The 72,089-nt window shown below is 34.7% G+C and overlaps 3 protein-coding genes across 3 annotated transcripts; all 3 read right to left on the bottom strand.

The window, feature by feature from the left end:
- Positions 1 to 12,428: 12,428 nt before the first annotated feature.
- Positions 12,429 to 20,602, bottom strand: LOC120330397 (transient receptor potential cation channel subfamily A member 1 homolog). The gene is made up of 12 exons (XM_078118868.1): positions 19,459 to 20,602; positions 18,841 to 18,873; positions 18,318 to 18,368; positions 17,993 to 18,185; positions 17,184 to 17,317; positions 16,513 to 16,647; positions 14,801 to 15,007; positions 14,230 to 14,346; positions 13,749 to 13,826; positions 13,242 to 13,310; positions 12,923 to 13,036; positions 12,429 to 12,613 (listed from the first exon to the last, which is right to left on the bottom strand). The coding sequence occupies exons 4-12, from the start codon at positions 18,174 to 18,176 to the stop codon at positions 12,446 to 12,448; spliced, it is 1,206 nt and encodes a 401-aa protein (XP_077974994.1). The 5' UTR covers positions 18,177 to 18,185; positions 18,318 to 18,368; positions 18,841 to 18,873; positions 19,459 to 20,602; the 3' UTR covers positions 12,429 to 12,445.
- Positions 20,603 to 39,708: 19,106 nt separating this feature from the next.
- On the bottom strand, positions 39,709 to 68,601 carry LOC120329624 (transient receptor potential cation channel subfamily A member 1 homolog). The gene is made up of 9 exons (XM_078118871.1): positions 68,395 to 68,601; positions 68,091 to 68,239; positions 43,480 to 43,614; positions 43,050 to 43,256; positions 42,461 to 42,577; positions 42,214 to 42,291; positions 41,808 to 41,876; positions 41,395 to 41,562; positions 39,709 to 40,879 (listed from the first exon to the last, which is right to left on the bottom strand). Exons 1-9 carry the CDS (start codon positions 68,567 to 68,569, stop codon positions 40,712 to 40,714), a joined length of 1,266 nt encoding a protein of 421 aa, XP_077974997.1. The 5' UTR covers positions 68,570 to 68,601; the 3' UTR covers positions 39,709 to 40,711.
- Positions 43,961 to 53,985, bottom strand: LOC120330395 (uncharacterized). Its single transcript, XM_078118326.1, has 15 exons — positions 53,912 to 53,985; positions 53,225 to 53,348; positions 51,338 to 51,499; positions 50,961 to 51,108; positions 50,567 to 50,696; positions 48,993 to 49,179; positions 48,797 to 48,913; positions 47,351 to 47,589; positions 46,955 to 47,155; positions 46,633 to 46,772; positions 46,018 to 46,122; positions 45,613 to 45,650; positions 44,667 to 44,735; positions 44,342 to 44,552; positions 43,961 to 44,142 (listed from the first exon to the last, which is right to left on the bottom strand). The coding sequence occupies exons 1-15, from the start codon at positions 53,983 to 53,985 to the stop codon at positions 43,961 to 43,963; spliced, it is 2,127 nt and encodes a 708-aa protein (XP_077974452.1).
- Positions 68,602 to 72,089: the final 3,488 nt, after the last annotated feature.

Genomic DNA, 72,089 nt, shown 5'->3' with positions numbered 1-72,089 from the left:
TGTTCAACTTCAGTTAGTCGTAACAAAATTTTCCTAGTGATAGCAAAATTTAATGCACCTATGGCTGCGGGATGCAAACACTGGCTTTCTGCGAATCTCATTCTGGGCCACAATGAATCGACACTGAATAAGATCTATAATCTCCGTTACCTTAACAAAAAACTTCCGACTTTCGCGAAGCACGAGAATGATATCAAAAAATAATCATATTCACATACCAACATATTCATCACGATGATGCTCATAATTATCAAGAATGCAACAAATACGATGTAAGATACTACTTCGTAGTATACCTGGTAACGTAAAACAATAATAATAGAATAAACCAACCTACTTGATCTAAGGTAGTACAGTATACGCCAAGCAAATAATCCATGTCGAACTCGAACGGTGCTGACATTATCAATGCTCAGTTGTATGGAGTATTAGATGCTAATTTTGAAGAAGTGACCCTTTTTCCCCGATGATTCTGAGCGAATTTCCATACCCCTTTCATGATATGACATAACTAGTTAATCAAACGTGCGAGAAACTTCCCCGGAGTCCCGTTGGAAAACTTAATTTCATCGTTTTCCTCTAACTCTCTAACGTAAATTCTCTCTACCTTATGCCGGTAATAAGAAAGAAATTTCAAAATTTTCCGAGAGTATTGCCACTATTAGCGCTGTGGTGAACAAGTGCTAGATAAAAGAGATAAATTGTACTTTCTTGAAAGAACGTCACCTTTCAAACAAGACCAGACTGAGCTTCTGAAGTGGAACGAAATGCGAGCTATCGAAGAGAATTTGATCTCTTGTTTTCGCGAGTTGTCTGTTGTCTATGGTGGCCCATCGTTGTCACGCGTAAAATTTAAAACAAAAATGAAAAAATAAAATGAAAAGGCGAAAATAAAAAAATAGTTGTGAAAAAACATAAAAATAATTGAAAAAAAAAAAATTTAAAAAAAAAAATTAAAAATAAAAACGAAAAAAAAAAAAAAAAAAAAAAAAAAAAAATTAAAAAAAAAAAAAATTTTTTATAAAAAGAAAATAAAAAGGTTGACAACGATGGTCCGCCTCGTGGCCCATCGTTGTCATGCGTTTTTATTTTTAGAAAATTTGATGCTGCTTGGGACCAACCTTGTCAGGCTTAATCCTACACGCACAAATGTGTTTCCTGGGTTTCTAACTCCCTACTGATTTTCATGAGCAATATCCAATGAATTCAAAACGAAAATGTTCTATAAATTCTCCATGCTACAAGTTCAACCACAAGCAATATATTTATAATAATGATAAGAGAATATAGAATTGAAGACGAAAATTTGTTTTTACGTGTAGAAGGTAATTGAATTGGAAAATGCTGCTTAACTGCTCAGTTGTCTGGACACTCGTGCGATGCCGGTACGGCACTGTCTGACCGTACCGGTACCCATGCAATCACTCATGAAAGAATGGGAGATACGAATAGTCTCGTAGAATAAAGACTACTGAAACACTCTTTGTGCCTGCCCCATACCGTACAGCCGTAACGTACCGATCCAAACAAATGATGAATCGCCCGTGCTCGACTTCGACATTCGACGCACAGCGTTCAAAATGAACTGGCGTTTTTAGTAGTGTCTCCTATTATTAGGTTTACCATACGTCCCGCTTTGTAGCGTCTTGTCCCGCCGTCCCGACAAGTCAGCTGAATGTCCCGCTTTTGCGTCCAGCCAACCAGCATAATAAATGAACATGTTCTCGTTACTGTTGTTGCTGTGTAGCGCAACGCTAGCCTACTTACTGAAGGTTATTTTGTTCGTTTCGTTGTTTTCCGCTAACATTGTTAGCGAGCGTATCACATGTAAAATCAATTCTCGTTCATGTGAATGTAACATTGAGCAACGTCTTTTTGAAAGTGTCATCTACAGAAAAGCATGCTTGGGCGAACAGGGAAATTCTCAATGCTTGAAAACGGCAGACTATTTCATTATTGGACACGAAGTGGACATAACGATCGTTTCAATATTATGTTGTTCTTGTTCTTTGACACGTTTTTAAAAAGTCGCTTTTCTCTTCGAATACTGGACCAATTGCTTTGAAATTTTCAGTGGTTAAAGATTAATTTTTTCGCTAGAAGGCTATTACTTTTACTTATTTCAAAATTTTGCGTGAATTCTATGAAATTTGATATTTCGTCTAAAATTTTGCTGTATTATTTTTTCTCCATGGGAACACGGATTTTAGTCAGTGTCATGACTGGCTGTACGTTTTAATTCTGCAAAATTCTTGCTACTGGAAATTCAGAACTTTTTTGAGGGTACCGGTAGCGTCAAAGGTAAGGAATGATTCGCTCTGGTCTAACGTGTCCATATATTGTCTAGCTCTCTTGTTCCTTTTGCTGCACAAAAAAAAATCTAAAATGGGATCGTTAGCGTCTATTTCTTTCTATTTTTCGAACTGAACCCGATATTTCGACAGAGAATATGCGCATGAACACTCAATGACAATATGGTCAATGAAGACAGTTGGGATGACTTTAAATGTAGGCCTATGTAGTAAAATCGGAAACTGTAAAGTTACAGGATCCCAGCTAAGGGGTCGTGTCTTTGGAGGTGTCCCGCTTTGAAGTCGAAAAAATATGGTAACCCTACCTATTATCCGTTAGTAAACTGAAATGATGCGGGCCTCAAGCAATGGCGGAGATCCAACTGGGCGCCTACCGGCTTGTCTGTGTATCTGTCTGTCTGTCTGTTTAGATGTAGCGTCTTAACGACTGGACCAATCTGGATGAAATTTTTCACGTGGGCTATCCAGCCACCTTATTATTGTGCATTTCATGGAAAGTCCGGATGGACTTTTCGTTTCCATGGAAACAACGAAAAACGCGCCGATCGTTATGAAATTCCATTTTTTTTCACAATTTCTCGCCAACCAAGTCGAAAATTAAAATTCCAAAAAAGCTACCTTACGCATAGCAAAATACTCTTTCCAATAAGTTATTTTTGGTCTCGATACTCCATAAACTGGAGGAGCCTTAGGGAACTCAGCGGAACGCACAGCGTTCAAAATGACTGGCGTTTTTAGTAGTGTCTCCTATTATCCGTTAGTAAACTGAATTGATGCGGGCCTCAAGCAATGGCGGAGATCCAACTGGGCGCCTACCGGCTTGTATTATTATTATCGGACACTAAGTGGCTCTATGGATCGATTTGTAATTATTTTGTTGTTGATAATCATGTTGTTAGTTTTTCTTTCCTTCTTTTTATTGTGACAAAATCGTTTTTTCATTAACCACGGGATTAATTGCATTTTCAGTGATTTAAAATTGTATTTTTCATTAGAAGGCTTTCATTATTAATATTTTTCAAAACTTCCCGTGGGCTCTGTGGAATTTGTTTTTCCGTCTGAAGTATCGTGTGGTGATGTCAACAAATTTAAAAACAATTAAAAACTATTTCAAGGTGTTGCGCAATGGCATATTAGCGTAGTTCGTGCTCAGCTAAGGCCGGCAGAACTCGTGACTGGCGAAAGTGGAAAGTTTTTTGGGATAATGGTAAGCTGCAGTACTGGATCTGATAATACAGAAGTGACTCGGATTAGTTGGTATTTCAATTCACGTTGAATCTGAATCATGAGATTATCGTCACAGGACCTGGAAAACCTAGAACAGCCCAGGTACCGTTACCGGTACCCTGATGCAGATACTGTTAGGCTTCGTTCAGAACACCATGTGATTTAGGGGACTTGATGGTGAAACATACCGTTTTAGACTAGAAGAAAAGATCAACAACAACATAATAACAAAATGGTCCATATGTACATTCCGTATCCAATAAATGATAAAAAATTACTCTAGAATTACTTTTAACGCCTAGTGCAAGACTGACAGTACCAGTACGTTTATGAAGTCCTAAAACGTCATCTCTGTATTGTCCGACCGTCTAAGCTTGCTATGCCTATGCGTTTAGATTTCGACATTGCTTCAAATCGTTATTCAACTACTCGATGTGGAACTATAATTTAATACAGAAAACATATGTTAAACACCAGTGGCGGCGCGTCAATAGGGCCAACCGGGGCAATGCCCCGGTTGTTTTTTCGGTATAATAAAAAATATTCGAAAAATACCTCAATATCGGTTGCACAGACTGTCTACACTAGCCATATTCTCCCGACATGGTTCATTTTTCGCTCGCAAAGCCTTCGCCGAACTTCGACGGGGCGACGCCGATTTTGCCCCGGTTGCTCATTGTATATCGTATTCTCTCTTTTATCTTCCACTAGCCGCGTTTGTTTTCTGTTTCTTTTACTAAATCATGGGGCTAGCCCCGAAATTATGACGACACAATGCCGACGTTTCTTACAACAACGTGTTGATATATATTCACGCATTCCTTCTTGTTCGTTGGTTGCTTGCAGAGTTGATAGTTTCCTCGCCTTCGTTTTTGTCGCTTGTTTCGCTATTTGAATCAGTTAGAGACCTTTAGTCCATTTGCTTTCGATTTTCCACATTCCTTTTGAGCTCCTCACTTCTTTCCGACTTCGCATTTCTTAGCCTTAGACCTCAAAATGAATAAGGTTGATGCACTACTTCGCACTCCGTTTTCGCAGCTGCCGCTGGAACAAAAATTAGAGGTACAACGTCTTGGGCCTTATCAACCAAAAATTGTTCACTGGAACAATCCCATGACGGAGGAAAGCGTCGGCGTACATTCTGCGCAGAAACCTGGTATAAAAAAACACGAATGGTTGTGTTACAGCGAAGACAAAAATGCACTTTTTTGTTTTTATTGCCTACTTTTTGCTACCGCCCGTGACTCACGTTGGTGTAAATTTGGTTTTAGAGATCTTAAAAATCTTTCCGAGCGTGCCAGGGATCATCAATCTTCTATGGAGCATCTGGACAATGCAGTAAAATACCGAACATTCGGAAATGTTAATATTGCAGAACAGTTGGATGAAGGACGCGCGGTTTCTATTCGTCGGCACAACCAAAACGTCGAGAAAAACCGCCATGTTCTCAGTCGATTGATAGATGTTTTGAAGTTCATTGGTTGTCACGAGCTGTCCCTCCGTGGGCACGATGAACGGGCTGGCTCTTCTAATAGAGGGGTATTTTTGGATATGGTGGAATACACCGCATCCCTAGATACAGTATTGAGAGATCATCTTGATGCCGCAACTGTTTCGAAAGAGACATCTAAGGATATCCAAAATGATTTGCTCGACTCAATGTATAAAATTTATTTACAACATTTGGCTCTGGAAATTGAGAATTGCCAGTTCCTTTCGAATCAGTCTGACGAGACAACTGACATCACGTGCGTTTCCCAACTGGCTGTGATTTTTCGGTTGGTGAAAGATGGTAAACCTACCGAGAGATTTCACAGCTTTGTACCAATCGTTGATCGCACGGCTTGCGGGATATAGGCTGTACTGAAAGAAGTGTTACAGCCTTACAACGCGAAGTCAAAATTGATAGCTCAAACTTATGACGGCGCGGCAGTCATGAGTGGATCGAAACATGGTGTTCAAGTTTATATAAAAGAAGATTTTCCTCATGCGCATTTTTTACATTGTTATGCACACCAATTCAACCTCGTTATTAAAAATATGTGTCTTGATACCCCTCTCGTCCGTATATTTTTTGCAAATGTTTCGGGGTTTTCTTCATTTTTTTCCGTTTCGCCGAAGCGCTCTGACCTCCTTCGCCAGATATGTAGCCGCCGTCTCCCAGCTTGTGCACCAACACGTTGGAACTTCCAATCACGCGTGGTGCAGGGCGTGTTCGAAATTAGGTCTGAGCTCATTGAGTGTTTCAATGGCATTCAGAGCTCTCCGGTTTGGGACGAACGCTCTGTGAGGAAGGCGGCAGGTCTACAACGTCTGCTAGAAGATGGTGAGTTTTCATTTTTTTCTCGCTTTTTTCTCCACAATATTCTATCACGTGGATATATTAGTATTATGCAGTCAAGGCTAATGGGTGGAGCGTCTGTGCAGTCGTGTATTTCAGACTTCTGCGATGCTGTATCTCGTATCCGGGAAACAATAAAATACGACGACACATGGAGTGCTTCTTTACGGCGCGGGCAAACAACGCAGCGTTCGATTTTGTTTGCAAAGGAATGCTGTGACATTCTGGTGAATCAAACAGGCGATCGTCTACGCACTGAACACCTTGCCGCGTTCTCTTTGATGAACCCCGAAAATTTTTCAAAATTTGCACGTCAATTTCCCATCCATTTGTTGGCTACTGTCTCCAAATTTTACCCCATGATGAACGTGGGTAAATTGGAAAATGAATTGCGATGTATATACACCAATCAAACTTTTTTGAACATCACATCAACTTGCGCGCTCTATGGGTTCCTCATAGATAACACTCTAGTAACTACCTTTGCGGCGTCTGCAAAATTTCTGGACATCATTTTGACGACGCCTATTTCTTCCGCCGACGCAGAGCGAACATTCAGCACGCTGAAGCGTATTAAAACGTATTTCAGAAACACAATGAAGCAAGATAGATTAAATTCCTTGGCTGTTTTATCCATTCACAGAGACGTTATTTCTGGGATGCATGACTTTAATCAGCGCGTTATTGAGCATTTTGCTTCCAAGAAACCGCGGCGTGTTACATATATGTTTAAGCAGTAGAAGTCTAGCAGCATATATATCTATGAGTGAGCGACGCATGTCCTTATCTTTGCATTAGCTTTCCTTTCTTCATAGTAAGGTTTTAAACCTTATTTTAGGTTTTGTCTGCTTTCCCGAAGTTTCTGTTAATATGTCATTGTATTTATCTGGGTAAATATTGTCTTTCCTTTTGAAAGAGGTTTCAAAATAAACTATGTCTATATTTATTAATCCCTTGACTTGGACCGGTTTTAAAGACACTTTCTTATCGTCAAAAATTGTCGCTTTTGCCGATTGGTTGTTACCGATGGAATGGTTTTTATATTCATAAAATGATGGGAGAACTTACAGCGCTCATCCTGTCCCCGTAGATGGGGGTGACTTGGTCCCGCAGTAGCTTGCCCCGGTTGTCAAAATGACCACGCGCCGCCACTGTTAAACACTATAGTTGAAAATATCGCATTCTGATACAAGTTTTGGATGAAGATCACAAGACTACGACATCAAGCGCCATTTCCGAACTACGTCGATTTTTATTGAATCTATTTTTTTTTAAATTCATCAGTATAAAACTAAGTCGACTATTACTAAGAATTACAATTTTCATATGCGATTTAGTATTATTGTCTACGAAATTGGCCTATAGATTGTCACAATATTATACAGTTGTTAGAATTTTTTGTCAGGTTCGCGTACACTCTTGTTCATATTTTTGTTGTTATGAAAAAATCCTTCTAACTACCGTACTGATTGTTTTGAAAATTTCTGTGATTAAAAATTGTTGTCGCTAGAAGGCTATTACTTTCATGTGCTCCTTATTCTAAATGTTTTATGAATCCTATGAGATCTGATATTTTATCCAAAATGTTGCTGTAATATATTTTTATTAACGGAAACACGCTTTTCACTCCGCCAGGCATGACGGCTGTCTCGCGTTTTCATTTTACCAAATCTCGCGACGTGAAAGACGGATGTTTTCGATATCAGTGACACACTGTAGGTAAGTACAGTACGAAAAGTTACTGTAAAAGGTGAGGTACTGTTAAAGATTTAATACTACAGTTGTGAGTCGAATTATTTAGCATTTTAATTCACGTTGGCAGAAGACGCATGAATCAATATTGTCATAGAACCTGATGAAGCTAGGGCAGTCCGGGTACCGGTACTGATAGTCACGGTGGTCCACAGTTTCAGCTCCGTCTAGACTCTAGACCAGTGTTTCCCAACCGTTTGAACGAGTCCGCAACGAGCCGGAAATTCACAGCTGGCCGCAAACGTTTTTGCAAAACTTAACCATCAGTCAAATTACTATTTACGTTAGAATTTACATAAAACATAGAAAACAAGTTTATTCATATAACATTAATCGAGTCAATAATTACTGGATACTGAGTAGGGCTGGGCATATTCGAATATTCAACTAAATAGCACTTTACTATTCGAAAATTTGGTAACAGGTGACGCGACAGGTCACTTGCGCGTCGCTTAATCAAACGATTGGATTTCACAATTCAATTGCGGATTTCCGACAAAAACCCGAGTAGGCACGCGCGTGAATAGATAAATACCTAAGTGGTGCTTCTCGCAAGCTCGAACAACGGGGGATAATTTTTGTTCTGGTGGGTGTTAATGGTGACAACCTAAATTTTCTCAATTGAAAAGCGACAATACAAAATACTAGAAATAAAACGGAGAACACCATAACTTCCATTTCAAATTAAAAACGCTCTTTTAGACATTGCAAATCGCAAAATTTCGGGTGTTACTGTATTATACGTGTATCACGGCATTTTCCCTTAGGATTCTTTGCTTTACTGCCTCCACATTGGTAGGTACAGTACTGGAGCGCCGTAAATGTTTCACGGACAGCTCAGATTTGTCGAATTCACAAAACTACGAATCAAAACAAAATATAATCGGGCACCACGCTTTTTTGTGTCCACTGATTGTCATGATATTTTCTGAGTAGTATTGCTTTTATTTCGTCAACACAGACGCAGATTAAAATGATCACAATAAAATTTATATTATAGCAAGGCGATGATATATTTTTTTGATTTACTTATATACTTTAATTATATTTTTAATAAGTACTGAATCAAGTTGTAATTTCTGGAAATTTACAACAGATAGTAGGATTTTTCTAAAGGCGATAACAAATTCGGAAGATCGCAAAAAATATGTATATATATATCAAAACTGAATATAATGGGGCAATATATTCTCACATTATTATGTTTGCAGATGGCCGTGGAATTTTAAAGAAGTAATGCTTTCATCTTGTTATAAATCGACGCAACCGCGAGTGACCACGAACACAATTAAATTAAAATAGAACAGGTTTATGACAACAACAGCATTTAACGTTCTATTTGAGAATATACAGCAAATATTTGTTATCGGGATTTCATTCCCGGAGTTTGGAACTGTAGTTTCAAGACCCAGGGGTGTAGGAACGTGTCTAACTTTCTGCTGCCTGGGACAAAATTCTAATAATGAATGATGTCCCCCATTCCTCCCATCTTAACCAATAGTTTGGGGGATAAACAAATTATAGAAGTTGTTATACATGAGGGGGGGGGGGGGGGTGCCACATGTGATGCATGTTATAGTTTCGTTGCTCAGATGACTTAATTGAATAATAATGATACAAACATTTCACTTGTATTTGGCCTTCATTCTCATGTATAACAACTCCATAATAATTTATCTCTCAAATTATATTTGGAAGTTAGGTATAAGGAAAAACTCGTCGTCATGGATTGAATGTTGTGCGAACTGAAAAGGCCATTTATACACTAAAACAGTCGGCTCTTTAATCGCGTAATTGCGGCGAATTTCCGATTTTATAATTCTGTTGTGTCACACAGACTACCGTTGCGATAAACGCACGTTGAGTCTGCAAAGGTTTTCGCCGGTGAAAAATTAGTCCGCGACCAAAAAAGGTTAGGAAACGCTGCTCTAGACTCTAGTATATGGTTTATGAGTAAATTGGGTGAAAATATTTCGATTTTTGCTTCGTGTCCAAATATTTGAGCTTTGCTCTCTCGTTGAAAATTACGTGATGCATTTGTTAAATGTGAATCTCTACATTGACTGAGATATTGAATAACCCTCCCTCCATATACTTCATGCCAGTCATCTTAGAGGAAAAAATTTATTTGGATCATCCTTCTTCGTAAAAAATTGGCAACTCAATTTTCTTCAAAGTAGAACTATTAACGATTGTAGCCGATATGCTTGCGCCAGCATAAACCATGACACATAAAAAAGATGAGCAATTTTGAGACTGAGAGTTGAGTTAAATAATTGATATTCAATTCTTTATAACTGCGAAAGAATCATCAAATAGAACTGAAGAACAGTCAGTTTTCCAAAATTTTTTATAAATAATTAATCATTCTAACTGATTGACTTCACATTTTTTTCAGTATGTGTCCTTTTAGTCTACTTATTATCTTGCTATTGGTTGTCCTAGGAATATTGAATCTTGCATTTTTACCATAAAAAAATCAATCAATGTAATTACTTTATTAACTTTTTTTCAACATTTTCACCATTCTTCCTGACTAATTTCGTAGCTGAAAACAAGTATAAAAGTTTTATAAAAAAACTGAATAATCGAAGTAATGAATTTAACTTTTCTATGTGTGCTAAAATAGTACCTAAGCCTTATAGCTAACTCAAGAGTACGAAACTCTTTTTTCATCCATAAAAAAATGAATCATTGCCCCCCTACAGTAGTTTATACAACTTCATCGCCCCCCGACACTGCAAAGAAAATTTGAAAGTCTGAAACGATTGTATTACAGACCAAATAATGAGACAAATCATAGTTTATAGTGTTTTTTAATGAGATGGATGAGCTTGGTGTTCTTCGGCGAGTTTTTATTATATCTGAAATTACCCCGTTTACTGATGGAAAGACGATTTAGTTGTTTTGATAGCAATAGCAGAACGGCTGAAAACCTCTCTTTCACCATATCAGAGGTCGGAAATGAAAGAATCCAGGGTTCTACCTTCTCAAAGACCGCCGTGTACTCTTGCCTTAAAGCATTTATCTCCCCAAATTCACCCCATCTCACATTTAAATAATGAAAACAAAATTAATTTTCCAAAACTTATAATAATGTTCAAAATGAAGGCCTACATCAAAATTTAGTCAAATATGGTCATTTGATTTTCGTATACATCTATTTGAGCAAGGCCCTGTTTTTAGCTACTTTTAATTTCTGTGCTTGCTATAAAAATTGACGGTAATATGGATTGAGCGCCATAGCATGCGCAGGCGTCGTTGCCTTTTCTCGATCCTCTATTCAAGTTTCATAATATGCTTTGTATTTCAATTGGTTGGTGTGCAACCTACAACAATAGGTTATGAATTTTGCAAACACCTTTGATGATAATCACTTTAATGCTAAGAAATGATACTGAAATGTTGCAATACCATGGTGAATATAGGTTGTTCAAACTTCCCTAATCTCGAATTAGGCTAGAGTAAAAACTTGTGCAATCAATGTCAATGAGGCAGTCAATAAAGCAAGTCAAGTTTAACTTATATGATAAGATATTTCGACAAACAAAACGCAAATTCGCCATTGGTGATCTGCTTCCTCAACATGATTTTACCTAGCACAATCAAAGACAAGACAAAGACATTTAAAAGATAGACAGACAATTCCCTTTAAGCTTGACCCAATATTTATACCATGATATATTTACAAATGATTATACACGACAAAAAAAAGAGTTCAATTCATCAAATTTTAAAATACAAGAAGGCGCTCGCTTGATGAAAACAAAACATGACTATAATTCAGAAACAAGTGTAAATTATTCAATTCTACTTTGTGACAAAGTATTGTTCTATTACATTACAATTTGGCAAAACATTGCCAAATTCCACTGTTGCTGCTACTATTTCAGTGTATGTATCGGTTAATTGGACAATTTTATTCAATTGCTTTTTCTTTTCTGTCTTCATGTACATAGGATAATACCATCTTTACAAATTTCATACCCGTTACACTCTATCAGACATTGAAACAATTTATTGAAACTGAAAACGTTATCTGGCATAGTATGGTAGGCCTATAGTCTATTTCAATTATATTTCGCGAGTCGGCAGTAATAACCATTCTTGCGAAAACGTTGGATTGTTTTATACGTTTCAACATACTACATCAATTGTTTGTCAGTCTTAAGACTACATGCAGCCTGCAGAATAGCCAAGGATACAACACTAATCCTGCGTTGAAACTAATCAAGATATTTTTCATAATACATCATACGACTAAAGCGATAACGCACAAAAGTCAAATTTCCTATAGAATCTAATTCTATTTTAACAAAGTTACCACACCAAACCACCTGTACAATGATTATTAATAAGCAAGCATCATCTATATATCAAATCAATTTATTATTCTCTGTTGTACGTGCAATAGCGGTGCCAAGGTGTTATCTACGTAAAAATAAGAAAACATACAAAAATAAAATTATACTGTTTATGTGATGTATAAAATTATGAAACAAAAATTCTCCATCATACGTCATGCAAAAGAGAGATTAGGTAAACGCATAAAAGTCAACTATACTATAGAATCTAATATACCAAAGTAAATTTACAGCAGCACAACACTTGCAATTAATTACAACAAACATATAAACTTTGATAAAACAAATTTTCAAGTTAGCTTTGTTTCTATGTTTTCTACAAAAATACCATTTTATATATTCATTCAGGGAAATGTGTTCACAAAACGAGTAATTCACTCAATTAAGGTATAATCCTGCAACTCATTTCTCATCTTTATAGAGCAATGTGCGGCCTAGAATAAGACTTTTTATAGATCAAGATCGTCATTGTCATCATCTGACTCATAAGTATTGTTTCCAATATTTAGTTTCATCATGGATTCTATGCTTTGAGCACGCTTGTTGACATCATATATTCGCAAGCGCAAATTGTGCATCTGACTTTTGACAGCATCATTGCTTGTTTTTTCTACAATCTGTAGAAAGACATTTTAATTACCCAGGTTATTTAAACGCTCATTGAAACAAATGCAAAATTAGATTGACACTGTTAGAAGATGATTAATATCTGACTTGTAACATGTGTAAATTTGAGCATGTCAAATGCGCAATCTTTGTAAAATGGTTGTAAACGCTATAACTGGGCCGTAAATTTTGTTGTTAGTATTCTTTCTAGTATTTTCCTCCTAATAATGCTATTTATTACTTTTTTTTTTCATTTCAAAAACTGAAAAAATAGTTTGCTTCTGATAATATAAAATGGCAAAATGCTATAGGCTTTCTACCTGAGTCAGCTCTTTTTGTTCGTTGTGCTTCACTTCGATTTTGCCTTCTTTTGGAATGAATCTTTTTCTCCATTGCTTTGGAAGCTTAGATTGTGTTTCTAGCACAAGTTTCGTCTAAAAACATAGCACAAATGTAATAAGTCACATTTGCAAACAACATTGCTAAATTAATATAATCGTAAATCATATCAATGATCATAGCACAAAGATATTTTTTTTCAATAAACTAAGCTGTTCAAACTGACAACTCGCAGCTTTTTAATATGTGAATTTATTATTATCCCATTTTACTTACTCCATCAAAAATTATCAAACTCACGTGACGTGCCCTCGATTCCAATTCAGCCTTTTTCTGAACTTCTTTAATGTCATCCACTGCTAAGCCGACCTAAAATTATTACAAATTTCATTTGCAATTAAATAAATTTGGCCTAATAAAACTCGATATACTTAGAATCGTTTTCGCGTGCTATCGATTGGTTAAACTGAGATAAAATATCTAGAATGAGCATAGACTTCCTTGAGTAGATGCACTATGAAATCAACACTTACGATAAAGAGTATGTACGGTGCTAGATACTATAGGAAAATAAAATGATTGCTATTACAGCGATAGGTCTGTCAAGCTCTACGTGTGATAAACTTCAAGCTTGTATTAGAACGTGAGGTCTTACTTCGCATCTTTTCATCCCTAATGAATATTTCTGTATACGTTTAATATAGAGATGCACACCTAATTTGTGCACATCCAACTTCACCAGAGTAGACGCCATATGACGGTGTACCCCACGCTATAGTTGCACCTAATACGGCTCAGAATACTTACCAACATATTCATCACAATGATACTCATAATGATCAGGGATGCTACAAAAACAATGTAAGACACCACTTCGTAGTAGACCTAAAACAGAAAGATGTTTTTCGTTTTTGAAAACATGTCCCAGTTATGCAATCATTATATAGATAAAATGTTCGAAAGTACATATTTCGACCTATTCTATTCACGAATATTGAGCATGTATAATTTTTATTCAAAATGACCTAATATCAGAACAAACTGGATGCCTATTCCAATTTCTTCGCGTTTTTTTCGTTTTATAATTCACGTCTATTGCTTCAAATTCTTGATTCTTCAAACTGATTACATGTATTTGCATAAACCGTTGAACCCGGCAATTCAAAGACATATTTGGTCCAATGCAGTCACTGTGGCCAGATTCATCCTAATATCAAGATACAGCAAGTTCTCAACTATTTTGCTACATTTATGATAGATTTTATAAGTTGAAATACAAGATACTCACCTGATCTGAATATGCTGGACTAGTTTGCTCCGCATTAAACATTGAATCAAAATCAATTTCACCAATCATAATAACTAATGTTTTGACGATCGATTTCCATAGATTAGTAAACGCAATCTATACGTACAGTAAAAATCTAGATCAATGTAAAATTTCTATACCATAGTATTTAGTTATCACGAAAACTTTACTTTTTATCATACCTCATAACAAGGTTATTTAATTCAAACAATAGCGTTGAACACGCTCAATTTAACTAATTGACCAAGTGCGGGACTAGAATATGAATCTGAATCTGGAGTAGATTTATCTAATCACCCAACTTTGCGAGCAGCAATTTTTTGTTTCTAGGAAAGGGCCACTGGAATCGATATCGCTCGAAATCGAAATGTTAATTCTGTCTTCGAATTAGACACAAAGCAAATATTTACGTTTTCCGATGGTATGGTTTTGGTCAATATTACATAGATACCAAGATATGTAATTGTCGTGAAACATGCAACCGGATCGGAAAACGTTTAAAACTTATATAAAATACGAAATTGTGCACAATTGAATAAATGCTGACTACCTGATTCTGGAAAAGAACATGGAAACTGAAACCAAACGCACACACGAAGACGAATAGAACAATCGAAAACTTAAGAAATGTTTTCAAAATATTTGTAAACATTATGACATAAATTCCAAGTTTGAATTTCGGGATGTTTTCCACAAACAGCAACAGTTCCATCCAAGAGAGGAAAATGGTGATTGACCCGAGTTGCCATTGCCATCCCTAAAAAGATGGTTTGAAAAGTAAATACAAGAGATCGATGCTCAAATATATGGACACGAAGTAATACGTGTATGCAACCTGTCACAAGAGCTTACTGGTACCGTGTTGCAACTGAGCAGATTTGACTTACGCGAAAGGAACCGCCACAGGTAGCGCAATTTTTAATTTTGCTGACGTCATCGCACACAAATAACGAATCCCATAGAGACCAAAGAAATTTTTGAAAAGTACTAGCCCTCTCAAGAAATTTACAATTTTTAACATTTGAAAATTCTAAAGCAATTGTTTTAGTAATTTATGAAAAAAGCAAATGTTTTTACCACAAAAGAAAAAAAAATACTAACATGATGATTAACAACAACAAAAAAACAAAATGATCCACAGTCCATTTCGTGTCCAATAATCTAAAGCTCAGAAGGAAGAATTCATCAAGTTTTGAGTATTTTACTGATTTTAAAAGACAAAAATAGTTCCCAATGTCAGATTAAATTTTCCTGAATAAATGTTTCCAAACAACCTTCACAATTTTTCAGTTTTGACTTCCTACACTCGACTAAAAAAGTATGGTTGCCTCATTTAAAAAAAATCAAATATCTTTGGTTATTTATTCAGAATATTCATGATATACATTCGCAAATACCAAAATATATTTCATGAACCCATAATTATACTATATATATATTGTAACAAATTTTCAATTGTTACCTGCAAATTATCGAATATGCACCGAATTAATTTTAATTGTGGACCTTTGAAGGAACACAGATATTTTTCTACCTGCATAAAGCAATGATCTCATGTTCTTAAAACAGTGAGATCATCGATATTCCAAGAAATATATGCTATTCCAATCTATTTTGCTATATATTTAAAATACATTTGACCTTAATTACTGCGCCGATGCTATAAATCGGAAACAATACTAATATTGCTCAACCAAAATTTCTCCTATCAAAAACGAAACGAATTAGTTTCTGATTGGTCAAAATTAACCTTCTTTTCAAAAAAGTGATAAATAAAGATAGAGGATTTATACACAAAACGGAGAAATCCCAAGCGCCGTTAAATATTATAACCTGACCCAAAATGTAGGACGGAGAGCGAAAAGTGGGGAGAAGGTAGGATAAAGATAAGGGGGCAACCCGCAACCTTCACATCCAACGTACCGTTTATACTTTATATATTATGCTCAATGTCGTATCTTGTACTTTCTGCACTCTGATTGTTGAGTTATCGTATGTTTATTTGAACGGAGCAATAAAAATTGAAAGATTGTGAAAAGGTTGTTTAACTGTTATATCAAATTAACAGGATTCCCAATTAAACACGTATAACTTCTGATTAATATATTGCTTTATATCGGAGTCCAGATTCTAGAAGTCTAATATTTAACTAAGGTCGTAGGGCAGTCAACAGGACTATCGGATAAGTTCTCAGATAAGAGATAATTCATAGCAGCAACACAACTTTCTACGTTACAATATGTAATTAAATTTATTTTGTACCTCTAGAATTCCATAAGTTTGTGTATATTCCGTGAATGGACAGGCAGCAGCTATGGCAGATCCGTAAAGAGAGAGCTCGATCCAGTTTGTGGGATCACGGAAGTAAGCCCTCTGGCCTCCGTACATTTGGACAAACTGCGCAAATAAAATCGTGAATGAAAAAACTTATTCGGCTCATGCGTGTGATTAATATAAATTAATATTATTATTATTTTAATGGTGTTAATATAAATGATGGAATGGCAAATAGATTTGGTAAGGCTATATAAAGTCCTTGAAAAGGTGAGAAATTTGAAAATGATAAAATATTTCCATTTTTATTCCATTCAGAAATTGTGTTTATTGTAATCTATGCTCACGCACGTTATATTATATATGAATATGTTTATTCGGTAGCTTGCTAAATTTGATTTAAAAAAAAACTTCAAATAGTACAAAAAAGCAAACAAAATTCATATTTCTAAAAATATGATAATTATTGTTCATAATATTTCGGTTTTAAATTAAACAAGTAATTGAAAACAAGGCGAACTAAAATCTTTGAAATAGAGGATGTACTTTGTCTTTTATTTCACAAATGTCCTTGTGTCAACATTGCTCAATTAAATCTACATAAATGAAATATTTCAAGTTTCATAATGCCGTCAAAAAATCAATTCAATGATTGATACCTCTTTTATTAGGTTGAGAATTGCAGCACCAATTGCTATATAACCAGCAATCCACTCGCCATGCTTGAAATCACACGAATCGCCCCATTCTTGTTGAGCTTCAGAAATGACTTCGCATGTTCCATTTGACGAATCTGAGAACAATAGTATGAATTGTTCACATAAATAATGAGTAAAATACAATGAATGAAAGTTGTGCTGAAGTGTTACATATTTAAAATTAAATATATAAAATATAAAAAAAATTCAAAATAAAATTCAAATATAGCAGCAATGGCAAACCTTAAGTGTTCAATAAATTTAAACACAGCTTTTAATTTTACATTTTTAGTAGAGAAACTGACTAGTGATTGTTGAAAATTGTAAGTAATTGCTTAGCATCTGATTATGTTATTATAAAAAAAGTTTAATAAAAATGTCGATATAACAGATGCAACTTTGCAAATACAGAATCGACTTTGCAAGTGCTTAAATAGAGATTATGTAGATATATACAAAAATTGCCAAATCTGACAAAGATTGAAACTTAGACTGATATTGAAATGTATTTGTCTTGATACGAAGGCTGTATGCACAAACTACTGAAATTCCTGAATTGACCTCATCGACATATAAGACAATTCTCAAGGTGGTGATGAATGCTCAATGCTAATGCGTTTAACATTGATAATGATAATATTGGCTATAGCAACGCTATTGACATGGATACTTTTTATCCAGATTACTATTGTATCAAAATATATACAGACACAAAAATCACTCAAGTTGCTAATTGTACTACGAAATGTAAATTCAAACTAAATATTTACTTGTCGCGTAGGGCGGAGGAATTGTCATCATAAACACATTAAATGGAATCATAAAGCATAAGTAGAGAAAAAAAATCAGCCAGAATATCAATCTCAGATGCTTATCTTCCCATTTGTATCTCAACAATCTTTTCACTAATGGATGGCAAAGTAAATCAGAGTCATTTGATTCGACTATTGACATCAGGCAGTGCTGTAAAATAAACTTTGTGATTCATTTTTTTTCTATTCAATTGGAGCAAAATATACATATTAATATACAAATATGCATATTATACATGAAATAAAGCATTTGATTTGCAAAAAAATTAACAGCATAACCAACCGAATTTTCCAATCCATCCTCCAGAAATTTGAATTCATAATATGTCTTTTTCTAAATTTAAACATTTACAAATCAGTTGAAATGTAAGAAATTGGAAAGGAATGGGATTAAAATAAATAAAAATTTGTCCGTTAAAACCAAGCATATGTTACTGAAAATGAAACTAGCAAAGCACACTCCAATCTCTTTCCATACAAAGATACTTTTTTATTTTTATGAAACAAGTTAAGCACTTCCCATAAGTATAGGCTATTTTACGTCACTATTTAATAATATATAAATGAACTAATATGAACCTTTCACTTATATAACCATTGTTGATGGTGTCGCTCTGTTTTAGCAACAAAACTCAATATAACGAGATTATTACTATTACATTGAAAAATTCTTCAAGAAGCAAATTAGGTTCAATGGCAACAATAGCAAAATATACCATTTAAGAATAAAGTCCTAACTCCCTTGTATTGCAAATCTCATTTTTCGATAAAATGTAATTTGGAATATTTTCCATTAAAAAACTTACAGTTGCTATTTCTGAATCATAATTACTTGAAGTCTAAAAAATAAAGATTTTTGTAAATGTGTTGAGTATCAATGTGGATGCACAAAATTTGACGCATACGGCTTCGGAACTCTTAATATTAAGAGGCTTCGGAAAAACAATTGAGCGCACAAAACAAAAACGGAAACCAAGCTTAAAAATTAATTATTCAAAATTAAATAAAAATTGTAAAATTTGCTTCTAATCATATGTATGCCCCCCTCCGATGCCCCCTTGTTAGGGGGTTTCACAAAAACCAATCCATAATTCCCAGAAAAAAATAATCAGCACGGGGAGAAATCTTATGAATAAACTGGTAACGATTTCATGTCCCAAATCAACATCTCATCCGAAGGCTGGATAAATTATATCAGTGTTTGCAAAATATATTCAGATATCATGATAAAAAAATATCTATTAAGCTTAGGGGTAATCTGACAAGTGATAATATATATCTTATGTATATTTTCGATTATGAACTTTTTGGAGCACATTTAGTTTATCATAATGAATCAACAATATGTAAAAATCGTTTGTATTAAAATTTTTATTTGCATATACATGTAGTATCTAAATTTAAAACTTCGATTTCCAACTTACCCTTCTTTCAGAGTCGATCTTTATCTGAGAATAAAACGCTAAAATAGTAGATCAGTCAATAATTTTTTCTTTTTTTCTTGGAGTTTATCATATGTTAAAACCCTTCTACAGCCGGAACGCTTTACTTTCCTATAGTTTTTAAATTTCGGTACTTATAGGGTCAATATCGCTCTTAGCTGTTTATCGACGTAATGCCCTGATATGAGAGAAGCGATAAAACCTTCCAGCCGTGACGCAAAGTGCGAATCGTATAAATAGCCTGGATTTCAAAATCACCTGTCAGACGTCTAAAAAATGTGACTCAGCTCAGACAGGAAATACTCCTTTATAACGACTTATTATTGTTTTAGCATGTATTTTCAGTCATACTAACTATCCCTGACCATCCCTGGCGCTGTGTTGTTTTGATAAATATGATTTCGAATGCTCCATAGTTGGCAGAGGTATGGAGATTTTTTGTATGTAAAAAAAACGTAAAATTAATGGTAATTTTAACGCGTAAATGCGCGTATGAGATTGTTTACGCCGTTCTACGCGCATTTCCGTCGAAAAAATTTAATTTTTTTGCATTGGGGGTGGTCTGGGCAGTAATAATAAGAGCTGTGACGTCATCAATATCGGTAATTTGACCTTGAACTTGACAATACTGTAAATACAATTGTGAATTTCAGAGTAATAACCATTTATGCTATAATAGTCGTTTTGGTATTGTTATGTTAGGAAAAACTTGACGAAAACGTTGAAGAAAAAATTAATTAATTAGGAATTAATTATTAACCCTCTACTGTACACAGAATATCTCAAAGTCCAATTTTTTTTTTAGAAATTTTTGAAATTTTTTTGCAAAAATTTTTTTCGAGGGGTGTGTTTTAAAGATATATTGCTGAATAGAACTCTAGCAGACGCTTTTAAAAACCCATGAGTAAAGCTTTAGGGCTTAATGGTTGACATAAAAAAATAAGTTTAAAAATACCCATAAAATGGGCAGGGCTTGAGGCTTAAAAAGAGTTAATCACTATAAACAAAGCTCTATACAATAAATTATATTTGGGTATATTGTAAGAAATAATTATCAAATTCATTATCCATGTAGTAATTATGAATAGACAAACACCCCCTTAATACAATCTTAACAGAAAGTTGACAAAAAATATTTTTATAGGTCAGACCCAGGCCATATTATAACATGTCCGAACCCGTTTAAAAATACGTTATTTGCTCGAAACAGTAAAACAGGATCTAACTGGTATAAACCGGCTCCAAAGTCTGAGATTGTACCTCTTGTTTACAGCATTTGTTGAAAACTTGTTTTGCAACAATTGGAAGAAACATGATGAGTCTGCGCATAGTTGTCGTTTTTTCTTCATCTCCTCCTGATTTAGCTGTGTAAGCAATTCATCCAATTGAGGAAACTCATGAAAAAGTATCTACTACTAAGTAAGTCGTGCAAGGGTTGCGATTTAGAAAATCTTTGTCTTATTCCTCTTCTTTATACAAATATGCATTTACTCAAAAGTATTTATTTTTCAACCTTTCAATGTTTTTGTATCAAATAATTAGGTTTATACCTACGAAATTATTCTCTGAGCTACTATAAACAATATTTGAATGTACGAATTGCCGCGCCGAAATGCCTGCACGTGATGTGCTGAATAGTTCAATGTTGCCACCTAACTCCAAAATTTTGTTATATAAATTCGACAAAGCATCTAACGTTTGGAGAATACAAAGTCGCCTAAAAAGCTACATTTAAAAAGTGTATATTTGTACTCAGGTATAATTCAACTTTTTACCCAAAAATATCAATCAACACCAAGAGAAATTTGCACCCACGTTTATTTCAACATGTGGTATTCTTGAACATGTGCACACACGAACATTTTGTGTAAATAGGATGGATGCACTCACAGACATGTTTTCTTCCATAAACGTTTGCACTCTTTCGTGAACATTTGCACCCATGAACTTTTGCACCGAAAATCACTTATGCTCGCACATGCCAAGATAATAGCTATCCCCACTTTTTGGATCCCAAATGGCCCAATAATAAAAGTTCTATTCACACCCTCACGACCGGTGAATACAAGAGCTGGTGGCCTATCTCCATTCTGTACTATTTTACTTGAATATACTTTCTCAGTAAAATGTTGAATAAAATTGAAATAGGAAAGAAAAGCGTACTTTTAAATTTTAAAACCTCCATCCAATCTTTCCTATTTATGATTTCCATTGCGCAGTCGTTGTTGCGATTATCCGCTGCAACATCCAAAGCGTTCCGACCATCTTCTATTTCAGTTGCTTCTGCTCCTTTGCTGTCATAATGTAAATATGTTTCTTGAATGTTTACTGCTTCATCGGCAGACCAATACTCTTATTATGCAGCGAGCTCGAACGTAAAACTTGAGGAAATTTATTTGAATGGAATTTTTGTTAATCAATAGCAATTCATTTGGAGTCGTCAATCATTGAAAAATCCACCAACGTTCAAGAAAAACTAACTTCTAAACTCATTATCAGAAAATGACCTAATGACAGCGCAAATTTTTGTCATTGATTTTGGTGTAACTTTAGTTTTTATCAGAATCCTACAATCTGTCGCAATTTGCATTACTGAGTGAGTTTTCAAGCTCTGGTATGTGGTTCCATTACATTTGAACCCACGTACATTTGAACCCATGACAATTGCACCTGTATGCTATTGCACCTATGGAATTTTTTTTGTTTCACGGATAGTTAAACCCATACTAACCCTAATCCATGGGTTTTAGCACCCGCATATAGATTGAACCCGTGGATATACGCATGGGTTCAAATGTACATGGGTTCAAATGTACGGTCACCCTGGTATGTATATATGCTCTCCCACGTTCTATCCATTGAAATGCATATGCGAATACTTCCGGAAATTATCTATTATTTTTATGGTGTTTTCATTTATTTACACGCTTATTAATTTAAACAAGGGTCCACGAAGCCATCAATCTAATATAAAGCACCCATGGAATAGTTGCAATCGACCACTGACATTGTGTGATTATTTAAAGAGGCAATACGAATAATTAATGCATATTACACGCTTCTTACTCGAGTAACAGCTTAACCATATCCACGTGGCCTCCTTTGCATGCCCAATGTAGTGGAGGCATCCCCGAATTGGCATAATTGTTAAATTTCAGCATATTCACGGGTGCGCCAGAATCTATCAATATTTCAGCACCCTTTTTCTGACCATTTTGAGCACAGCAATCTAAAGGAGTTTGGTTTTCGTTGTTTCTGAAAGAAAAACAATATTTTAATGTTGTATCTATAACGAAATGACACATTTTTCCAACTTGTGAACAAATTTTGTTGACAATATGTCGCGGCATCAGCGAGCAATTTTTATATATATTAGGATAATTTGAAATGGTTTCGTCGATTCTGAAACATTCGAACTTTTTGATGTGGCTGTTATTGGGAAAAAATCGCGATGTCAATCACCAGTGTGGACCGCAAACTGTCATCACTCGTCAAGATTTTGTTCAGAAGAACTTTAAATGCTGAAATATTTAATTAGATATATTTGTTTAAGCCCGTTATACACCTCCGGTATTTATTTAGATATCGGTGTTTGTTGGTAACCATAATGAGTGCTGAGTATTCATCTGTCTAAGCTTCAAAAAATTAATAAACCAACCTTGCAAAAAAGTTAGCCCCAGCGGCAAGAAGAACGCGCACGCAGTTGGCACGCTCTTGTAAAGCAGCAAGGTGAAGAGCAGTGTTGTCATCTTCGTCGGTGTCGTGAACCAATCGGTTATCCAATTTGAGAAGGTATTTTACAATTTTCACATGCCCGTTTACAACTGCCAGATGTAAGGGGGTTTGACATTTCTTGTTCTTCAAACACTTGGTCGCTCGAAGTTCAGTTAGAAGAAACTTGAAAAAGCAAGGAAAAAATATTAACAAGATGTTCGAACATATGTAATCGACAAATAAAAACTTAAAAATACCTCCGTAAACTCTAAATAACCATTTTTGGCTGCAATGTGCAATGGCGTGTTTCTGTCCAAATCTGGAATATTCACCATGGACTCTAGCAAAATGTTCTTTTCTCTTAGCTGAAAATTAATGGTTCAAACTTAGTGTGAAGTGTTCATATTTTTTGAATTGTATTGATTTAAACGCTAGAGCGCATTCAATAGATCAACGAATTATATTTTTTGTTTGCACTTCTGAGTAATCATTTCATAATTGCAAGAATATTATATTCTTCAAAACTCGCTTGATCGGGGAAATCGACAGGCCATTAATGGCTCATATGAAGAACCACCCATTGGCTGCAAGTGATCTAGCCAGCCAGGGAGGGATGATCTTCATATGATCAAGCCTGGATGGGAGACCTGACCAATAGCCAAAGTTGGGAGGATCTTCATATGAGCGCGACTGCTTTGAGGATCTTCATATGACCCCATTCAATTCTCATTGGTGCGATTATATTTTATTAGCTCTTTCGTTGATTTATCTGGCAGATATGTAGCCCATAAATAAAACAAGTCAAAGCAGAAGTGATTTACCCTAAAATCTTCCACGGAACTATCTTTATAGGACTCGGAAGTTCCCCCAAATATATGAAACTTTATTTTGATGAACGTTTGAATAAAAACAATGCGAAAATGTATCTGTATATCGGCAATATCTTATATCACTGAACATGGCTTTGTGTTCGATTTGTCGTCTTGTGCATAAGCTTATAGATGGGCATATGATGAACAAACAATATGAATAAATATTGTACAAAAACCACAGCGGCAAACTGTTTTTTGTCTATCAACCATAAACATGTATGTCTATGAACCACTGAAATTGTATATTAGACATAAGCGCATTAGTGTGTCAAATATTTTACCTTTTTCAGAACTTCCAAGTTATTTCTCTCAGCGCATACATGAATAATGTTACAATGATCGTTTGCGCGAACTTTCATATTGACTTTATGTTCCAGTAGCAAGAGCACAGCATCATACTTGCCATATTTTGCAGCCGACAATAAAGCTGTATAACCTTTTTTATTTTGTGCCTCTTTGTTTGCTCCTCTGTACAAACAGAATTGTTGTTAAAAAATACAGTGGAAATGTAATCTTGTACTTGTATTAACTTGCAAAAATATCTATAATTTTCTACTTATTTATATTTCAATTGGCAATTTCATTATGAATGCATTCGTGTAGTTATTTATATCATGGACACGAATAACAGGATATTTTATATTTGAGTTATTTAAACTTATTTTTAATAATTTGTTTTTCAAGTTTGGCTTCAATTTTTGAAATAAATGGACAGGAATAACAGAATATTTTATATTTGAGTTATTTAAACCTATTTTTAATAATTTGTTTTTTAAGTTTGGCTTCAATTTTTGAAAAATATTTATATCATGGACACGAATAGCAGAATATTTTATATTTGAGTTATTCAAACTTATTTTTATTAATTTGTTTTTTAAGTTTGGCTTCAATTTTTGAAATAAATTATAACAAGTTATTTATCAGGTTCAGCTAACGAGGATGTCACGTAGGCTACCATGTTTTAAATATTGTTCATCGAACATGATTAAAGTACTGTATTCGGTTTTGTTAGAAATTTAAATTTTCAAATTATCTAAAAAATTAAATTTAAATAATGCCGTGTACTTATTCAGAAGAATTTCTACTACATCACAGTGTCCATATTTTGAAGCGGTTATTAAGGGAGTTGCTCCACTTTCCCATTGTTCATCAATTTTCGCTCCGTTTTCGACCAGGTGTTTTACTATATCAAGTTTTCCAACAATGCACGCTAAATGCAACGGCGTCATCAAATTTCGTTGCGTCGCATTCAACATCTTCGGGTAATCTCGACCTGCGGTTTATTAAATATATTTTTCTATGAAATTGTCAATATCCATATTTAAAAAATTAAAAAGTAAAGTTTGTAATATATTATCAAGCTTCATATGATAAATGTTAAAAGTTTTTTGATTCTGCTTTAAGAATTCATCACAGGATGTAATCGGTTAAACTGATTTATATTACGGCCTCATGAGAAAAAATCAGTAAAATTTATGAGTATGAATTTACGAACTCACATTTTTCAACCAACTTATATACGATGTTTATACTCCCTCCATATACTGCATGGTGCAAAGGAGTGGCACCGTTTTGATTCTCTGTGCTTAGCAAGACCTTCAGATCGGTGGGAATTTTTTCAGCTTTTTCAAGTAGTCGGAATACGACCTGAAATAGTAATACACACATCAAGCATCCAAATTTTCTCGTTTATTCAATATTTTATGACAGCATTTTTTTTCTAAATAAAATACCGATGAACATTCGTCCTCAACCACTAACTTGTAACCTCTTCGAATAAAAATTATTTTGAATTGTTAATATTCAATTTACATACTTGTTCGTGTCCCTCTGCCGCAGCCATGTGCAGGGCATTTTCTTTCCATCTGTTTTTTGCTAAAAGCTCTGTCGGTGTTTGTTCTAATAAAAGTTTAACCGCTTGGTCGTTGCCACACACAGACGCCAAATGAATTGGTTTCATTCCCTGATGGTCACATTCCTTCATACAAAACGCGTTTTTTAATGTACTTTAAAGACATATATTCGCTTTGGCCATTAATGACAACTGAGTTTAGATCATTTTATATGAATAACGCCCATATGGTAAGTCTTTACAATTAAATTGCACCAACTAAAAGTGCATAAGAATATAGATGTCTTCAATTATAAGGAAATGGAATTCAGTATATAAAGTCATACGCCGTTCGTTACATTCTTCCACCATTCGAATTTTTAGCTTTGCTTCGCATTAAGCTATGTTATATTGTACGGAAATGTTTGTTAGAAATATAATTGTTATGAATTCATTGTATATAATTTTAATGTCTGTACTTCTTAATTTACTGAAAATGTCTCCAAAATCTAGATTTTATTTTGTTTGATTACATAAAATATCATTCAACGCGACTCCCTTTGGTACATGTGGCCACAATTAAATCTATGTGGTGTATTTAAAAATAAAAATAAAATTAATTAAAAATCATCTAAACAGCATGTAGTCGTTCATCAAATGCGTTTCCGAAATCAGTGGATTGTTCCAAGCAACACTGGTGTAATTTCGTGATACGATGAAACTCATATTGCTCTTCCTCCACTGACCTGCAAAAATATTTTTGCCAAAATCTTCGAAGCCATTATATCCATGAATAAAATATTTCATGAATACCTCTAGTATACTATTGACCTGACTGTAGAAATTGGTAGCTCAGTAAAAATAAAAAATATCACGGCAATTTTACCGAATTAAATATCATTCCGCATTGATATTATATTTCAAGTTAATAGATTCAACTTTATTAAATTATTCTTTTTTTGCTGCATTATTTTTATCAAAGAACTCTTAGTATTTAGTGGGCAATTCATAGCGTTTTTGAATGTTATATTGTTTTACATGAGGAGTTTTGAAAGATATAAAATCTGCTCCGTTATTTCTAAATTAAGTTTAATAAAATGAAATGCAAACCAAATTTCATTTTTACCTGGATTCTGATAGTTCAAAATATTTTGAGTTATGTGAACGTATCGGAGCAACTTTATTGCTTTCTTTCATATTTTCCAAGCATTAAATATTCAGTTCTCTAATTATATAAAAGTACTAGTGTATCACCTGGATTATTAGGTATGAAAAAAATAGCAAAATTGATAAAAAAAAGTAATTCTATCTTATCTACCAGTTTTGTGTCAATGCACATAACATGTTTTCTGTCTGTTCCCGCTTTCTGCTTTGTACATTGAACATCAACATATGTCGCGAGTTATATATTAGAAATATTTTTAGAAATAGTTCTGGCAATCATAGAAGTCTAAATACATCAGTTTAATACTCTTGGATATTTGCCAAGTTTGTAGGTAAATTTTTTTTAGGTTTTTATAAAATTTCTAAATAAAACCCTCCCGAAATCTAATAACAATCAGGGTTGAAACTCTTGCTGTTGTCTTGCTTTCAAGATGCAACTGTACATGTTTCCCCTTCTAAATTTAGAGAAGAATTCTTATTCGCGAAATCATAGTCAAAGTTACTGTTGCTATTGAGCGTTTTAAATTATACCTGATTGAATGTTACTCAAACTTTAGCCGTGAACTTGAAACTAGTATATAGTGGTGTTCGCGTGAATGCCTACTTGGTGGATAACTGCTGACAAATTTAAAATTGGTAACGTATATTAGCAAACATTGTTTGTTACCGTATATCTATTTCATGCGATGCATATTACACGTAATGGAAGTATAGCAAGAAGCTCTGATCAAATTGTTCAAATAAACGTTTAATAACGAACGCATTTGCATGATATTCGTCTACATGTTTTCTTTCAGTCAACTTTAACCAATAAATGATAACGTATTCCATTTTATATTCAAAATCTTGTTATATGTCATTATAATAAATTTTAAATTTGTATCAGTTTGTCTTAGAAGTACCGAACACCAGTCCTTGTTGTTATGCACAGATGCTGATAAATACCAAATTATAATGCTGGGGTAACAAGCCGATATTATTTATATAGCATCGTTATGGATGTGGTCTGCCAAAAATCTCTTGACAGCTCAAGGTCATATTTGTGCTGTTGTGTTTAACAAAAAACGACTCAAGATTATTGTACAAACACTAGATTAATCATTACTTATAACACTTTAAAATTAATAACACCTACAAATATGAAAGTGAACCAAACAGTAATTGTCAAGTGGATCGCTTTACAAAGTCGAAATATTGCTCAATACCTGCATACACAACATCGCTAGATTGTATAGGTCTATACCAGTGTTTCCCAACCTGGGTCGCGATCCAAAACTCAACTGCAAATCTTCTTGAGTCGCTTGTTTTTTCATCAAAGTTATTGATTTTATTTATTTTTAGTAAATTTGAATGTTACTTTCATATTTGGTATTAAAGTGTTACCTAATAGGAGCTGTATATACATGGGAATGATCACAAAGTAAAAATCGACAGCCTCTAATTTGCCTAAAAATATTATTTTGTTATTTTGGCACGCCACTTTTTCAAAAAGTCTTTGTTGGCAAACCAGTGCATCTTTCTTACTTCGAAGTGATTTCTTGGGAAATAAATGTTATGTAAAATGATTGTTTTATGTTAGTAATGTAATTTTACGACCATGAACACTTCATTCATCTTAGTATTTGAGCATATTCTTCGGTCGCGAGAAGTAACAACTTATTTTTTAAATTGAAAAAGCTTGAGACTTACTGTTACACTGCTATCACACCTCCATTATGGAGGGAGATAAATCTTGCTAAACAGTTTTGCTGAGTATTATTGGACTCTCAGTATTTCGCGCGTTCGACTAATTTGCTTGTTAAATATATATATGTAGTCAACATTTTATTCTTCCAATCTTTAACTCTCAATTTTATTATACTTCAAAAAGCCTGAAGAACATATTTTAGTATTACTAACTTACTAAAACCCTAGTTTGTTACTAGTTATCAGCGACGATTTTGGTACCATATATATTGCATATCCTCGACGGCAATCGGGCAAGCCTGCACCCAGTCCTGACCTTAATTTTTATTTTACCAGTGTCAAGAAATATGCTATATGTACTCAAACTTTTGCGCAAACAAATGGGGGCCGGGAGCAAGAATACACTTTGGACAAATACAAATATACTTTGTGTGCAATATAATATCATGAGTATACAAAGTCGTATGTTAATAAAACATAATACAATCTAGGACAAGGATATTTTCGTCTCCATGGCAATTCACGCAAACAATCTAATATCAATCAATAAGTCCAATTAACAGTATAAAACACAAATGCCGTTTATTTGTTATGGAAAGTTTCTCTCGAAAACGAATTACATATCAAGTAGTATTATCAAAATCTAATTTGTTCTGATTAATAATTTAATCAGGATGGCATGAGAGCAAGCTAAAGCTAAGAAATTAAAATACGTACAATAGCGTCAAATATCTTGACGCACGCCGCTTGTAGTGAATGTGACACGCTTTGAATGGCATAATTTTTCTTCTGCGCCTCTATAAAAAACTACTTCAACTTTTGATTTATATTTTCTGTCCTTTCTGGCTTTCTAACATGAAAATGCGTTGAAATTTGACCTTTGGTAAAACAGTCGACCTGAATTTGATTATAAGGATTGGTGTAATGTAAGATGATCAATTTTTATTGCATGGAAAAGCATTGCTGATTTCGATATATCTTATTTGTACAATATATTTGGCAATGTAAAAATTAATCATACTAAACGTGAAGAACAAAAATATAGCACTATCATTCAGTTTAATTAACTTTGGTTTGAAACTAACTGTAATGGTCATTGATTTACAAAGTGTATTATTGACACACTTTTGTGGGTTTATGTCCACTAGGTGTTGCTAGAGACTACCACTTTTTGACTTAGCACCACGTGTTCTCACTTGCGTTAGGCTGATTGCCCTGTCTGCAGTTCTTAGTTGTTCTGGCTCTCCCTGGACTTGTATTTGTAATTGATTCGTGTTCCTTTAGGTGTAACAATTATGTTTTCTTAATTTTTAGAAATCTATTGGTACTGCATTTGTTTATACCCGAGTTACACTAAAATTAATTACCGGCTTTTTCGTACTTTACCAACTGTTCGGTGAGTGCTATTGTGTTCGACCTGATTTTGCAATCCTTGAGCGACTGTTAAACGTTTTCCAAGTTATAATACATTTGTTTGTATCAATCAAGTGGACTGTTGTTTATAGGGGTTTGGAGAACACAGGCTGTAATATTCGTTCCTGAAGGTGCTGTCCCGTCAAAGCATAACAAGAAAAAGACCGTGTTCACAAGTTAGTTTTAGTATCAATATCTGTGGCACACTGTGATCCGAGTGAACACCATTTTAGAGTTGGCACAGCGTGACCACCACTACAGTAATTAATTAAAGTCATTAATTCAAGCCTGGGAAACAGACTGCAATACACCAAAAAAACAATTAATTTTATCCGGAGAAATAATTGCAGTACACTACAGTGATTGGAGTCGCAAGCTCGCAAATAGAAGTGCCACATATCGATTAATTGTTCAACGGAGTGACAAATTGTAGTGTGAAGCAGTGCAATGATCAGTACATTGGAATATTATAAATCAAATCACCAGTTGAGACGACTTTGATCATGGCGTCAGGAAATGGTTCATCCAGCACCAGCACGAGTAGCAAAACTGAAGTAGATGCAGAAGATATTTTATTACCGAAAACCTTGACTGATGGAAATTCAGAACTGAAACAGCCCAGATCTGAAAGTGGCAAGCATCCACAGAAAACTGATGTTGTCAAGATTTCTGCAGGTTGTAAAATCGAGGCTCAGTTTGTTGAAATGCTGGACTTCCTGAAAAGAAGTATTGCAAGCTGAAAAGGGCTATTTCTATTCTGTGATGATAAACAGAAAATTAAAGACATGTTTGTAAAAGTTAATGATGATCAAAGGTCATTGGAGCATATTTTTCGTGGAATGAAAAATTGTATTTCACATGATGAATTGAAATTATTTGAAAATCGACTTATCGAAATTACCGGTGTGATTTTACGCTTGACGCATAAGGGGAAGGAGCAATTAAGATCAAAACAGAATTTTGAGAAAAGGTCATGTAATTCATCTAGTATGAGAATATCAACCAGGAAAAGTGACATTTCTAAAATCTCTGCAAAATCGAACTTGGAACAATTGCATGAAGCAAGTAAAACGTCAGCAGTGCTAAAAGCAAAGTTGGATTTTATGGCAACTATTTTTCTTTTGCAAATTTTGACCCGTTGATTCTGCATATTCACTTAAGTTGGCGGGACTAATGCATAGAGGGGTAAATGTAGTTTTTATTCAGCGACTAAGAAATTCCTATGCGACTCACATCTTACTACCAAAATGCTTTGAAAAACGTCTGTCAAGTGTCCCACTGTACCCCACTTGTGGGGCACATTCGGTCAGACCCTGGGGCACGATGGGTCAGCCTGTCAAAATTCAACGAAGTATGCCCTCAAAAATAAGCAATTAATCAGCATAATCGTCTAAAGAACAGGGAGACTTCAAATTTGAAGATTTAATATTTTTAAAATCAATGTTCAACTGAAATAATTCAGATATTTTGACAAAAAATTTCGCAAACGAATTTGATTATTTCCTTCCTCGAATCTAAATCTGGAAATATTATTGATTCTCGAATATATTCCATATTGGGCCATGGGCCGAAAGAAACCATATTATTACACAAAATATAACGCATCTCTAGTTCTCTAAGCACTTATTGTATCAAGCACTCTGGAATTGTGCCCTGTAGGGCATGTCCCACTGAACCCCGGTCCATTGTTCCCCATAGGAAACAAATATTTTCAGACCTTCCCACGGCGAAATTCGGAAGGCACATCCACTCGCCAACGTAATCAATATTTTACAGTGGACTAAAGCTGAAAAATATCAGACGATGGTTTGTCATGTTGGAAAGGCTAAAGTCAAAAAAAGAAAAAACTGGAACGGTGAAATTTTAGTCTCAACCTCCAAAACCAATTTCACCTCATAGCTTGCGCCGCTCTACCCGTCCGTTGTCCGTTCGCGGGGACGTTGTAACTCACCGAAGGGCGGATTGAAACATCGAACCGTGGACAGGATTGCGGATATAGTATCAGCGTGAGAGCTGATTTACCACTGTGCCCCATGTCCCAACATTCCCCACCTTCCCCTACCCGCTTTGAACGAAATCCATTCGACCCATGTCCCAACATTCCCCACCTTCCCCTACCCGCTTTGAACGAAATCCATTCGAATTAAATGGAGACTTAATTGAACAATCAGGGCTTCAAGAAATTCGCAAGGTTTTACCTGTTTCTAATTTGTGTGATAAGATGCTGTGACGACCCTTGTTTTTTCGTTTAAATGATGTCATGTGATATTGTTTCCATATTTGGTATTTTGGCATTGAAGATACTGGGGGTGCTGTGACGCTGTCAGTTTGTCTTCTGGGTGTGGCCGGTTGGCGTGTGCTGTGGGTTGGTGGGGTGCGGTTGTCTGAGTGTGGTCGTTTTTCGGTTGGATGTTTGGTTTTGAGTGTCTGAGGGGGTGCCTTTGGTCTTCGGTGGGTTGTCGGGGATGGTTGTCTGTGGTTGTGTGATTGTTGGATGTTTTGTGCTGAACAGTGGGCTGATGTAGGGATCATGTTGTGGTTTGAGTGCGATGCCATTGCAGTTCATTTAGTGTTGTAATTTTCAGTTTTATCATGGAATTAGCTTTCATCGGTGCTGTTTAGATGTTGTGCACGTATGGAATTGTTTATCGTCTTTCAAAATGCCTGCCATAAGTTATTTTCAGCCTGTTTTGCAAATTGTAAGTGGCTGGTTTGGTGTACCAGATTCTAGGGGTCATGTGGCTTCTGTTGAGAGTGTCTTCGATTTCAGGGGTCGTCAGTGTTTTTAAGGTGTGTATGTTTTGCTTTCTTATATTTTACTGCCTGGTATCTGCTATTTTTATTGTATTCTTTCCGTTACTTTGGAGTGTTTGGTTGTACTAAGATTGATAATTAATGAATAGAACAAAATAGTATAAATTGAAGTGAATATTGAGGGAGAAACTTGACGTCAGACCAAATTGAAAGATATTCTGAACTTGACGCGCTATACGCTACAATGCAAAGGTATCAATAATCAGTAGTTTATTTTTCACCATACTTAAAATAGGCACAAACAAACAAATTGCAATAAATTAAGTTATAAATAGGTCATATTTAAGGGTGAAGGAGACGCGAGAAACCGATACTGATCAACGAGCAGCGGCACATATAAAATAAGTCTAACACTATATTATAAAAAATAAAAAGTCGAACTAAGTTTAAATAAATTGAGAAAAAATACATAAAATATCTATTAAGCAGCTGTAACCAGCAGTCGCTCGCTTCGACAAAAGAAAAGACGACTCCCAACACTACTGATACGGTGACCATGGAGATGCCGTTAGTGGACTGTGCCACAACAATACCATTGTGATGCGCATTTGCTAACAATGGGCAATAAATGTCAAATTCTGATGGCGCAGGGTTACAGTGGAACCCACGGTTTGCTGAGGGTGACAACAGGATCACCAACGAATAAACCATACCTTTATGGTTGAAAGGAATTGTGGTACCTGTTAATGGGATCTAATGATTGGGAGCTGGAGTCAGGGCTTCACATAACGTTACAGGAAATATAAAATCAAAGAAGACATAAAATATCAAAATACGTTAAAGATTTTCAAGAACAGATATTCGAAACGAATGTAACGTAGTATCAAAAGACATTCACAAAGAGGGTAATTACTTTAATAGACTACAAGACATGAAAAGAAAAACTAAGAAGAGTCAAGTAGTTAGTCTAAACCATTGAGGCAAAATTTGAAAATACAGAAAATAATATTTTTTATCAGGTAGTACTTTTACAATGTTTAATAAAAGTATAATAACAATCAAATAAGCAGTTCAGGTTTCACTACCTGTAAGAGAAAACAAGTCACAATATTAGCTATTAAACTAAATTTGAGCAAGTGGGCTTAAAATTTCAATGTGGTTCAATTCGTACAAAGCTTCATGAACCATCTTAAACATAAGAAAAGTAGTCTACTATATTGTGCAGGTTACGAGCGTATACAGGTCATGCAATTAGCATGGCACACTTTATATATTTCAAATCATTGACGAAAATGTAATTCAGATGAGGACATGGAACAATTGAAAAAAAGGTATTTAATCAATCTGTAATTTCTGACATGCCATATGTATCTAGGGCACTCAATACTAATTTAAATTCCAATGTTACCAGTAACAGTGTAAATTTGAATGTGCCAGTTTCATGTAATAATTTTTTTGTGCCACCTGAGATCACACAAACTGTCAACCCTCCTGTTGTCCAAGCCCAACCACCACAAATCTCCTGCAACGGTGGTGTCGGCCAGTTCAGTCTTGATTTTGCCCAGAGTTTGCTTTCTGCCCAAAGATTGCCAAATATTAGGGTTTGGAAATTCAGTGGTGATCCTTTGGATTATCCACTATGGAAATCCTCGTTTTTTGCTCTAGTAGAGCAAAGAGTAAAAAATAGTTTTGAGAAGATGAATTTGCTTCGGCAATATTTGTTTGAGAGTCCTTTAAAGGTTGTAAGTTGGTATTTTTTGTAAATACTGAGGATGTCTATGAAAAAGCAAAATCATAGCTTAAAAGTAGGTATGACTATGAGAATGACAATGTTGTGGGCGCAGCTTTTTTTAATAAGCTGAAAAAGTGGCCAGATATATGTACGAATGTGTCCCAAGGTCTGAAGAAATTTTCTGATTTCTTGGAGCAAGTAAAGGAAACCGAGAAAAAAGTAATGGAATCAAATACCCTCAATTTTGCTAGCACCCATACAGAAATTGTAGAGTTGTAGACAATTTGCCAGATGAAATTTACGATCTCTGGAAATATCAAGTATTTGATCACAAAAGGGAAAAACGGGTAACCCTAATAGGTCGTATCCTCTTTTTTTGCAAATGTTTCGGGGTTTTCTTCATTTTTTTTCCGTTTCGCCGAAGCGCTCTGACCTCCTTCGCCAGATATGTAGCCGCCGTCTCCCAGCTTGTGCACCAACACGTTGGAACTTTCAATCACGCGTGGTGCAGGGCGTGTCCGAAATTAGGTCTGAGCTCATTGAGTGTTTCAATGGCATTCAGAGCTCTCCGGTTTGGGACGAACGCTCTGTGAGGGAGGCGGCAGGTCTAAAGCGTCTGCTAGAAGATGCTGAGTTTTCATTTTTTCTCCACAATATTCTATCACGTGGATGTATTATACCGCGCATTGCAGTCAAGGCTAATGGATGGAGCGTCTGTGCAGTCGTGTATTTCAGACTTCTGCGATGCTGTATCTCGTATCCGGGAAACAATAAAATACGACGACACATGGAGTGCTTCTTTACGCCGCGGGCAAACAACGCAGCGTTTGATTTTGTCTGCAAAGGAATGCTGTGACATTCTGGTGAATCAAATAGGCGATCGTCTGCGCACTGAACACCTTGCCGCGTTCTCTTTGATGAACCCCAAAAATTTTTCTAAATTTGCACGTCAATTTCCCATCCATTTGTTGGCTACTGTCTCCAAATTTTACCCCATGATAAACGTGGGTAAATTGGAAAATGAATTGTGATGTATATACACCAATCAAACTTTTTTGAACATCACATCAACTTGCGCGCTCTATGGGTTCCTCATAGATAACACTCTAGTAACTACCTTTGCGGCGTCTGCAAAATTTCTGGACATCATTTTGACGACGCCTATTTCTTCCGCCGACGCAGAGCGATCATTCAGCACGCTGAAGCGTATTAAAACGTATCTCAGAAACACAATGAAGCAAGATAGATTAAATTCCTTGGCTGTTTTATCCATTCACAGAGACGTTATTTCTGGGATGCATGACTTTAATCAGCGCGTTATTGAGCATTTTGCTTCCAAGAAACCGCGGCGTGTTGCATATATGTTCAAGCAGTAGAAGTCTAGCAGCATATATATCTATGAGTGAGCGACGCATGTCCTTATCTTTGCATTACCTTTCCTTTCTTCATAGTAACGTTTTAAACCTTATTTTAGGTTTTGTCTGCTTTCCCGAAGTTTCTGTTAATATGTCATTGTATTTATCTGGGTAAATATTGCCTTTCCTTTCGAAAGAGGTTTCAAAATAAACTATGTCTATATTTATTAATCCCTTGACTTGGACCGGTTTTAAAGACACTTTCTTAACGTTAAAAATTGTCGCTTTTGCCGATTGGTTGTTACCGATGGAATGGTTTTTATATTCATAAAATGATGGGAGAACTTACAGCGCTCATCCTGTCCCCGTAGATGGGGGTGACTTGGTCCCGCAGTAGCTTGCCCCGGTTGTCAAAATGACCACGCGCCGCCACTGCTTTATATAAACTGATTCGAACGATAAACTCCCATTCTCAAATATATATTTAAAGGGAATACTGTAAACTCGCGTTGTTTTATTCACTTTTTTCCGACTGCGGCCCGCGAGACCTTTTCAAAAGTTTTTGCGGCCCTTCAATCTGGCAATTTTGGACCACCCTGGTGTATATCACCATAAGAAACCAGATCAAATCAGAGTTGTCTTTGATTGTTCTGCTGTGTATGGAGGGGTGTCACTGAATGATTACCTTTTGCTGGGTCCTGATTTTATGAATGTTGACATTTTGTGCAAATTCAGAAAAGAGAATATTGCTCTCATGACTGATATAAAGGCTATGTTTCACCAATTTTATGTTAGCAAGCCCTATAGAAATCTTCTAAGATTTCTTTGGTGGGACAATGGGGACATAAAAAATGGAGGTGTACTAGAATATAGGCTTAAAGTCCATCTTTTCAGTGCATTAAGTTGTCCCAGCTGTTCTAATTTTGGCCTCAACAGGGCTGTTGATGATAGCCTTATTTCGAGAGATTCTGTTGCTGATGTTGTTTCACTTGTGCGAAACAGTAAACGTTTAGCTGGTTTGCAGATAACCCTCTTCTGGCATCATCACTTGGGTTGTAAGAGGATGAAACAGAATGCCAGGAATCTGCATTTGTATAATTATGTATGGTCTAAACACGATTGACAACATAAACATGAAACCTTTGAACTCAGTCTTGACATATCCCAAAACAATCATACTGTCCACCCAAAAATATTTAGTCACATCAATCTAGATTTTCTTCTACGTCGCTCTTGCAAAGAATATATTTGTATAAATTCGGTATCGTATTATATCACTAATTTTTCTGCTGTGGTAATATAATTTCATTTTATACAATTTATGATCCCCAAACGATAGAAAACTCATTTTACAAAGCCAAGCAATAAATCAATTGTATCAGTATTGGTATTGTGTGGATTTCAACAAACAATTGGTTATGATTTGTGCAAGTGGAAATTAATTCAGGACTTGGAAAGAATACAAGGTGATAAAATATTATGGTGATGATGGGTTGTTCAAACTTTGCTAATGTTCATTCACTAACTTGTGCAATCAAAGTTCATAAAACCGTCATCATTTATAAATCATACCAAAACGTTTAACTTGTATGATAAAATATCTAGACAAACAAAATACGAAATTGATCCCTTTAGTTTCACTTTTGTCGCAAATCGCTCCGCATGTACCTATCAGTTGAACCGTTTTATTCCATACGCTGTGGGACTGTTGCGAAACTAGTAGAGACAAACGCGTAAAATAGTAAAACTGAAAATAATTAATGCAGTATATATAATACTTGTCTGTTTGGTACCAGTATATAGAGAAAATTGTAGATTATAAAATCACTCCGATTATCACAAGAAAATGAAGTGATCAAATCGTTTTATTTTACGTATGTTTTTATGATTCAATTGAAAACTAAATTCTCTTATTTATGTTGCGCATCTTCGAATGAATCTGAATTATTCTGCTGCAAAATCACGGTAGTTGTCTCAAGGCATATCTGGCCATGTCGCACTCGCAACAAGAGTATTGTCTATCTATTTTCTTGAATAGATAATAAATTTAGATATCGTACGCGCAACAGATTAAAATTGGTATATCCTTCACGAAAGTTAAAAATTGAACTTGAATACAAATCATTGGTTGATCGCAAATGCCCGTGCTACACTACATTATATTATACATTTAAGATGCAAGTATTGCCAAATGGTTTAATTTTATATTATTTCAATTGATATTTATAAAAAAGCCGTAAAATGTTGCCTGAAATATCGTGACCTATTGAACACCGTAAGACTTAAATAAAAATGGGTACTCCTGAAGTATGCGCACCAAGATGTCGCACAACCTTAAACCTAACCTGGTACACAACTTGAGTTCAGGCTGTGCGCCATCTTGGTGCGCATACTTCAGGAGGTCTTGAAAATATAGTGAAGACGTAACAATAGAGGTAGACACTACTTGCTGCAATTCCTCGAGTTGCAGTTTATTTATCTTCTGAACCGGGTTTTGCGAGCATGAGTGGTTTATGTAGTATGTCAAAGGATGAGCAGGAATACATGAGAAATAAGAAATGACCTTTGGCATATATTCCATAGGCCTACATATTTACAAAACTTCAAAAGACGTGAAGTACATATCAACGATCACAAAATCGAGATTGAATGAAAAAATTGTTTTCCTGTTAAGTGCGCCTTGAGTTTTCCTTCCTCCTAATTTGGCGTCGCACGAAGAAAGAGTTTGATAGGAAGAAGAGCGGACCCTTGACCTTCATTCCTCAGGCCTACATATTTACAAACTTTAAAAGAGACGAAAAAACACATGAACGAGCACAAAATTGAGTTCGAACGCAGAAATTGTTCACCTGTTAAGTGCGCCATAAGTTTTTTCCCTTACAATTTGTCGCCGAAGAAAGGTTCGGGAACCGCTGCAATATGTGAATCTTTTCACAATGGAAGTGACATACCCTATCAACCCGATCATATTCCGCTTCGTTTTGTTGGGCTTTCATATGCAGCGATTCGCAAATCCACAAATTACGATTCGTATAATTTGTCATTACGTCTAATATTGAATCGTTTGAAATTTTTATTTAATTTAAAAATTAATGAGATCTTTGTTTGTAAGTGAAAAAGATTGTTGCAATAATAAACCTTGCGGTATCGTACATCTGACGATGGTGCGTTTAATTCATATCCGCTCGTCTTTATATGATGATGCTCGGAAGGTCCAGGTTCCTCATCGGTTCTGCACTAGTTGATGTGAATAAAGTACAAAACGTAACTTATATATGAATGTCATGCTTTTAATAGAGAGATAGCGTTCGTGTATTTATTTATGGATTATAAAACGCTTTTCTGTACATTGTGTGAGAAAGAAGTTCCTAGATTTGAACACAATAACCAGGTGCCTTCAAATAATGATAATTTTCTAAGTTTCAATTTGCCAGTGTCAACGAGTTCTGTAAGCTTCGAGCGGAGACTGAAAGTATGAAATCAATTTTGACAAATGTTTGTATACGTTATTTACAATATAATTATCTCGAGAATACAAAATCATAAATTTGAGCAATGAATAATTTCGAATCACTCACATATTCGCTCATCTTACCAAAAATGTGACAACGTGCCATACTTATTACTCCTGCGTCTTTATAAATACTACATCGCTTTTTGATTGCTATCTCTTGCTCTTTCGGTTTGTGAACCGAATAGTACGTTTTGACATTTTTTGTAGGAAAACAAAATTCATTTATTTGAGCAATTGATAATGCAGTGTAAATTTCATTACATGGGTATGCATTATTGACTTCCGTATCGTATACGTTAATTTCGGCAATGCAGATATAACAAAGACAATATCAAAACAGATAGGCCTCGCATAAAAATACGATTTGATAACACTTTTATAGATCTGATTTGACAGAATAACGATTACAACACGCAAGATAGAAACATGTCAAAATTATAACGCTTTGTATCACTCCCACTCATTAAAACACATCCTGATTTAGGTTGAGATCATACAAGATAGTTGTATAGAATATAATTTCTGATCTGATTCAGCATTGGGTTTGTAATTCTAATATAAAATCATTGTTGAAATATGAACTTAAGTCGTCAGTTTTGTAGTGAGATTGCGCAGCATACTAGTAACAGATATTCAAAATAATTAAGGTGTTTCAGCTGAAAATACACGTTCACATACAGTAGGTAAAAAATTATCTCAGGATGGAAAGAGACACGATAAACTATGATAACCTTGTTCGTGAAAATTCAAGTCTAATCGTTTCAATATACGTGATAACAAACTTTCAACACAATTAAATGTAATAGATGATATCGTGCGATTATACTATGATTTAACAATAATACAACGATATAGTATGAGTTAGAATAGAAAAAAAAACGCTTAAGTTCAGCAATCCCGTCTCAGCGGCGGGTTTTATTGAATCTAAAACTAACTACTTTTGCGGTAAAATTTATCTAACAAAGAAAAGATCTATAATACAATGGATCAAAATCGAAGACCGGTTGAGTAAGAGCATTGTGGAAGAATTGGAAATACTCGTAAAATGAGGTCAAAGTTGTTTTTGCTTCTATCACAAACTAACTTTTTCTTAACAATTCAAAAACCCGCATCAAATTTTGTTCAGTTGATTGCTTATTTTATATAATTTCCTCAAATCTTCATAATCAGTATATGTTTATATTTAAATACATGGATGATTTAAAGATCAAGATCATCGTTATCATCTTTCCAATCATAATTATTTTCTTCCATATGCATTTTCATCATAGATTCGATGACTTGAGCGCGTTTGTTGACATCGTACACTCGTAAACGCAGATTATGCACTTGGTTTTTATCAGCTGCATCTCCCAATTTTTTTTTCCGCTAAAAAATAGTGCAACTCACCGTTAAAGCTGAAACAATATGCAATGCATTCGGGGCCCATGTCATCTTGTATTTAATACTTTCCTTTTTTGTAATTTTTCGCTAGATGGCGTTTGTGTATTCAATGGCGATTTCTAAACTTTTCTGTGGTAACACTGTTCCGGGTTTGGCCCTTGATTTTTAATGAATCAAACAACATTGGTCATTTATTGGTTTAATTAAGGCAAGTATAAGTTATCTTCCAAGCCTTTGTTGAACTAATTTTTTCAATATTAGTCCTGAATTTGTACTTGATTTAAAATTTTCAAAATGGTAATGATTCAAGTTCTCTCCAGATCAGATCATAGTAGCCCCTTACACACCAAAGGATTATTGTATGAACTTGTACTGAAAGAAATTACGGAACGCTTTTTATCATTGAGGTTACAAGTTTGGGAGATTTATTATAAATACGTATCATGAAAAGTTGAATAATAGTTTGGATATAATTTACATGTGCATAGGAAACAACAAACCTCAACAAAGCTTGATTTCTTTGATTTCTCGTTACTTATGTCATCTGTGATTCTAAATTCTTTAATTTCATCATGTTCAGAAGGTATTATTGTACAATTTTTACCTTCCTTGTATAACTTCGTATGTTTTTGAAGAAGCATAGTTTCAGTCTCTAACACCAGCTTTGCCTGAAAATTTATTAAACTAGTTTTGGGTTATGGAAATAAAGTTACATATATGTAATGTCTGGGCTTGGGAACAATTTATAAGAAGAAACCTTTTTGCGTGATTTGATCCAAGTCATTTTATGTAAAAAGGGATTCGATGATATGATTTTGTTTGCATTGGTTGAATATGAAGTTAATTGTTGTTGCGGTCAGAGAAATCAAAATTATGAACACTTATGTAGCACTGATTACTGCATTAAACTTACGTGTTGGGCTCTTGATTTCATTTCTGCCTTATTCGTTATTGCTTTAATATCATCCACGGCTAATCCAACCTGGAAAATGGCATTTTGTGTTATTACAAAATAGCGTCATCGTACGCAGTCCATCTTTTGCAATAGACAAACTCGGGACACATGTATCATCGGAACGTGTTGAATTATAGTGCGTTTTGGATGTATGTTATTTCCGGTCTCAAAGCTGATTTTGTCGTATTATTAAATCGAATCTTATATCAGTAGCTGAACATACATTTTCTTCTGTTTTATGCTATAAAAGAGATTTTAGGTCTTGAAATCATTGATTCTTAGATGTCAAACACATGTAGTCGTATCTTTCAAATGAAACTTTCGGAATTTTTTTTTATAAGATTACAATAAAATATTTACTTACCAACATATTCATTACGATGATGCTCATGATTATTAAAGATGTAAGAAAAACCAAGTAAGATACTTTTTCGTAGTAAACCTGATAAAGTAAAACAGTAATAAAAGAAATGCTGTTTCATTACCTTACATGTTTGGAATAATATTCAAATGTGGAAACAATTTTGTATACATCAACAATGGACTTTAAATTATGTGCATCTAATATTTGATTATGCATGAATTCAAGCTGAAACTTGATCTGTACCAACCTGATCGGTATACTCAGAACTTGAGTGTTCCGCAGTGAAAATCGATTCATATTCGATTTCCCCAATCATCATAACAATTGTTTTCACAATCGAGTCCCATAAATTTCCAAAGGCAATCTGTTAACATAACCCTTTATTGCATGAAGTCAAGAATTTTGATATAAAATGAAAAAAAATTTGATAAAAGCAAGTATGAAATGCAGAAAAAAAATAGGACCTCCTGAAGTATGCTCACCAAGATGGCGCACAACCTGAACTCAGGTTGTGTACCAGGTTAGGTTTCAGGTTATGCGACATCTTGGTGCGCATACGTGGGGAGTACCAAAAGATTTTATTTGATTCATTTTTGCCCTCTACTCCAATAGGGAAGGGTAAATTTCGTTTGTGTCACATTTGACGCACCAAGCAAATATCTCAAATGCTTGTATTGCAAAATAAAACATCTTTATAGGCTGCTGCAATAAGGAGAACATGTATTAGTTGGGAAATAAACAACTTGAGATTTTAGTCAACTACGAGTACTTCTGGGTATTTATTCTATCCTTATTTTAATATTGTACTTTGGTTATTATCATTCATTATAAAATACCTGGTTTTGGAAAAGCACGTGGAAACTGAATCCGAATGCACAGACAAACACAATCAAAACAACTGAAAACTTTAAAAATGTCTTGAGGATGTTTGTAAACATTACGACATAAATTCCAAGATCGAACTTTGGTATTGCTTCCACAAACAACAATAAAACTATCCAAGAAAGAAAGATATCTATTGTCGCTAGTTTCCACTGCCATTCCTAAAAGTAAACAATATGTAAACTGAGTATTCATTGGATTAAAAGTCAGTGGTATTCTCCTCTGCGTTCAGATAATACTGTTTATGAATCTTAGTTTCCAGAGGTATATTACTGCGAGTGTATTACATGAATATCTACGTACATAACTTTTATATATATAAGTAATGATTATAATGGTTTCTAATTGTAGAAATAAAATAATATAGCGAGTAATATTTTTTACCTCTAAAATTCCATATTTGCACGTAAAAGTTGTGAATGGTAAAACCGTAACTATCGAAGAACCAAACAAAAATAGTTCAATCCAGTTTGTTGCATTCTTTATGTATTCAAGTTTTTCTTTGCACATTTGAAAAACCTACGTTGAGAAAATTCGAAAAATTTTAAAACGAATATTTTGTTCTTGTAATTAGTTGCGTAATAACCTATAGAGAGATACAATTCGCTTCGGCCCTCTCCAGAACAATTTAGCAATTCAGACTTCATAAGGTTGACAATTGACGTTTATTTTTTCTGATTGTATATGACCGCAGTTTGTATGGATAACACTAGCTTGTAACAGTTAAATTCAAACTTTGTACAATACCATCTCTCACCCAGTAGCAAAATTTGGGACCAATTACACTTTTTCCAATTAGATTCATCCCCTTTCTTTGAGGAGCATTTGAACTTGTTAGTCAACTATTTTTAAATAATTTTTTATACTATTTCGTAATAAAACACAGATTGTTACTTGCTTCTTTTAATAGATTCAGAACAGCAAAAACAATTGATACGTATCCCACGAACAAACGATCATGCTTTGTAACGCAAGAATCACCCCATTTACTTTGAGCCTCAGGTATCATCTGTACACACGTGTTTCCAGTATCATTAGCTGTAATATCTGGTATAGAAAAGTTCAATAAGGTATGAATTAGAAGAATTTATTTCCTACTCGTTTCTTGGAAAACGCGTGTTAACGTGAAAATCTGCTTGCACAATACCAGCATACTCTTTCATGAGTTAGATTAATACAGCTACCCACCAATGGTCTGGAATAAAAATTTTATCGCTTCTAAGAATAATAAAGTAAAAATCCTTACTTATTGCGTACGGCGGTGGAGTTGTCATAATGAAAGTATTGAACGACGCCATGAAACATGCGTATAGAAGAAAGAGCAGCCAGAAGACAAATCTGAAGTGTTTTCCTTCCCATTTGTACTTCAATATTCGTTTCACAAGCGGATGGCACATAAGTTCACGTTTATTCGATTTCATTATTAACGTCAGACAATGATTTTTTATTTCATTCCTCTGCAAAGCAACATTTCAGTATTGAGCGTGGCATTAAAAAATCACATGAATCTTCATGTAACTACGTTTCTCACACTTATCTCATACAGCAAACAGACTTTATTACATGCTCACCCGAAGCCTATAATCTGCCGTATCATCAAGGTCTTCCAAAACGTTCACCATGTGATGCCGCAGATGAATCTATGACAAACAGTTTGCATTTTAGGGATCAAAATGTGTATTTAAAAATTTAGCAGTGACGTTAAAATTATATTGAAATGGAAGATTACCTAAAGTTTGAGTAAATGAATTTCCTAACTGATTAGCATGACAATTTTTTCACGTATCAATCCTAACCCCCACCTGACTACACCATCCAAAAATTACATCATTACGACGTAACAGTGACGTAATAGAGCCCTTCAAACTATATGAACTGCCATCCAAGACGCGCAAACGAGCATCCGAAATCGAACAGGTATTTCTCTCGTTTTCTCGTCGCAACGATTCCAATAGGAGAGAGATCGATAACGTCAGTCAGTCCTTTATCGTCGTCGCCAATGCCATTTCGGGCGTTTGTACGTATATTTGGCAAACTCTATGACGTGATTGTGATGTCGTAGTGACGTCATTTTTGAATGGCGTAGTCAGATTGGGGTTAGAATTGACATATCAAAAAATTGGTATGCTACGCCCACTAGAAGTACGTTAGGTACGAGACCTACACAAGACCCGGGGCAAGGGTGGTAGAGACTCTGCATATTCTGGCGTCTAGAATCATGATCATTTGCCACCAGAAATCCTATTGGTGGAAATAAGACATTTAACAAGCCGGAAGTATGACAGGTTGTTACTAAAATAAGCTAGTTTGAATTAAAGCGAAGAACTTCCCATACAATTGTCTGATTTGACCTCAGTAAAAAGTTATCTAAAGTTTTTGTCAAGCGGTGTTCAAATATTTATTATCAGCACAACCAACCTGCGCGTGTCAATTTTCTGAATTCACTCATTTGCTACACGATCGGGATTTATTATATTTTTGAACATCAGCAACTCAAACATTTTAATTAAAAATTACCTCTTTTGTCGTGCCGTTAAGATTTTCTGTCCATTTTTCTGAAAGAAGGTATAAATGTTACATAAAATAATAAACTAAAACTTGAATTAAAAGTAGGATTGCACAAAAACAAAATTATTACTTGCTTAAAAAATATTTAAAAACTCCAATCTAGTAATATAAAATAATTGGATAATACGTTTTCTTGCTAAATTGCAGTATTCGTCAATCTGGTCCAATGATGTGTAATTTGCGTTTTCTGATCGTGAGAGTCATGCTTATATAATATTTACTTGGTCTTAAGCGCAGAAGTCAGTTTTGTATATTAAAAAAATTAGTTTGGTATTTGAAGTAATAGTATTTTATCCATAATGACTCATGGCGATGCACGTCTCTTTCGATGTCATGGTTTAATTAAATAAATACCTTCGGTAATGCATTTGTCCATAACCTTTTCAGCAACTTCTGGTAGATTTCTTATAAGCCTGCGCATTGGTGTTTGCCAATTTTCTTTGTTGTCGGAAATGCGCGCTAAGTAAATAAATGAAACAACTTTTTAAAATTCTACTTGGTTTTTGCCGATATGATTTTTATATTTTTGTGAGGTTCTTTTTAAAAACAAAAATGAGACAATTCTTCATTATAGCAAAATAACATAAGAATGAGTTAAAACTGTTGGTAATTTTGAAGAATTGCTAGATAAGTCATTGAATTTTATAGGACAAATTATAGTGGCATATTGCTAGCGCGAATTATTCGAAAAAGCACAAATCATCTGTTCGTTTTCTAGATTGTGTGTTTCTAATCCCCATGTGTTAGTGTCGAACTGCCATAACTTTTGATCGATATTAAGGAATTGAACTAATTTTCGTCCGGTTCCGTAAAACTCTTTTATATAATTTCAACAGGTTTATACAAAATTATAAGAAATACGGTATTCTGCTGAAAAATTCAAACAAGCGTATCCGTATGTTATTTAAACAGAAGAATTTGAAATAAAACTTTGTTGAAAATCCATTTATTATTAGTGCAAATTCATACGTTTCGCGGCTTTCAGAGCTTTCTTCCAGTCATCTGTTTCAATGATGTACATTGCACAATCTTGGCTATGGTTCTCCGCAGCAACATCCAATGCATTAAAAGAAATTTCCCCATCCAAATATCCCACATCTGCGCCATTGCTGAAAATCAATCAGGTGGAAAGGGAGATTTAAATTACCGGCTGGCTTGATGATGAGATGATGACGTGAAAAAACTTGTTTTTGTTGTTACCTTGGTATTCTTTTTACAAACAAATAAAACGTCATTCGTTATTATCGGGAATATTACAAAGATTCTACTGTTTAAATTTAAATATACTAACTCAAGTAACAGCTTGACCATATCAACATTGTCCTTCTCACAAGCTTTGTGTAAAGGCTTCCAAGTCTGATTCCAAGTCCGATTCCAAGTCCGTTTTTCGTCTGATTTTATCATGTCTCCCGACGATTCGATCAGAAGTTCGGCACCTTTCAGTCTGCCATTTGCCGCGCAGCAATCTAGAGGCGTTAAACCGTCTTCGTTTCTATAAAAAAATTTAACATATAAGATTTCAAATTCGTCAAATTTCAACCAACAATTTTGTCATTATTATTTGCATGATCCTAAAGGCTGCACACCATTTTGCTTCATTGTAAATTAATTTAAAATCAATTGAGATTGATGTTTTTCTATGACAATACCTTGGTACCGACGTGGTGTGGACTTTGTAAATACTTACTCGGCGTAAATATCAGCCCCCGATTGCAACAGTATTCGAACGCAAGTGGCTCTCTCTTCCAACGCCGCCAAATGGAGTGCTGTGTTTTCCTTTTTATCAGTGTCATAAACTATTCTGTTATCTAACTCTAAAAGATATTTCACAATCTTCACGTGTCCGTTGATAACAGCCAGGTGGAACGGTGTCCTGAAATCTTTATTTTTCGAGCTTTTTGCACAACCGAGTTGCTCCAATAGAAACTTAACGTAAAAGTAAAATACATGTAAACAAAGTAAAATACAATGGCTGTTGTTATTCATTAAAAAGAATGGATTACTATTTGGTCACACTAATAATACATAAAAAAAATAATAAACAATAAATTGAAATATGTTTGGTATATGCTGAAAAAACGTGACATGCAACTTTTATTGGTAAGTAATATTAGAAGTTATGACATTATAGCTAATGTGTTTTAACATAGACTACTAAAAGATTGAGAGTGGTTTTATTAAACACACACTGTTCGCACAAAACTAAACATCTGTTTTAAAATCGATGGTCATGTACGGAGTCAAATGTCAGAACTAGCCTGTATTTTGGTAGTTCCACCTAAGCGCTAATTTTCTTACGTCAAAATCTTTACATATGTGAACGTAATACTTTTCCAAAAAAAAATACTATTAAGTTTCCCTTTTTTTAATTTCGTTTTATATTCATCTGTGACATCCAGGATGAAGAACTGTTTCAACCGCAAGATGCTAGACTAACGACTATGTTGACAATATACATGCAGCTCTTTGGACTTCAATTATTTTATGTTTTTGTTGTAGGCGCTCCTCACAGTTGTTATTGTAATATTGCTAAATATTTCAGTCAAGTTATTGTGATTCAATGTTCAAGTTACTGATTGACGACTCTTGAGGACACAACGTCAAGTAAGTTTATACATATGTTTTGTGTACTAAGCTTTACATAGTTTGTATTTGTTTTCCTGTCAGGCCTTGAAAGTGCCGGCAGAGGTAATTTGTGTGTTTATTTATTATAACCGTTAGTGATGCCATATTTGGTCATTAGGTGATTGTGTGACATGATAAAGATATTTAAGGTTTGTTTACAATAATATAGGCCTACTGATACGATACTGCCCCGATCTTGTTATTATTTGTGGATTTATTATTTTTATGTTATTTCAGAAAACCGTACTGTGCATCTGTTCGTGCTGCTGTATTGTTGCTCGTACTATGTTGTTTGTTCGTACTGTGTATCTGTTCGTATTGTTTTACACTGTTTGCAACACATCACAAGAAAATAAAACATCTTATGCTGATACAGTGATAGTACGCGTCTTTTTGGGAGTGCAACCTAGTCGTCAAGAGTATTGGTATTCGCCATCCGTACACCCTATGTGGGCAGAGTCCGCGCTCCACAATTAAGATTTAATCAAGGCTCTGCGCCAACACTAACCTTTGCAAATGTGAAATAACCTTTCATTGCTGCAATGTGAAGTGGAGTGTTTCTGTTCTTATCCGGAATATTCACCATAGCAATGAGCTCTTTTTTCTTTCCACTTTCTTCTATTATCTGATTGAGCATATTGAAACAGTAAGGCTTTTATACATTATTACATATATGAAGTCGGTATGTAGGAAAATAAAGTTACCTTTTCTAAAACTGTCAACTGGTTTTTTGTTGCACAAACGTGGATAATAGTACTATCATTTGCTTGTACATTTATATCAACTTGTGCCGTATTCAACAAATAAACAACAACGCGAGATTGTCCATACTTTGCTGATGTCAACAAAGCTGTGTATCCTTTACGAGTTTTAGTTTCTTTTTCTGCGTTTCTGAATAAATAAGAACAAAGTATTCACAATATCACTAAAGATGATAAAAGTTAGCTCTCTCATTTATAGAGAAAATACATTGTGATCTCAAAAAAACGGAAACCATAAATTTGTCAATTACTTCTGTGAAAATGTAGTAAACCATTTTATTTTGCTGAAACTCCAACTTTTTTTGTATAGTTGTACACCAACATTTCACAAACCGAGGGCGTGTTGCACAAAAGTTATGTTCTCTCTAGCATATGTTCCCCTGTCCGTTGCGCAAATTTGTCAAGTCTTTCCTCTGATTTTTGATAAATCGCACATTCTGCTGTATGGGCATGTCAATAGCAAAAATATTGATTAACTGGGTACAACATCTTTGAAGGAAATATCACCGAGATCGTATACCCATTTCAGGGCTCATCATGCATGGGTCATTGCCAAACATCATATAACTGGTCCGTATTGGATTGAAGACGAAAATCAGGCGGTGGGTATGAAACATTATGTGGTGGTGATGAGAACGCGTTTGACATCATTTGGACAAAGTAGAGAGATTGATTGAGTAGATTTGTGGCTTCAAGAAGACAGGCGATGCCCCACATATCAAATCGTGCCCTAGAATGACTGATAGATCGATTTCAGAAAAGGCTGATCAGCAGGAATTGAGACGTCGATTAATTGGACTCGGGACACCGAAGGTTTATATCCGTGGGAGAATTTGAAGAACAACGCGTATCAGAACATTTCTTGAACAATTTGTCAACTCAAAACTACAATTATAAAAATAAAATTCTATAGAATAGTTCGTGTTTGTTAGTGACAATTTTGCTCTAGTACCCAGAAGGCGATTTTGAATATAAATGATCCCATGACAATATAACTTTTGCGCAAAAAGTCGTCGATTCCTGAAATTTCGAGTACAATCACACACAAACGTTGACAATACTCAAATAATTTTCTCCTTCATATAGAATTTATTGAAAAATTTATTGTTATCGTTTTTTTGGGTCACATTGTAGCATAGAGTATAGACCATTGCGCCCCTGCTTTCATAGTGCCAAGGATTAATGAGGAACCAACCGTAAACCAAATGTCCAAATCCAGGATTTTTATATTTCAGCTCATTTCAATTCTTCACGTGGAATTACGGTTTATTCAGATGAATGGTAGATTCTTTGTAACAAGAATGAAAAATGGAAAAGGAAATGACGTTTTTGCTTTTACTAATTATTTAGTCTTACCGTAATAATTTTACGAGGCCCATATATTCCATTGTCCACAAACTAAAAGTGTAAATACGCAAACCAAGAAATATAAATTTACTTTTCTGTTAATATAACAATTTGGAAATACATTAAAAAAAATAATAATTGAAATTTACAGGAAATCCAAATTATCATACTTTTCAATAAGATAGTCCACAATTTTCTCATGTCCATATTTCGCTGCTGTAATCAGTGGTGTTGCTCCACTCTCCCAAGTTTCATTTATTTCAGCACCGTTATCCACCAAAGCCTCGACTATCTCAATTTCTCCAACAACACATGCCAGATGTAACGGAGTCATTTCATTTTTTTGTTTTGCGTTTATTTTCAAATTTTTGTTTTCAATTTCTCTATCATCTGCCCAAGTAATAAATAGGTAAATATATGAATCAATTTAATAGTAAACGTATAAATAAATTCATTTCTGGAAATATCTTGATACATTGGTTAGCATTTAATACATTTATTTTACTATCATTGGGAAGTGTGGATAGGTGCATGCAGACCAATCATTTAGTTTTGACAACTTACGTTCCCTGCACTTTGTCGCCAAAATGCGGACAATTTCTTTATGTTTCCCATATACGGCATGGTGCAGAGGGGTTGCTTTATTTTTGTCTTTCTTTCTAAGTAAAGCACCCATATCCTCGCCAGCATTTTCGAGTATTTTTTCAACGACCTAATGTACAATAAAATTAAATATGTCATTCAAAAGGTTTTGTCCAACACTTACACAAATATTATTCAAATAAAAACAGCTGCATATTTTTTTTCATACTTTGATTACGTTGAGCCAGCTCACTTTTTTGTGGTTTTTAGCACATGACTGGCATGTTTTGATGAGTATATGACAAGTATAGATTTGGAAAACATGAAGTGTTGTACTAATGAAAGCTACTAAGTCTTACTTCGAAATGTCCCTCGGCAGCTGCAATGTGTAGGGCTGTCTGTTTCCAGCTGTTTTCCGTAAGAATCTGGTTTTTATATGACTCTAGCAATTTTTCTACTACTACAACTTTTCCACACATTGATGCGATATGCAGAGGCGTATTTCCTTGGTCGTCTTTTTCCTGAAAAGATAACAAAGCATCAGGTTTTGTCGTATTCGGGATTTCATTTTTTAAGCGGATTTTCAATTTCAATTGTTGCTTTGTATTTAATTACATCATATTTGTCTGTCCCAGACCCAAGGTTCACATGTGGCCCGCTGTATCATTATCATTATCTAAAATTGGTGATAACAAAAATAGCATTTTGTATTGTTTTGTCATAAACATAACCGGGAAGATATTCTAAAATCTGAAACATTGTCGCATCACTATCATCGTTGAATTTATCAGTGACATGAATAACTGAGACATTCAACAGGGTAATTGAGTGAATGGTGTGAATGGCCAGCCTAAACTGGTATAAAAGTTAGTTATTCAATTTAAGACACCCTTGAATGACCTAAAACTTTCACAAATTCTTTCTATCCCTTCTTTCAGAGATATTCGTTAATAATATCTCAATAGACAACTAAATATCTGCCTAGCATCATATTCCCTATCGCATTTTTTTTCGTAATCAGCTTAAACAGTCACACTAAAATTGGCACCTAGTGTCACAAAATTTTAGTAAATAACAAGTAATGTAACAATTTTACCCTGCTGTAGCCTACCTCGCATTTTCTAAATTTAGTAATCGCTCAATCTGCAATGATTCGTAAGTCACTTTGTAAACATGGATTCGAAAGGAAAGCTGACCAATTCAAACATACTTTTTATCTGATGTCGGAGAAAAAAGTACTTGCTTGCGGAAAACGAAGCCTCAATGCTTGATATGTCTACGAGTTGCGTCAGTGCCAAAAAAAGCATAATATTAAACGGCATGTTATCGATGATCGGGCTATCTTCTTCGTAAAGAGTCTGGAACTAATGTGGCCCGCGAAGAACACAAAATTAATATATATTGTGGCTCCCAACGCCGACAACCTTGAATCACCCTGATCTAGAAGGTTCTTTCAACTTGATGTTCCTAAACCCAAATTATTTCGATACCTCTCACAAAATATACTAACAAGTAAATTAGGATTTCTTCAATATTTAGCGCATGTATGTAATTTCGAAAGATCCTTTGTACACAGCTCCTGTCAAAAAGCACCCCCACTACCGTCCAAATTAAAAAAAATAATTGGTTATTATCCAGTTAGAGTGAGGGCTAGGGATGCAGATTGCGCAAGAAATTGAAAATTGTAAGTCATTTCACACTCTAACCATACAACTGGATAATTACTAATTTGTTTTTTTCAAATGTTGGAGGAAGGTTGTTTTTACAAATCTCACATTTTTGCATTAGTGGTGGGGATTAGTACAAAATATCCGTTTCGAATGAGTGTGAATGTTTCCTGCTCGGGCCTAAACTACTCTATTTCTCACAACTTCAATTTTAGTAGCACAGGAAATGGTTTTAAAATAATAAAAACCTTGTTTTGAAACCGATACGACAAACTAGAACAAAGAAATCATTTCTCATTGCATGATGTTTCGCACTCGATTGAACGATCCCCATATATACGATTTATAAGTCATGACTCGACAAGTTTCCTATGTGCACGTTCCAGGACTTGTAAGACAATGGATTGGTATCTATGTTTCTGCTTATTATCTCGTCTAATGGAAGTTAAATTGAATCATGAAAACAAAAATTTAAAACACTTGCTGGAGCAACCCATATTCGAATAAATTTACTCGTATGCAAATTTCAAACGAATAGATAACGCTAAATCAATCTTGAAATCAATAATTAGTTTCAACCTTAATGCTGTCTACGCATTGTCGTTCACGATCAACACTTTCAATATCTCCTTTCATGCTTGCCCTGTGCAAATCTGTTATCTTGAATTTTTCCATGATGTTTGATGCGTTTCCGCGGTTTTCCCTAAATATTGAAATATCATATTTATGATCGAAATATATATTTAAGTACAAGTAAACGATAGGAAATATATTGAAAATAAGGAATATATACCAAAAGTAAACTGTAGTTTGAACTTCAAACCACTGGCAGATAATGATTTCTTCCTGTCTATAGGCCAACTTCATACAAAGGCTCTAGTCGGGTTTCATTATTAGAGATCAAGCCCAAGACTAAGCCTGGATACCAACATCAAACCGAAAAATTATTTATTCGAAGCTCTGAACTATACGTTTGAAATTGATGTATATTTAGCCAACTAAATGGCGTTAAATTCTGATTCTCGTCTGTAATCTATTCCTCTAAACCAAGAGTTATCAGCATTTTCCCTTATACTCGAATAGAGAAGTATATTGGATTGATTGAAAATGTTTGTGATTTAATGTATATTAAAATATTATCAACATTGTTATATGTTGTTGAAAAAAGTTATGGACAATTTTTTTTCTGATTCTGAAACCCCATCCTATGTTGAATGCAATGTTTTAGGACGTTAAGAATACCAGAATAATTATGACTATACCTACTTCATCGATAATGCATCACGTTGGCTTTCGGGATCTTCATCGCCAACTCCAACTTTATTGAGAAAACTTCCCATTTTCGAACCTGAAAACTATTGTGGCAGAATCTGGTATTGCGTAGAAAGCAGAAAATTTTTAAGGAGACGATATATACTTTAGTTATTTTACGCCACACTCCATGGCATAATAAATATATTAAATAACAATTGAATGTGAGAGAATAATTCTCTGAATCGTGTAACATAAATTACTGAATACACTCGTTCGATATGTGGTCAATCAATGAAATTGAAATAACCGGCGCTATAGTAAAACGTGAAAGCTAGAATACTCTGAAACGTAGAAATCTCGAGAAAGCCTTTAATTAATTAAAAAACGGTAAAGTGCTATTGTAGCGAACTACGGTATTTGGCATCCTTTTAGACGGTATCTCGGGAACATAGAAAGAAGCAGCGATCCCTCTAAAATAACTCTACAGCTAACCTAACTTCAATTCGAAAAGACGACAGTAAATTTTTAGGTTAAAATTTATCACTTTAGGTCAAATAAGCTTATCATCATAACGCCACTGATTTGGATTCGCTCACGATGACCTACGCACAAATTTGAGGGGTAATCCAAAATCAATTCCGAGTATAACGTGTCCTGAGCTGTCACTTGAACGAGAAAAAATGCACTTCCTCAACGGTAGTTGTTTGACTAATTCAACATTCTGTGTGGACAAAAGATAATGAATGATCATTGTAGGAACAAACAAAACAAACGCTCAAATACTGGTAATATGGTAAAATAATTTCATTTTATATAATTTATTATTACCAAACGGTAAAAATCCTATATCGCAATGCCAAGCAATAAATCAAATTTAGTAGTATTATTTACTTTAGTCCTAGGAAACAATACAAGACGTCAAAATACCATGGTGATGATGGGTTGTTCAAACTTTGCTAATGTTCAATGAATTGTGTAATCAAAATCCATAAAACCGTCATCATTTATAAATCATCTCATAACGTTTACCTTGTATGATAACTAAAATCTGAAATTGATCTCTCAAGTCGCAAATAGCGCTGCATGTACATATCGGTTGTATCCCAAAATTTGAAATTTCGACAATTCCAATGTTGAAGTGTATTGTAGTTGTTAATATGACTGCATAAACGTTTTCATTCTATATATTGTGGAACTGTTGCGAAACTAGTATAAACAAAAAGGTGAGAAGGTAAACTGAAAATAATCAATTCTGCATAATATCAGTCCGTTAAGATATAGACAAACTTATATATTATAAAACCACCCCGATTATCACAAGAAAATGAAGTTATCAAATCGTTCTATTTTACAAATGTTTTTAGGATTCAAATGAAAACTAAATTCCTTTATTTACGTTGCGCATCTTCGAATGAATCTAAATCAGTCTGCTGCAAAATCACGGTAGTTCATTCAAATTACATCGATCATGTCGCAACAAGATTAATGTTTATCTGTTTCCTTGTATAGATAATAAACTTAGATATTGTACGCGCAACAGAATATAATGGGTAACAAAACTTACAACTGCATGATACAAATATGGAAGTAAACTAAAAAGTAACTGTCAGATAGAGCCCTTCACGAAGTTTAAAAATTGTATTTGAATACAAATCATTGCTTGATCGCAAATATCCGTACAATACATTATATTCGATATATTTAGAATGCAAGTATTGCTAAATGGCTTACTTTTATATTATTTAGATTTGTATTTATATAAAAACCGCAAAATGTTGCGTGAAATAATGTGGCCTATAGGACTCAGTGAGAATTATACAAAAATGCATAATACTTGCTGCATTTCCGCGAGCTGCAGTTTATTTTTCCTCTGAACCGAGTGTAGCGAGCATGAGTGATTTATTTAGTATTTCGAAAGAAAAGTCAGGCACAAATGAAGAAGAAGTATTAACCTTTATTTCTTAGGCCTATGTAATTACGAAGTTTAAAAGACGTACAGTACACATTAACAATCACGAAATTTTTTTCGTGTCGAGTGCGGCGTGATTTTTTTTCCCTATAATTTGGCGCCCCACGAAGAAAAGGTTTGGGAACCGCTACAACATGTGAATCTTCTTACAATGGAAGTACAGTCCCAGTCGATCCGATCATATTCCGCTTTATTCTGGTGGGTTTTCATCTGCAGCGATTCGCAAGTCATCTGATTACGATTCGTGTAATTATCCATTACGTCTAATATTGAATCGTTTGAAAATGGCTGTACAAGTAAATATTTTATATAATTCATAAATGAATAGGAACGTGTGAAGTGGACAAAACTCTGCCAGAAAAGTCCACAAAGGCCATCGTTTTTTGTAGCGATTTTTCAATTTATTGAATGTCAGGGCAGACGATAATGATATTCCGTAATAAACTTCAAAGCCATTGTCCTTGTTTATCCCCTACCTCAGATAACATTGAACCGTAATAACGTTATTTCATTCGAGATTTTGGAATTACTCAAATGAACACCACTTGATAAAATACTGTGGTATCTTAGTGTACAACGACAAGTGTTATGTAGCTTACGAATACTTGGATTTTTCTGATTCTGAAACCCCATCTTATGTTGAATGCAATGTTTAGGGACGTTCAGATACCAGACTATTTATGACCATACTTACTCCATCGATAATGCATCACGTTGGCTTTTGGGATCTCCATCGCCAACTCCAACTTTATTGAGAAAACTTCCCATTTTTGAACCTGAAAACTATTGTGGCAGAATCTGATATTGTGTAGAGAGCATAAAACTTTTAAGGAGACGAATTATATTTTGATTATTTTACGCCACACGCCACGGCGTAATAATTTTATTGAATAACAATTGAATGTGTGAGAATAATTCAACATTCTGTGTGGACAATAGATAATAATGAAAGATCTTTGTGGGAACAAACAAAACAAACGCTCAAATACTGGTAATATGGTAATATAATTTTATTTTGTATAATTTATGATTCCCAAACGGTATAAAACCTGTATCGCAATGCCAAGCAATAAATCAAATTTATTGGTATTATTGTGTTGATTTCAACAAACAATAGCTTATGATTTGTGCAAATAGAAAATAATATATATATATATATACTGTAGTCCTAGGAAACAATACAAGACGCCAAAATACCATGGTGATGATGGGTTGTTCAAACTTTGCTAATGTTCAATGAATTGTGTAATCAAAATTCATAAAACTGTCATCATTTATAAATCATCTCATAACGTTTACCTTGTATGTTAACTAAAATCCGAAATTGATCTCTCATGTCGCAAATCGCGCCGCATGTACATATCAGTTGTATCCCAAAATTTGAAATTTCGACAATTCCAATGTTGAAGTGTATTGTAGTTGTAAATATGACTGCATAAACGTTTTCATTTTATATATTGTGGAACTGTTGCAAAACTAGTATAAACAAAAAGGTGAAAAGGTGAACTGAAAATAATTAATTCTGCGTAATATCAGTCCGTTTAGATATAGACAAACTTGTAGATTATAAAACCACCCCGATTATCACAAGAAAATGAAGTTATCAAATCGTTGTATTTTACGAATGTTTTTAGGATTCAAATGAAAACTAAATTCCTTTATTTATGTTGCGCATCTTCGAATGAATCTAATTCATTCAAATTACATCTGATCATGTCGCAACAAGATTAATGTTTATCTGTTTTCTTGTATAGATAATAAACTTAGATATATTACGCGCAACAGAATATAATGGGTAACAAAACTTACAACTGCATGATACAAATATGGAAATAAACTAAAAAGTAACTGTCAGATAGAGCCCTTCACGAAGTTTAAAAATGGTATTTGAATACAAATCATTGCTTGATCGCAAATATCCGCACAATACATTATATTCGATATATTTAGGATGCAAGTATTGCTAAATGGCTTACTTTTATATTATTTAGATTTGTATTTATATAAAAACCGCAAAATGTTGCGTGAAATAGTGTGGCCTATAGGACTCAGTGAGAATTATACAAAAATGCATAATACTTGCTGCATTTCCGCGAGCTGCAGTTTATTTATCCTCTGAACCGAGTTTAGCGAGCATGAGTGATTTATTAAGTATTTCAAAAAAAATCAGGCAGAAATGAGGAAGAAGTATTGACATTTATTCCTTAAGCCTATATAATTAGCAAGTTTAAAAGACGTAAAGTACACATAAACAATCGCGAAATTTTTTTCGTGTCGAGTGCGGCGTGATTTTTTTTTTCCTATAATTTGGTGCCCCACGAAGAAAAGGTTTGGGAACCGCTACATCATGTGAATCTTCTTATCATGAAAGTACAGTCTCAGTCGATCCGATCATATTCCGCTTTATTCTGGTGGGTTTTCATCTGCAGCGATTCGCAAATCATCTGATTACGATTCGTGTAATTAGCCATTACGTCTAATATTGAATCGTTTGAAAATGGCTGTACAAGTAAATATTTTATTTAATCCATAAATGAATAGGAACGGGTGAAGTGGACAAAACTTTGCCAGAAAAGTGCACAAATGCCATCGTTTTTTGTAGCGGTTTTTCAATTTATTGAATGTCAGGGCAGACGACAATGATATTCCGTAATAAACTTCGAAGCCTTTGTCCTTTTTTATCCCCTACCTCAGATAACATTAAACCGTAATAACGTTATTTCATTCGAGATTTTGGAATTACTCAAATGAACACCACTTGATAAAATACTGTGTACAAAGACAAGAGTTATGTAGCTTCGTCGTCCGTGTTTACCTCGCGCTCAGATTTCGCATATTTAAGAAAACGGCAGTGTGCAATCGTATTGTGCACTGTGCAGTTGTACAAACATTACAGGGAACAAGTATCGCCATTTGTGTTAATATTTACAATAGAAACGTGAGCACTGTTTGTCGCGCAATATTATATAATTGAGGTGTAGCAAAAGTGTGGTATTTGCAATCGTATGCGTTGTAGGATGTTATAAACTGACTCGTATCGGTCGTGAATCGAATACTTTTGGCAACTAAAAAATCTCGCAACAAGGAGATACCATGAACACAATTAAATTACTATGAAAACACACTTAAGATGCTCGGTTCTTTTCGCGAGTGGCCTAATTGCACGGAATGAAAATTTGGAAACTATGGAATGGAAATTTCCGGATTCCGATTTCACCCCTCCCCATTTTTGGTAATTCTGGCTGCGCTCTTCAACATACGTCTTATCGAATCTTCATTAGTACAATTTGTGTCGGAATTATAGAGAAAAATCTAGTTTAATAATGCCTCATATAAGTATTTCAGAATATATTGTGATTTTCATCATAACTAACCCGAACCCAAACTGGATAATGAATGATTTGTTATTTTGAATCGTGGAGGAGGTGCTTTTTTAAATCAAATACACAATGAATAGTTTTTCCAAATGTATTATTGAATATAAGACTTATTGTTTTCGGTCAGTAAATAGTAGCAGAATTGTGTCGGGAACGGGGATCAATGATGCCACAAAAGATAGATAAAAGGTTATAATATAATTGTTTTGTGAGTTTTCTTTGTTTCCGCCTGTCCTTCATTTCTTCATAGTTCTGCATCTGAGAAGCTGAGATAACATTAATATTAATTCAGTCTAATAAAATCCATATAAAATATTTACTTGTGTTGTAGATTTTCATTGTTTCTTTCTGTTCCTCATTTCTTCAATCTTAATAGTTCTGTATATGAGAATTTAAAAAAACATTAATATTAGACTAGCCCTAATCGAATTCATTACAATATTTACTTGTAATGTAGATTTGCCCTTGGTTCCTTCTGTTCTTCATTTTTTCAGAGCCTGCATCTGAGAAGCTAAGATAACATTAATATTAATTTATCCTAATGAAATTCCCATAGCATATTTACTTGTATTGTAGATTTTATTTGGTTCCGTCTGTTCTTCAGTTCTTCATAGTTCTGCATCTGAGAAGCTAAGATAACATTAATAATAATTTAGCCTAGTAAAATCTCTATAGAATATTTACTTGTATTGTAGATTTTTCTTGGTTCCGTCAGTTCTTTATTTCTTCCTAGTTCTGCATCTGAGAAGTTGAGATAACAATAATAATAATTTAGCTTAAAATCCATATAAAATATTTAGTTGTATTGTAGTTTTGTTCTAGGTTCCGTCTGTTTTTCATTTCTTCATTTTTTATAGTTCTGCGTCTGAGAAGCTGAATAAACATTAATAATAACTGTAGCCTAATGAAATCCATATAAAATATTACTTGTATCGTAGATTTGTCATTGGTTTCGCCTTTCTTCATTTTTTCAATCTTCATAGTTCAGCTTCTGAGAAGCTAAGATAACAATAATAATAACTGATTCTAATATAATCCAATAATACATTTAGCCTACTTGTTTTATAAATTTTCCTCGATTCCGTCTGTTCCTAATTTCTCCAATAGTCATAGTTCTACATCTGAGAATCTAAGATAACAATAACGATGACTGAACCTGATGAAAACCATAAAAATATTTACTTGTGTTGTATACTTTTCTTAGTGCCGTCTGTTCTTCATCCTTCATAGTTCTGCATCTGTGAATCCAAGATACCATTAATAATTAATTTGATCCATTTAAAAGATTAACTTGTATTGTAGATTTTTCTTGATTCCGTCTGTTATTCATTTCTTCATTCTTCATATTTCTGCATCTGAGAAGCCAAGATATCCATATAAAACATTTACTTGTGTTGTAGATTTTCCTTGGTTCAGTCTGTTCTTCATAGTTCTGCATCTGTAAATAAAAAATAACGCTGATAATAACTTAGCCTAATGAAATCTATATAAATATTGACTTGTATTGTAGATTTGTTCTGTTCCATCTGTTCTTCATTTCTTTAATCCTCATATTTCTGCATCTGAGATGGTAAGATAACATAAAAAATAGTTAAACCTAATGAAACTCATATGAAATATTCACTTATATTGTAGATTTCTTTGATTCCGTCTTTTCTAAATTTTTTTGATTTTTATAGTTCTGCGTCTGTTTCTTATTTCTTCAAGCTTCGTAGTTCTGCGTCTGATAGGTGAAAATAATATTAATCCTAATTTAGCCTAATGAAATCCATATAAAATCGGGTAAAAGATTATTTATCCAATTATTTGTTTCAGATGCATGGACATGGTGACGATGCATGTTGGAGGAAGCCGTAACTGGTCAGCGAATTTTGTTTCAACATGGAAAGCCTAAAATTAGATTATTTTGCGATTGTACGCTTTCACGTGATTTTATAAACAACTTGATTTTTATATTTCAAAAATAACATTCATTCACAAATCACAACAGGGCCATTGTTCGCACCGTGTTCCGCAAGTTTCTCACTGCGGAAAACATTTGTGCACCCAGTCACACTGCTATGGGAATCCCGCTTTGGAATGCAGAATCAGCAGGTGCGAAGGATGCAGGGTCAGTTATTTCGACATTTACGGTCGTCAAATTGTATCTTGCCATCAACCGCTTGGTACAGCGGTCAACTATGTTCAAGGATATCGCCATCTGTGATGAAATATGTTGTAACCGAATAAACCGTTTTTATTTTTATTTTATTAAATTTATTATGTTCCATTCGTACCTCAGAATGCACAAGACACCATGGTGGCAATTCACGAACGTATGTTAACTATTTACACCAGAGTTTGGGTTTTCTAGTAGCTGCAGACACCAACATTTTGGTAATTGAGCTTATGACATGTGATGTTCGCATAAACTCAGATATGGGCGTTGCAACGCAAAAGAATTGGAATTACTCGCACGAACTAGATTAAACTAAAGTAAAAACTCGTATCGCGGGCCTCGCACGATTCAAAACTGTCACTGCTCTGCAGGTCGCACTGGTTTTCTTTGTGTGTAGCATTTGACCCACGAGCCGCAGGTTGACATCAGCTTACATTCTTGAAAAATTCAGCACTGCAATTCAGAGAGCTTAGTAACAAGTTTGATAGTTTCCTGTCTCTTTGCTAATTTTTCACCGCGCGCTTAGAAAATAATTTGTCTCCAAAAACGTTGATATTAAACTAACTAGAATAAATTTGAGCATAAGTTAATTATTTCGGTTTTGGGAACCAAATTTTATGGCAACTTACCGAAGACTTCAAGTTTAGTTGTCACTAACATTGTCATATTATTTTAAAGTGAGCGAGACGTGAACGCAAATTAAAATGAGATTTTTAAAAGTGTGAATCAATTGAAAGATAAAGGATTTTCAGTGGCACCAACTAGCCAAAATCCAATAGGCAGCGCAATTTTCAAAATTAACAAAATTGCGGTGACAGAAATCGTCCACAACCAGCAGTTATTTTATTATACACTGATACTAATTTAAACTTTTATTTAGGTAAAGGTGGAAACTACAATTCTGTGTGTCATCATCTTACCATGCCCCACCAACAGTCACCGAAGGGTGATGAGTGAACCAATTAATGCATACGTGCTTTGCTAAAAGGCAAGATTACGAACTTTGAACAAATTCTGTTAAAGATAGATAATAAAATTGGTGCTAAATATCATTATTATTACTACTGGAAGTCAAACATCTAAGCGCTAAGCCCTTATTTGTACACGTGTCTCCCATTCTGAAACTTATATCAAATGAAAATACATCGAACTGAAACATCTCATGCGTAAATGCGTTAACAAAAAACTTTATTTATATATATACATGTTCATTGCATTGGAAAGCATTATAGATCTCAAAATGTATATTTGTAATTGTACGTTTAGATCCTAATAAAAAAAATATAGCATCCAAAATCTCATGACAAATCTCGCAATACTAACTATACTTTTAAAAATCTAATTTGATAAATAAAAAACGATTGCAGATTGCAGTCAAGATCAAGACGGTTTTAATGAGTGTCCATTACTTGCCCTTGTTTCAGAGCTTGAGATTGAACAAAATAGATGTATAGAATGTAAAATTTATTCTGGGAATTTTTTGTTCAAATTCATGATTTATTTTGTAATTCGTATATATGAACATTGTCGAAAATATATTTAAGATATGAGTAGTTTTGAAATAGATTGCGCACAACTGGAGAAGATAGTCTCAATATTTGACGAGCGAAATTGAGCGGTAATTTTTGAGGTCAGTGTCCGTGGATATTTCATTTCCACCGTGTTTTAGGTGCTTTGCAATTTACCTGGAAGAATAATAAGAACATAGAAGATCCTTTTTGACTATACTATGGCTTTTAATTGTATAGGAAAATATAGTTAGAGTTAGGATCATAAAAAAAACCAACGCTGAAGAGAATTTAAATCCTGTTTACTAAAACAGTAACTTAAATGACGTTTTTGTTGTTTTGAACAAACTATACACCACTTGTCAACAAATAGGGAATCTGTGGCAAACAGTTCTAGTTGTTTGTTCAAATTATAATTATGTGCGGGTCAATGACTCGCGCGCGCTCCAATTGAACAATAAAGTCGAGTATGTTCCAAACAGAAAAACATATTCAAAGATCAAGATCGTCGTTATCATCTTTCCAATCATATTTATTCTTTCCCATATGCATTTTCATCATGGTTTCAATGCTTTGAGCGCGTTTGTTAACATCATATACTCGTAAGCGCAGCTTGTTCACTTGATTTTTAACAGCTTCGTCTTTTGTTTTTCTTCCCCGCTGTAAAAATATTATAATTAAACTAAAATAACATATAAATGTCTGATGTTCATGCTAATTTTGTTCAAAAAAAAATTAAAAACTTTATTGGGAGAATTAATTTTTGCGTAGTTGTCTTTCGACGAACTAATTCTTTCCAATGTTCATCAGTATCTACTAATCGCATTATTAAAATATGCCGTGGACTATCAAAAATGAGCAATGATTAATGATTTGAGAATAGTTTATATATTCATGCAAAGCAACGAACGATTGATGTTTGAGCATCTTTTATTTCTTCCAAATCGTCAGTGATTCCAATCCATTCTGATGAACCTTCATCTGAAACTTCAATCCATTTAGAATCTTTCCCGTACCAAGTTAATTTACTCTTAGGTATGGGACTATACATTGTACTGGTACTTTTCCAGGGTAACATCTTTTCTGTCTTTAACAGTAAGTCCACCTGCAAATTTAGTAACCGTGTTTTGTATCATGCATATATATAAAATCTTGAAAACAATTTTTACAGAGAAAACTACAAAATATTAGGTAGAATATGCACAGGAAACGGATTTCATTTACACTAATGTATACAATACACAATTTTTTTATAACTGTCATGTTGTTGGTGTGCTGGACTGATTGAGTTGATTGTTAGTATCGTAGACTGTACCTTATTTCCAATTTTTATAGTGTTGTTAAGGAGAATAAAGGTTTTCATTCATTTATCTTGTGCCGCCATCTATCGGCATTTCTATGAATTACCATTAAATGTTTCAATCTGACAACGAAATCACACTGTGATAATATATATATTATTGGTTTACACTTACATACAAGACTCTTGATTCCATTTCTGCCTCTTTTATAACTTCTTTAATGTCATCCACAGCTAAACCAACCTGAAGGTATATTGACTGGAATTACTGGCCATCATCACAAAGAGTACATTTTTATATTCAAGAACAATATATACGAACATCATATAAATAGGCAAGCATGGAAGAATCATAGACTGATAATACAGTAAGTGTTCAACTTCAGTTAGTCGTAACAAAACCCTTCTGGTGATAGCAAAATTTAATGCACCTATGGCTGCGGGATGCAAACACTGCGCTAAACACATCTCCGCTACCTTAAAAAAAACTTTCCGACTTTCGCGACGTACGAGAATAAAATCAAAAAATAAAAGTAATAATATCATATTCACATACCAACATATTCATCACGATGATGCTCATAATTATCAAGAATGCAACAAATACGATGTAAGATACTACTTCGTAGTATACCTGGTAACGTAAAACAATAATAATAGAATAAAACAACCTACTTGATCTAAGGTAGTACAGTATACGCCAAGCAAATAATCCATGTCGAACTCGAATGGTGCTGGCATTATCAATGCTTAGTTGTATGGAGTATTAGATGCTAATTTTGAAGGAGTGACCCTTTTTCTCCGATGGTTCTGAGCGAATTTCCATACCCCTTCCGTGATATGACATAACTAGGTAATCAAACGTGCGAGAAACTTCCCCGAAGTCCCGTTGGAAAGCTTGATTTCGTCGCTTTCCTCTAACTCTCTAACGTAAATTCTCTCTACCCTATGCCGGTAATAAGAAAGAAATTTCAAAAATTTTCGAAAGTATTCCCACTATTAGCGCTGTGGTGAACAACAAGTTAACAACAAGTTAAAAGAGATAAAGAGAAATTTCTTGAAAGAACGTCACCTTCCAAACAAGACCAGACTGAGCTTCTGAAGTGGAACGAAGTGCGAGCTATCGAAGAGAATTTGATCTCTTGTTTTCGCGAGCTGTCTGGTGTCCTTGTTTGTTTATTATGTGCGGAAAACAGTTACTCGCTCGTTCAAAATACTTCACATTCAAATAATGACAAAATTTTTGTATATTTCTAAGCTTCGAAATACTTACACAAATAAAGTTCAACTTGTAGTAAAATAGAAAATATACAAAAAAAAACACATGATGCGTTCACCGTGATTACGAACACTCGGATCAAGCATGGATCACAACATCAACGTAAAATATAAATATTATGTAAATGTTCTGCCACGTTATGACCAAGTTTCCCAATATCTTGGCGTTTGGCAGTAAAAAGGTCTTAAGATGTAAATTACCCAAACGATAACTCGCGATTTACGAATGAAAACTGTATGAATGAAATTTGAATATGAATTAACTCAATCTGAAATCGCATCAGTTCATACCGGTTCAGAATACCCAAATTAAATTACCCAAAAGATAAATCTGGTCGCGATTTACGAATGCAAATTATACGAATGAAATTTGAATATGAATTTATTTTCAAACTGAAATCGCATCAGTTCATACCTGGTCGGAATATTCAGAGCTCGTGTGTTCCGCTGTGAAAATTGATTCATATTCGATTTCCCCAATCATCATGACAATTGTTTTCAAAACCGAGTTCCATAAATTTCCAAAAACAATCTGAAAACATAGCAATATAACATATACGGCTAATTTAATGCAAATGAGGTTGCCACAAGAAATAACTCGGCGAATCCTATACTCGGCTGCATCGATTTGTCTATTTCGACATTTTCATTTTTTTTTCAATTTCCATTTAATGATTGTATGTGTTCAATGTAGTGATTGTTCGGCGCTTAAACATAATTTTTAACAGTCTTCTCAAAACGCCGTATAGAATATAACGAGTGAGCAGAACAAATGTAAAATATACTGTGGCGTATTTATATAGTGAAGGTTAAATAAATATTACTTTCACTTTAACTTTCCAATGTTCTTGTTGCAATGAAATAACTTCTCAAAGAGTGAAATGTATTAACTATCAAAAACATTGATTTTTACGTTATTTTTCTCATTATTATTCTTATTGCATATTTTCAAATCAAGAAAATTTCAGTATTTTAATTGCGAAATACCTGATTTTGAAAAACGATATAAAAACTGAATCCGAATGCACAAACAAAAAGAGCCAGAACAATGGAAAATCTGAAAAATGTTTTAAGGATCTTTATAAACATCACAACATAAATTCCGAGGTTGAAGTCTGGTATTGCTTCCACGAACAACAATAAAACAATCCAAGAGAGAAAGATATCAATTGTCCCCATTTTCCACTGCCATTCCTAAAATATACAGCGTGAAAACTAAATATTTGTTTGTTATCCACTTAAAAGTTTAAAAAATTTTGCGAATGTTTATGAATAATATTTATAAAGAATGAATATATACATTCTTATTATGCATATATCTCTCCACGTGCGAATTTTCTGAAGTGTCCATCCTCTTATATTGAATGGTTTTGAATTGCAAAAATAGATTTGGAAAAAATTTTCAGACTTAGTAATATTCTGTACCTCTAATATTCCGTACTTTCGCGTGAAAGAAGTAAATGGAAAAACCGTTGCTATCGAAGTACAAAACAAAAATAGTTCAATCCAGTTTGTTGCGTTCTTGAAGTAATCGAGTTTTTCTCCGGGAACTTGGAAAAACTACATAGATAAAACGTGAAAGTGTCAAAAGTATATAATAAATTTTGAAAAATATTCACGTGCTAACATATAATTTGCTTTGGTGCCCTCTGTAACAGTTAAACATTGTTTGAATTGATGGACGCAAAGATTGCGCATCGGTACCGGTGACGGCCACGTCATAGTTGAGCCCCGAGTTCGTTGAAAAGACCGACGTACAAGCAGCATCGATAAATCGGGCAAGTGTGGTGGAATAAGGTGTTTCAAAATATGTGAATTTTAAGGAAATACAGTAACAGTTTCCTGACAGTTTTATCCAAATTTAGTATGGTGGCGAATGTGAATTGTAACTATGGATTATAATGTTGTCTAGCCCCTTTATATTAATGGTATGTTGAATTCTACTTAACAGGTCATTTTATTATCGCGATAGCGACATGCCTTCGTTTTATATTTATAGCCTTCTTTGTAGCGACCAATTTGGATATTTCCGGTTTCGCCGAGTGTTGGAGGGTGTTGTGTTTTTCATGTTTTTGTGGTTTCGCTGCATTAAGGGTTAAGTGTATTTCTGTATTTGGATTGGATTGTAAAACATTACAATATACAAACATTTGGCTTTCAATCTATTGTGTGCTTAGTGACTCCCGAGGAGTTCAGATCGGAGTTATGCTCAATTAAACGTGTGTCAACCTAATAACACATGAGCGAACGAGCAGATAGGGTCAATTCTCTCCCTATAGTACTAAAATCGATTGGTCAATAACAATATTAACAACAACAACAATTTAGTTAAACCATCTCTGAACTTCTCGTTCAATAATGTGAAAAAATAAATCAAGTAGAAATAGTAATGAATTTTATTGATATAATTAAAATATTTTTCAGGGAGTGGCATAAGTGGTAAAGTTTGGGTCTTACTGAATTTTTAGTATTGAATCTGTTGCAAAGAATATTGTTTCAAATGGCTTGTCTTGTTCGCTCAGTTATTTTTCCTCAGTCAATTATTTTCATAGAATTCATTTAGCTTCATTCACATATATTATGACATAGAAGTATAATTACCTCTTTCAGTAGATTAAGAAAAGCTAGGCAACCTGAAGCGTATCCGACGTACCAAAGACCGCGCTTTGCAACGCAAGAATCACCCCATACACTTTGAGTCTCAGGTACCATCTGTACACACATTTCTCCATTTGAATTTAATGTGATATCTAGTAAACAAAATGTCCATAAACAAAAAATTGATGTAATTCAGTTTTATTTGTGAATAGAACATGTATTTAAGTCAGATTCAAACATATATCTATAAAGATGTGGGAGTATATATACTAAGGCTTCTAAAAATGATTATGTACAACTTACTTACTTATAGCGTAGGGCGGCGGAATTGTCATCATGAAAACATTGAACAAACCCATGAAAGAAATATAGAGAAGAAATGCCAGCCAATAAAAAATTCTCAGGTTTTTGTTTTCCCATTTGTGCTTCAAAATTCTTTTTACAAGTGGATGGTACATCAGTTCACGTCGGTTTGATTTCATTATTAATGTCAGACAGTGATTTTGTATTTCATCTGTCTACAAAGAAAAATTTCACTTTTGAATATGAGAATAAAGATCATATGCTTCATAGTTGAAATGTACAACGAATTTTCTCACACTAAGCTCATTTGGTTAGATATTCACCTGATTCTTATATTCTTTTATATCATCAAGATCTTCCAAGAAGTTTACCATGTAATGTCTTTGGGGAATCTGTAGCAGTAAGTAGTTTTCATTAAAGATTTTTGCAGGGAGAGAATCGTTGGGTTAATTGTTGGCTGTTAGAATAACGAGATAATTCAATACCCAGTATTGAAGGGTTTATTGGATCTCCGCTCTAGGAGACCCTTATTATCAGTCGTTCTGTCTGTTTGATCTCGCTTCTAGGAGACCCTTATTATCAGTCGTTCTGTCAGTCTGTTTGTTTAGATGTAGCGTTTAAACGGCTGGACCAATGTGGATGAAATTCAGATCCAGCCACCCTAGTATTGTGCGTTTTATGGAAAGTCCGGATGGAGGTTTCGTTTCCATGGAAACAACGAAAAACGCGCCGATCGTTATAAAATTTCAATTTTTTTAACAATTTATCGCCGTTTTCTCGCCAACCAAGTCGAAAATTAAAATTCAAAGAACGCTACCCTCCGCATAATCTTCCGCTTTTTAGCGTCTTGTCCCGCCGTCCCGACAAGTCAGCTGAATGTCCCGCTTTTGCGCCCAGCCAACCAGCCTAATACATGAACATGTTCTCGTTACTGTTGTTGCGGTGTAGCGCAACGCTAGCTTACTCACTGAAGGTGAATGCGTTATTTTGTTTGTTTCGTTGTTTTCCGCTAACATTGTTAGCGAACGTATCACATGTAAAATCAATTCTTGTTCATGTGAATGTAACAGTGAGCAACGTCCTTTTGAAAGTGTCATCTACAATTCTACAGAATAGCATGCTTGGGCAAACAGGGAAATTCTCAATGCTTGAAAACGGCAGACTATTTCATTATTCCTTTTGCTGTACAAAAAAAATCTAAAATCGGATCATTTGTATCGTTAGCGTCTATTTCTTTCTATCTTTCGAACTGAACCCGATATTTCGACAGAGAATATGCGCATGAACACTCAATGACAATATGGTCAATGAAGACAGCCGGGATGACTTTAAATGTAGGCCTATGTAGTAAAATCGGAACCTGTAAAGTTACAGGATCCCAGCTAAGGGGTCGTGTCTTTGGAGGCGTCCGGCTTTGAAGTCAAAAAAATATGGTAACCCTACCTATTATCCGTTAGTAAACTGAAATGATGAGGGCCTCAAGCAATGGCGGAGATCCAACTGGGCGCCTACCGGTTTGTCGGTGTATCTGTCTGTCTGTCTGTTTAGATGTAGCGTCTTAACGACTGGACCAATCTGAATGAATTTTTTATACGTTGGCTATCCAGCCACCTTATTATTGTGCGTTTTATGAAAAGTCCGAATGGAGGTTCCGTTTCCATGGAAACAACGAAAAACGCGCCGATCGTTATGAAATTTCAATTTTTCTCACAATTTATCGCCGTTTTCTTGCCAACCAAGTCGAAAATTAAAATTCCAAAAACGCTACCTTCCGCATAGCAAAAAAATCTTTCCAATAAGTTATTTTTGGTCTTGATACTCCATAAACTGGAGGAGCCTTAGGGATTTTAGTGAAGATTATTTTTTTTATTTTCAGCCACAATATACCAGTCACGCGAGTAAGAACGAAAGGCGCAGCGTCCAAATGAACTCAGCGGAACGCGCAGCGTTCAAAATGACTGGCGTTTTTAGTAGTGTCTCCTATTATCCGTTAGTAAACTGAATTGATACGGGCCTCAAGCAATGGCGGAGATCCAACTGGGCGCCTACCGGCTTGTATTATAATTATCGGACAGTAAGTGGCTAATGATCGTTTTGTAATTATTTTGTTGTTGATAATCATGTTGTTTTATTGTGACAAAATCGTTTTTTCATTAACCTCGGGATCAATTGCATTTTCAGTAATTTAAGATTGTATTTTTCATTAGAAGGCTTTCATTATTATTATTTTTCAAAACTTCCCGTGGGCTCTGTGGAATTTGTTTTTCCGTCTGAAGTTTCGTGTGGTGATGTCAACAAATTTAAAAATAATTAAAAATGTGACGACCCTTGTTTTGCCTGTTAAATGACGTCATGTGATATCGTTTCCATATTTGGTATCCTAGCAGTTTAGACGCTGCGACACGGTCGATCGGTTCTCGGGGGCAGCGTGGTCTGTTGGTGTATGGTGTGCGACAGAGGGCAGTCGTCTGAGTGTTTCGGTTTGATTGGTGGGTTTTGAATGTCTGTGTGAATGCCTCTGGTCTTCAGGGATGTTTGTCTGTGTTGTGTGACTGTCGGATGTTTTGTGCTGGACAGTGGGCTGACGTAGGGACCATGTTATTGTTTTTACCAGTACAGTGCCATTACAGTTCATTTACCGTAGTGTTGTATTTTCAGTTTTATCGTGGAATTAGCTTTCATCAGTATTGTTCAAATGTTGTGCACCTATAGAATTGTTCATAGTCTTTTTAAATGCCTGTCATAAGTTACTTTCGGCCTGTTTTGCAAATTGCAGTAGCTAGTTCATTGTACCAGATTCTAGGGGTCATTTGGTTTTTTATTCAGAGTTGTCTTGGATTTCAGGGTTGGTCAGTGTTTTTGTTGTGTATGTGGTCTTTCTTGCATTTTACTGCCTGGTATCTGTTATTTTTATTTTATGCTTTTCGTTCCTTTGGGGAGTGTTTGGTTGTTTTGGATCGTTTACTGTTCGAGTTGTTAATAAATGACATAAAATAGCATAAAGACTTGGACTATTGAGAGAAAACTTGACGTCAGATCATATTAGAAGATATTCTGAACCTGGATAATTATTTCATACACTGCCGGTACGCTACAATTTTTGGCGAGAGCACGCCAGGATATTTTCTATGAACTATGATTTTTTTTCTCTTACTTGGACTAATGGATGATATGTCAAGGCTCTGGTCAATAACGTGCCTGTTTTGTTTTTGATTGATACCGGTGCGGGTGTCTGGCTCATTGACACCGCTGTTTACTCGACGTTGCAGGAAGATTCGAACATTTCGGGGCTGCATCCTGTTCCAGTGCCACTCCGTACTGCCGGTTGCGAGTCATTGGTGTCTCATGGTGTACTTGATGTCAACCTGACGATTGAAAGCTGGTCTGTGGAGCATACAGTTGTGGTCGCCGATCCAGGGTCACGTGCGGGTGTCTTGCTCATAGACACCGCTGTTTACTTGACGTTGCGGGAAATTCGGTTCGGGTGTCTCGCTCATAGACACCGCTGTTTACTCGACGTTGCAGGAAATTCGAACATTCAGAACTGTATTCTTTTCCAGTATCATTGCGTACTGCCGATGGCGAGTCGTTAGTGTCTCATGGTGCACTTGGTGTCAACCTGACGATTGAAAGCTGGCCTGTGGAGCATACAGTTGTGGTAGCCGATCCAGGGTCACGTGCGGGTGTCTCGCTCATAGA

Source organism: Styela clava, chromosome 12 (genome assembly GCF_964204865.1).
Source record: "Styela clava chromosome 12, kaStyClav1.hap1.2, whole genome shotgun sequence".
NCBI classification, from domain to species: domain Eukaryota; kingdom Metazoa; phylum Chordata; class Ascidiacea; order Stolidobranchia; family Styelidae; genus Styela; species Styela clava.
This window is presented reverse-complemented; position numbering and strand designations above follow the sequence as displayed.

Coding starts and splice junctions, on each gene's coding strand:
- LOC120330395 (XM_078118326.1), bottom strand. CDS start 53,985: ATGGGAAGTTTTCTCAATAAAGTTGGAGTTGGCGATGAAGATCCCGAA. Junction 50,697..50,960: donor GGCGACAAAGTGCAGGGAAC/GTAAGTTGTCAA, acceptor GTGTTGTTGGAG/AAATTGAGATAGTCGAGGCT. Junction 49,180..50,566: donor GTGGACTATCTTATTGAAAA/GTATGATAATTT, acceptor TTATTTATTCAG/AAACGCAGAAAAAGAAACTA.
- LOC120330397 (XM_078118868.1), bottom strand. CDS start 18,176: ATGTCAATAGTCGAATCAAATGACTCTGATTTACTTTGCCATCCATTA. Junction 15,008..16,512: donor AAACTTATGGAATTCTAGAG/GTACAAAATAAA, acceptor CCATCTTTTTAG/GGATGGCAATGGCAACTCGG. Junction 12,614..12,922: donor AACAAAAAGAGCTGACTCAG/GTAGAAAGCCTA, acceptor GTCTTTCTACAG/ATTGTAGAAAAAACAAGCAA.
- LOC120329624 (XM_078118871.1), bottom strand. CDS start 68,569: ATGAAATCAAACCGACGTGAACTGATGTACCATCCACTTGTAAAAAGA. Junction 41,877..42,213: donor TCATCGTAATGAATATGTTG/GTAAGTAAATAT, acceptor GCCATTTTCCAG/GTTGGATTAGCCGTGGATGA. Junction 41,563..41,807: donor TGAAATCAAGAGCCCAACAC/GTAAGTTTAATG, acceptor ATAAATTTTCAG/GCAAAGCTGGTGTTAGAGAC.